The 70,528-nt window shown below is 48.4% G+C and overlaps 3 protein-coding genes across 10 annotated transcripts in view; 2 read left to right on the plus strand and 1 right to left on the minus strand.

The window, feature by feature from the left end:
• Positions 1-3,169: 3,169 nt before the first annotated feature.
• On the plus strand, positions 3,170-45,096 carry Flt4 (fms related tyrosine kinase 4). 2 transcript variants are annotated; one of them, XM_031354358.1, is made up of 30 exons: positions 3,170-3,306; positions 18,131-18,227; positions 18,716-18,960; positions 19,196-19,308; positions 19,399-19,564; positions 19,760-19,899; positions 20,166-20,334; positions 20,618-20,735; positions 23,616-23,770; positions 23,862-24,024; positions 25,165-25,291; positions 26,312-26,420; positions 27,167-27,529; positions 27,837-27,983; positions 28,078-28,209; positions 28,358-28,464; positions 28,776-28,911; positions 29,396-29,500; positions 29,805-29,918; positions 30,129-30,217; positions 30,341-30,491; positions 30,692-30,816; positions 31,199-31,321; positions 32,963-33,074; positions 34,751-34,850; positions 35,912-36,017; positions 36,773-36,921; positions 38,340-38,460; positions 40,372-40,457; positions 43,223-45,096. In XM_031354358.1, the coding sequence occupies exons 1-30, from the start codon at positions 3,249-3,251 to the stop codon at positions 43,419-43,421; spliced, it is 4,125 nt and encodes a 1,374-aa protein (XP_031210218.1). In that variant the 5' UTR covers positions 3,170-3,248; the 3' UTR covers positions 43,422-45,096. The 2 variants fall into 2 exon arrangements, with proteins under 2 accessions (XP_031210218.1, XP_031210220.1); XM_031354360.1 differs by having other exon boundaries at positions 30,722-30,816.
• Positions 45,097-56,252: 11,156 nt separating this feature from the next.
• Positions 56,253-57,736, plus strand: Scgb3a1 (secretoglobin family 3A member 1). 2 transcript variants are annotated; one of them, XM_031354368.1, is made up of 4 exons: positions 56,253-56,375; positions 56,672-56,789; positions 57,041-57,276; positions 57,602-57,736. In XM_031354368.1, the coding sequence occupies exons 2-4, from the start codon at positions 56,765-56,767 to the stop codon at positions 57,623-57,625; spliced, it is 285 nt and encodes a 94-aa protein (XP_031210228.1). In that variant the 5' UTR covers positions 56,253-56,375; positions 56,672-56,764; the 3' UTR covers positions 57,626-57,736. The 2 variants fall into 2 exon arrangements, with proteins under 2 accessions (XP_031210228.1, XP_031210227.1); XM_031354367.1 differs by lacking the exon at positions 56,672-56,789.
• Positions 57,737-67,184: 9,448 nt separating this feature from the next.
• The window catches only part of Cnot6 (CCR4-NOT transcription complex subunit 6), a 53,902-nt gene continuing 50,558 nt past the window's right edge, over positions 67,185-70,528 (minus strand). For all 6 annotated transcript variants that reach the window (XM_031354363.1, XM_031354364.1, XM_031354361.1 and 3 more), the window contains one exon: positions 67,185-70,528. This exon is cut by the window's right edge and continues 581 nt beyond it. The gene's annotated coding sequence lies outside the window, so the exon portion shown is untranslated.

The following is a 70,528-nucleotide window of genomic DNA, read 5'->3' on the forward strand; positions in this document are numbered from 1 at the left end:
GAAGCCATTGTATTAGATTGTCACAGGGGAAAGGTTCTGGGTGGGTGGACCAGCTAACAGCCTCAGCTGAACTCCCAAATGATCATCAGCGATCCCTGAGGCCTCCCCACCAATGGTACCTTCAGACTACTAGCAGCAACCCTGAAAAAGTCCAATCAAACGTGACCCAGAGATGCCTCTCGAAACCCCCTGACTTACCAAACAAGAATAAAGTAAGAGTTGCTGTTTCACAGCTAGGTGTTAGTATGTGCCTTTAATCCCAGCACTCAGGAGACAGAAGTAAGCAGGACCCTAATCTTGCGGCTAACGTGGTCTAAAAAGCTAGTTCCAGGACAACCAGAGCTACACAAAGACACCTGTGTAGCCAAGGAAAAAAAGAAGAGTCGTCACTTCATGCCTCAATTTTGGAGAAAATTATTACACAGCCACAGCAAACAGGGCTGGCCAAGGACCTACATACAGAATTTATTTTTAAAAAAAGAAAGGAAGAAAAGAAGGGAGGAAGGGAAGAAGGAAGGAAAGGAGGGAGGGAGGGAGCAAGGAAGAACCTCCTTGCAGATGGATAAAAACAAAAACAAGCACTAGAGCAAAAGACTTGAAATCCAAATGGCCAGTTATAAAAAATTGTGCTCAGTTCAGCTATCAGAAGAGCCAAGAGCAAAAATGCAAATGACAGCACATATTGGCAAGAATGTGGAGCAAAGGAACACTCCTCCACTGCTGGTGGAAGTGCAAACTTGTACAACCACTTTGGAAATCAATTTAGCAGTTTCTCAGAAAACTGGGAATAGTTCTACCTCAAGACACTCCTGGGCATATATCCAAAAGATGTCCTACTATACCCACAGGAATCCTTGCTCAACTATATCCATAGTAGCTTTATTCATAGTATCCAGAAACTGGAAACAACCTAGATCTACCTCAACTAAAGATAGATAAAATGTGGTACATCTACACAATGGAATACTATTCAGCTATTAAAATCAAGGACATTAATTTTGCAGCCAAATATATAGAACTAGAGAATATCATCCTGAGTGGAGTAACCCAGAGACAGAAAGACATGTATGGTATGTACGCACTTCTAAGTGGACATTAGCCACAAAGTGCATGACAACCATGCTACAATCCACAGACCCAAAGAAACTGGGTAATAAGGAGGACCCACAGGACGATGCATAAATCTCACCCAAAGGGGGAAACTAGTCATCAGAGGTGGATGGAGAGAGGGAACTGGGTAGGAGAGGAAGTAAGGAGGGGAATGGCAATGTTATTCGGGTGTAGGGAGAGGGGTGGTCTGAGAGGGCTGGGAGTGAGAATTGAAATGGGCAGAGGGAGGGACATCTCTGGAGACTAGCTGGAGGCCAGGGATGGGAGGGGATACGAAGAGTCTATGGAGGTGACTCTAGCTGAAATTCCTACCAGAGGGGGTGTATAGCGATTGAGGTGGCCACTTCCTGTAGCCAGGCAGGACTTCCAGAGGAGGGAAGGGGACATCGATTCACCCACAAAACCTTCAACCCCTAATTTATCTTGCCTACAAGATGTACAGAAATAAAAATGGACCAGAGACTGAGGGAACAGCCAATGACTACCCTAACTTGAGACCCATTCCATGTGAGAGAGCCAACCACTGACATAATAATGATGCTCTGCTATGCTTGCAGACAGGAACCCAGCATAACTGTCTCCTGAGAGGCTTTATCGACCATCGGATGGAAACAGATGCAGACGCCCACAGCCAAATATCAGGTGTAGCCCGGGGAGTCTTATAGACGTCTGGAGATAGAAATGAGCAAGTCAGAGGGGTCAAGAACACCACAAGAAGACCCATAGTCAAGGGACCATAGAAGCTCACAGAGCCTGGGCCACCAACCAGGGAACGTGCTAGAGCAAATGTGCAGCTTGGCCTAACAAGTAGAGCAGCGTCTGTCTCAGTCTCTGTTCCCTGCTGTTGGATCCCCTACACCCTACCTGGACTGCCTCCTTGGGCCTCAGTGGAAGTGAATGTGACTAGTCCTGCTGGAACTAGATGTCCCAGGGTGAGTGGTACCCAAGATGGGGGGTGGGGAATCCCCCTTCTCTGAGGAGAAGGGGAGAGGACAATGGGGGGAGAGATTTGGAAGATGGGACTGGGAAGAGGGGAAGGGAGGCTGTTATTGAGATGCAAAGTGAATTAAAATATAGATAAATATATAAATAAATATATAAATGCATAAATACATAAATAAAATATGTTTTGCCTCAGTGGCAGTTAGGGAAAAGCCAAGTAACACCATAATGTGATTTCAGTACAAGCTAAAATGGAAAACTGGTCAGCGCTGTCTACAGATGTTAAAGACACACACACACCTAGGAGTTTCAGTCCTGTTCTGTGGGAGAGAGTTGGCGACTTTTTAAAAAGTCATGATCAACAACAGTCTGGCCTTGACTTTTGGCAAGGATGAGCCTGGGCTGGTAGGTGGGGATCGTGGGAACAGTGTGAAGGGAGTACATAAAAGCAGAAAAGGTTGAAACCGTCATTGTCATTTGGGATATATTTTGAAATAGGAAAATTCTAGCAAAGGCACCACAAAGAGAAAGGAAGTCTGTGCGAGAGCGTTTGCCAAAACAGAAAGTGAAGTGTCACCTGATAAAAAAGACTTATGAATGAGCTCAGAGCAAAAGTATTTGGTGGGGAAGCTAAAGCGAAAAGCCTGTCTTTCACGGTCGGAGGATGGTGGCAGGCTGTTGTTGCCCGGGTGCCAGCTCCGTTCACACTATGGAGAGAGAGGCTTCTCGCTAAGATCTAACTTACAGATGTTTTAACCTTATATTCGTCGCCACTTTGCTTATTAATGGAAGGGAAATGCAGAAAACGCCACTACTCCGTTTTGTTCATTCCCCTGGCCCCACAACGCGCAGGGGGTACAGGGCAGTCACCTGCGCTCCTCGCCCACCCGCAGTGGCCCTGGAGTTTGTGCTTGGTGTCCGCTACTTTGGAACTGGGAGCCCTTGACATACGCCAAGTGGGCGCTCTCCCTAACCCAGGCTGGATTCTCCTGGGCAAGCTGGAAGGGGCAGAGAGGGGAGGCGAGGGGCGGGCTGAGGCTACGGTGACCCTCCTCCCCCGGAGCCCCGCCCCGTGCAGTCTCGGCTCCGCCCCGGGCCGCTGACCAGTCCGCGCTCCGCCAGCGCCTCGGCGCGCGCTCTCACTCCCAGCCCAGAGCTGCGGCCGCGCAGGTCCCACCCGCGCCCAGGGGCCGGAGATGCAGCCGGGCGCTGCGCTGAACCTGCGCCTGTGGCTCTGCCTCGGACTCCTCCAAGGTGAGCCCCCCGGCCACAGCCCAACCCCTGGTCCCCGCTTAACCACCCGGGGCCCGCTGCGCACCAGGGGCCAGTGGTGAGACCGCACCGACGGGGCGGGCGGAGGGACGGGGCAGTTTGGGAACCTGGGTAGGAGGATGCCCGCTGGAACCAGGGAAGTCGGGGGAACCGGGGGCACCGGGGGCTAGGGACCAGGACCGCGGGGAGCAGGAAAGAACGGGTAGGGACTACAGCCGGGTCACGAACAAGGTGGCGGGGCTACAACCAGGTCCCAGTCTTAAGTCTACGGTCCGGAGTAAAATGCATCCTTAGCCTGGATCCTTCAGGTCCTTATTCAGTCCCCAGGAAGTCCAGGGCTCGCCGCCTCTGGGTCCCGATCCTCCAGCGTGAATCATTTCCCCATTGATCCAAACCGGACCCCGCACTTGGGTGCGCACTTCCGACGCCTTGCGTCTGCACTGGTGATCCGTAACCCGAGGTCCCCCAGAGGGCGCTCCAGACGGGCGTCTACCTTCTCCTGGGCTAGGACTGAGGACTTGGGACAACCCACCCCTCACCCCACTGCAGGAACCCGACACTAAGTGATCCTAGATTAAAGTTGAAACCTAAGCCGAATCTTGAGTTCCTAGTTCCAGACTGATCCACGTAGACGTGAAGGGCCAAGGAGTCCTGGGATTTGAGGGGATCTCTGTATTAGAAAGGAGAGAAGTTTTGAATCACAAAGCAGAGGCTGCAAGGAGAGCCTTGGAAACAGGGAACGGCAGGTTCAAGTTTGTGTTGAGAGCTTGGCTCTGCGGTGCTGAAGAGTTCTGGAAGCCAAGGCACTGTGTGGAGAGGCCAGGAAGGAAGCACTGGGGATAAGGGAGGGATGAGACGGGCATCCGCTCAGGATCCGCTGTCCCTGGAAATCCAGGGTGACGGGGTCATCACAGAGTCCCTGATGCTTGACGGAGACGTGCTGAAAGACCTCAGAGAGAGAGAAACCTGCATGTTTGTATGCCGTAGAAATTGACTTTGCGTGTTTCATCTTTTATTCCCACAGAGTATGAAACCTTTTTTTATATAAGAGGGAACCGTGTAACCTCCCACGGTCCTCAGGAGCTGGCAGGAAGGGAGCTAATTAATGCAAGTTTTGGTATTGGAGCCTAGCTCTCAGCTCACACCCTGTACTCGTCAGACAGGGAAGCTGAGCGAGATGGGATTGAATCTTTGTGTAGACACGGGAGGATGACTGTTTCTTGCTCCACTGCCCCCAACCCTGGATGACACTTGCTTCTCGCAAGTGTTCGGGATGTTTGTTAAGCGACTGAATGTGTGGGAGAAGTAAACAGGGCTCTAGCTGGACAAGATGGATGAGGAATGAGACTTCCCTGGACCCAGGAGACCTCCCACATTCAGCCAAGAAAGGTATCTGAGGCTCCAGGAGGTTACTCCAGGAGGTTATGTTGGCTGGAATGTAAGCTGTGCAAATTCTTCCCCCTCCCCATGGCTAGAATCCTGGGGTAGGCGATCTGAAAAGAAGACAGGTGCGTTGCAGAGATGTGAGGAGCAGCAGAAGTCTGTAGAAAGGGAGGTGTTTCCTGAAGTAAGCACCCATGACCACATGGGCTGTGAAGGGAAAGAGGAGATAGTTTGATAGGGTGCCCTAGCGTGGGTGGGGATGTAGGGAGTGGTGGGGCTGCCAATGTAAATAGAGACCAAACCTCCCTGAGCCCTGTGCCTGGTCCCACTCACTCCTGGGTGAAAGATGATCCCGGAGCTCCCAGCCTGGTAGGGGATGCTACCACAGGAACATAGACCCCTAAGTCCAGAGGATGAGATGTATAGCTCCGCTGCAGGGTATAGAAAGAAAACCCCCTAAGAGCAGGCAACCAGGAATAGGAGACCTGTGTGAAGCCTGGGAACCCTAAAATGAAGCCCTCGAAGGCAACAGGCTCACACTATGGTCTTAGCTGTGCCCCGAAGTCCTTAAGGTATGTCCTGAGATCTCCTTTCCCCATTGAGCACTAGTGTTCCTGCATGTGTTCAGTGGGCAGGTGGGTAGGCACCGAGGGGCTTCTTGGACTTAGACTGGACTTCAGTGCTTGGTGTTCTGATCTAGTTCTATAATCTGACCCCAGCAGGGTCCCTGTAGAAAAGGGCAGATGACAGCTTCAAGAAACTCTGTCTCAGGACTTTAGTCTGGAGGGAAGCTAGCCCGTGACACAGAGGGAACTGCTGGCTTCACCTAAAGATGATGGCCTGCTTTGCCACAGTCTACATCAAATATGGCCACCTAGCTCTCTGATATTCCTGCTCTTAGGGATGATCCAGGTCCAGGACAATGGGATCTAGCGGTTTCTGTGGCTTTCTGGTTCTAGCTCAGAGCTCTGGGGACTCAAATGTAAGTGTCTCTCAGAAGCAGTATAGCAAAAGGGCCCCTGATCCCTCATCAAAGCCAGGCCTGGGACAGTGTGGTGAGCAGTCTGGCAAACTTCCCAGCGTGTCAGGGAAAGAGACTGTGGCTCTGTGCAGCTACAGCCGCACACACACATCACCTGCTCAGGATGGCAGGAAGGACAGGGGCATGACCCCATCCTGCAGGGGTTTTCCAAGTGCCAGACTGATGTGGCATTGGCTTTCTGTAGCATGGGGATGAATGTGCTCAGAGACACCCAGCTACTGCCTGTGGGCTGCACAGGAAGCCAGTTGTTACCTCCATCTAGGGCAGTGGTTCTCAACCTTCCTAACACTGCGACCCTGTACTGCAGTTTCTCATGTTGTGGTGACACGCACATACCCCCAACCATAAAATTATTTTAGTTACTATTTCATAAACTGTTACTTTTGTGAATTGTAATGTAAATATCTGATATGCAGATGGTCTTAGGCAACCCTTGTCAGTCGTTGGAGACCCCCCACCATCAAAGGGGTTACAGCCCACAGGTGGGGAACCACTGATCTAGTGGCTTCTAGAAGGAGTCTGCAGAATGTCAGTGAAGGTATTATGAGCAGAGTGAGGAGCTCCTCACGTGAGGCCCAGAGACAGGACTGCCCAGATGAAGACAAGTGAATGGTCAAATGAGATTAGTTAGATCTTGGGGGTGGTTGGCTAGGGAGTGACAGAAGAGCTGGCAGGAGTGACGTAGATGGCTATCCAGGTGAAGCAAGGACCTACAAGTAAATTGGACATTGGGAAGTAGGCAGAGGAAGCTTTGCTCCAGGATTCTGGCTTAAGCAAACAGGTGGATGATAAGGTCATCCACCTGGGGAGGACCCCAGGAAGAGGAACTAGTGTGGAGAAGCATGATCTCCAGATGTTACATATCAAGTGGACTCTCTTGAAGATCCCAGTTCATGCAACCAGGTCAGATAAGGACCAGATAAGGAAGTGGGGAAACCGGAGGGCGACCACAGAGGAGCGAAGGAAGAAAGTTCTCTGTGTCTAGTTTAAGGTTTGGTGTTTTCCTCTATCGCTCAGTTGTCTCTCCGCCAGGGCTTGGCTTTCACCCCACAGCTTTTGGGAAGCTCCTGGGAGTGAAGGGCGGTGGGGAGATGTACCCAAAGATCCTCTTGCACTCTGTCCGGACATCTCTGATAGAGAAGCAGCCAGCATGTCCCAGCCGGAGCCAGGGATTGCTGAGTTTCAGTCCTTTTCAGACACTGGCTTCCTCTGGGATCTCAGTTTTCCGGTCACACTGAGGGGACACGTCTGGGAGCAGGAAGGTGCAGGCATTCATTGCTGGAGGAGGCTTGGAGGCTCAGAGCTCATGCCCTGCCCCACTGGGCGGTGCCAATAGCAGTCACGCCTCCCCTGCCCTTGCTCCTCAGCCTGCAACCCTGTACCCTGGGCAGGCATGGGTCCTGGTGGCAAGTGGGGGAGCCCCCTGCCACGCGGACAGCAAGGTCAGCAGGGGTTCATGGGAAAGGACTTGTCGGCCACAAAAGAGGACATCCTGCCTGCATTTCCCTCTTCCTGAGGCAGGAGCTGGTGGCCCCGATTTAGCAGCGCTGGGGGGCCACCTCTGAGCCAGCTGGACTGTGTGATAAAGTGGCTTGTCCTGCCAGCCGATGAGCAGAGCCCTAGTCCCAGGGGTGTCCAGGGCAACTGGCTGGCACGGCTGGTGAAACCACAGCCATCCCAGTGCTGGGAACTCAGCACGTGCTATGGTCCCCTCCATCATCTCCAGCACTCCAACAAAGTATAGAGGCAGCCTGTACTCCCAACCTCATGCCTGACTCTTGATGTCCAGCACCTTCCAGATGTTTGCCATGGTGCTTCCTCAAAGAACCTCTCTGAAACACAGATCTGAATCTCCTAGAAACCCCAAAACATAAGCTATGGGAGCAGACCCTTCCTTCTGGAATCCAAGGGCATCCCAGCCTGCACCCACCGAGCCCCACAAGTCCCAGTTTGCATCCACTTAGTCTCACAGGCCCCCCTAACCCTGTAGTCTCCCAGCCTACACCTATTGTGTTCCTAACCCAGGACTGAGCCTTTCCTGCTTCAGATAGGCCCCTGGAGGATTAGAGAGTCCACCAGGGTGGGTGGTCTCATTCCCATCCACTGTGTGCCCAGGGGTATAGATTCCAGGCTTCCAGGAGGCCTTAGGAAGAGCCTGGAGTACCAAGTTCAAAGCTTTCCTACGTGAGGCTCATATATTTTAAGTTACATCCCCAAAAGCACACATAAGTGCACACATGCACACACTCACACACATATACACACACACACTTGGTGTGTCTAGGAGTGAGCTATACAAACTCAGTGTAAAATGATTCATCAAATTGCTTCACGTCAGAGCCCATGGAGAGCTTACTCTCGTGATGTAGGCATCATTGTGCCCATTTTGGAGATTTGGAAATTAAGGCTAAAAGAGCAAAGTGGCTCACTAGATGGTAGATGCCAGGGTGATTTGGCTATAATGAGAAAATAACAGGTGTCTGTTCCAAGATGACATGGAGACCAAAGAGATAAAGGGCAAGTGGGGCACTTAGGATAGCAGTGGGGAGGAGGGCAGGTGGACCCATTAGACATTGTCACCTTGATGTCCCCAGCATGACCCAAACAGTGGTGGGTATTATATTTCCCCCAGGTCTAGCTCTGACCTAAGGTGCACACCTCAGTGAACAGTATCTTCACTTTGCAAGGTGCCAATTCCTTTCCCTCTGCAGATGCTTACAAAATATGTATTGTTCCCCCAAAGCCAGCCAGGGGGAAATCATTTGAAAAAATCCAGTTTGTTTCACAGGAACACTCTGAGGCTTCCACAATGAAAAAAAAAAAAAATGGAAAGTTCCCAATCTTAAACTAAGGAATTTTAAGACTGAAAAACCACACTTTCCAAGAAGCTGCAAACAAATATGGGGGGACTTGGGGTCCTGTGAAGGAAGCCTCAGTGGGGATGAGACACTGGGCCAACACCTCAAAGTAGAGGAAGAGACTGTCACACAAAGATGACACAGGGAAAACACCATCTCCAGGGCTGGAGAGGGACAGTATGGGTGACCGGGAAGCCAAGAGCACCCATTTTGCACTCGAGCAGTAGTAAGGCACATGGTCATTTCATCCAGAGAGGGAGTTGTGTTCCAGCAAGATCCCCCTGGCTCCTGGGCAGATGGGAAGATGCTGGTCCAGAGCTGATACCCTGAGCTAGTCCAGACAACCTAGTGGACAGGAGGGAGAATAGAGAATAGAGAGAATATAATGTATCTGAACTCCGGGTACGAAATTCAGTGTCAACGTGACAAGGAGAGGAGGGACTGGACCTAGAGTTCCTGTCACTCTATCCTTTTTGCCGTCTTCCTGGGTGAGCAACTCAATCCACAAAGCCTATCTCAGCTCTGAGAATGGGTGTGATACAGAGACCTGTTAGCTGTGGGAGATGAGCATGGTTACCAACAACTGGTGGAACGAGTGCCTAAGCTGAGGGAGGATAAGCAGGAGAAAGCCGGCTTTGTTTCATAAACTGCAGCCATGCAAGCAATAATGACATCCATGAAGGTTGACATCACCTTGACCCCAAAGGCAATCTGTTACTAGCTATGAAATTTCAGGCAAGTTCCTCAGTTTCCCCTCTCCACAATGGTAATGACAGTACCTAACTGGCAGGGTGAGCATATAAATGGGAGTAGGGTGTGTGAGCAGCGTGGTGCCGCCTGGGTGCACAGAAAGTGCTAGATACGCATTTGCTTTTATTGTTGTAACAGGATGTATCGGCATAAGCAGAATTTGGGGGGTCAAAGTGTGTGAACATTTTTTATTATTGCTGCGTGAGCCGCTGCTTCTCCACATCCTTGCCAACCCGAGGAAGTGCGTGTTTTCAATTCTTGTTCATCAGATGAGTGGACGCTTGTGTATTCCCAGGCTCCTGTCTGTCCTTTTGATGTCAGACGTGGTCTGGGTCTGAGGTCTGAGGGTCCCACCAGGACAGAAATGCAGGAGAGCAGTTGAGGAAGATCAAGGAGCACAAAACAGGGGTGAAGCCCCCGAGATATGCTGCTGTTCAGAGGAGATGGGGCCTGGGCCTTTTTCTATGACTTCATCACCCACATCATTCTCTCTCTCTCTCTTTTCCATATACCTGATTTTCAAAGATACATGTGGGTCGATCATTTCCTAATAGGTCTACAAACCCCAGATCAGCTCACAAAAACATTCTCCCTAGTCCCCATAGAGCAAGGCTGTCCCTGACCCCCTCCCTGCATGCTCTGACTCACCACAGAATGACTGGCTGGCAAAGCAGCCACTGCCAAGTACTCAGCAGGACTATATAGTAGCCATGAGTCAGCCACTATGTATTCTAAACTTGTGGTGGTTCTGGGAATGCATTGAGGTATTTGTGGCCTGCCACTCATAGTTATCTTGGGAGGAATCTGCACCTCACAATGGGACAATATGGAGCTTAGAGGGGGGGAGAATGAAATCTGGTCCAGGCTGTTGTGGTGAAGAACCAGCCAGCTCCAAGCATCCCCCCCTCACCGGGGCAACATCATCTACCCCTGGCAGCTTCTGTCCTACAGGTGGGAAATGGGACCCTAATGGCAACTTGACCCTTGAGCTCAGAAGCACAGAATGTCCGCCAGCTCAGGACTCGAGGATAGAACACTCCCGCCATCTCCCTGCTAAGTGTCCTTGTCTCGTAGCAAGGGGTGCCCTCAGAGCAGTGCTCTAGAACCTGAGCTCAACCCAGCCAGCTTTGTCCCCTTACGTTCCACCACAGCTTGTCTGTAGTCTGTAGCCTGGCTATCTTTGTCCTCCTGTACACAGCTGCCTAGAGAGTTCATGTTGCTTTAACACAGGCAAGCTTGTTTTCCAAGTTAGCCCAGGGACAGAGCTCCTGACAGCATTCCATGTCAGTCATACTGGACCTGGGGACCTAGAGTTGAGCTACTAACACCGAAACTCTAGGCACTATCACATGACACAAGCCATCCTTAAGCAGCAGCAGGTCCTGGCTGGGCTGCAACTGTCACTTTAAGCCTCACTTTCAGAACAGCTACACCGGTCTTGGAGCAGCAGTAATTCTCCAGGTGTAGACGAGACAGACAAAGGACATTGCCTGAAGCCAGGCAAGGGATGGGCCAGCCTGATGTGCCCAGCCAGACTGTGGAGAAATGCAACCTTTCAGGAAACAGAGCCAGACTGAGGACTTCCACAGCTCCAGATGGCTTATGGGAGCCAAGGATGGGGCCCTGAAGCACCAGTGTCCCTCTGTGCTTAGAAGTGGGCTAAAGGCCATGGAGGCTGCTGGGCACTGAATAAGACAAGTGCTCAGAGTGACAGGAAAGAGTAGAGAGACATTAGGACGAGAGTGATGAAGAGCAGCAAAGGTGTGCCTGATGGTTGGGACCTTACTCCATTGTGCCTTGGCCCATCCCAGAACACCTCCAGCCTGACCTTCAAAGAAGACCAAGACTTTTAACCCTCTGGAGTTCTAGCATAGCTCCTGGATGCATTTATCAAGGAGATGACCATCCCCTCCCTTAGTCCCAGACTTCTCTGTCTTATATCTCTTCCTATAGACATCCTTCATATTTTTTTTTCCATTCTCTCTCTGGGCCCACCTAGGTAGGACTAAGGGATACACCCCACCCAGGAACATCCACAGCAGAGAAAGACCCCTCACTGTCTCTCAGATGCTCTTGTGTTAGGTTGAGTCTTCCCTGTTTCTCCGAGAAGATGCTTTTGAAAATGGCTTGGCTGGGTATGGTGGTACATGCCTGTGATCCCAGAACCTGGGAGGCTGAGGCAAGAGGATAAAGAATTTAAGGCTAGGCTTGGCTACACGAAACCCTGTCTGAAAAGGAAAGGAGGGGGAATGGTCATCCCTTTAAGGGCATTTGCTAGCTGTAAACTGGGCTGTCAAACTAAATGAATAGATGAACAGGAAGCAGAAGAGGAGTGAGGGAGGAAGCTTGCAGCTCAGGACCACATGGCTTCCTGCATAGGCTTTCCCATCTGAGGGGGTCCCTAATGCTTTAAATGAGAGATTCAGAGGAGGGACAGACACAGTTTCTGGCCTGAGCATCTTTGCCTACTGCCTCAGGCTCCAAAGCAGGGATGGGTCTAGGCTCAGATAGACTTGGGCTGCCCTAAAACTGCTACCTGCTGCCTCTGTTTCCTCATCACTGACTGAACTGAGGATCCTGCCCTCCCTCTGAGGCTCTTGTGATTTCTAAGTGAGATGCTGTTGACTTGGCCGGTGCTCAGCCCTTCATCTGCCAAAAGTCTTCCATATACCACCTGCTTGGTCCACAGCTAGATGCCAGCTTTGCCCTGGGAGTGGCTGCACTGCAGTCTCTTGAGCCTGACACCAGGGTCTCCATGACTCAAGGCTAGAAGGTGCCCCCAGGACTGCTGACAGCACAGAGAAGAGGAGGTGTGCGCTCTGGCCTTGCTGACCCCAGCCTGGCGCCTGCCTCTACTGCTCTGCCACAACCTTGGGGGCCAGGGCTCTGCTGGCCCCGGGGAGGAAGAAGTCAATTCCCGAGTCAGGAACAGGAAGGCAGGGGGAGCGCGGCAGAGGCCAGGATGACAGCGCTTCCTGCTTCGGGAAAGGAAGGACAGCAGAGACAGACAAGAGCCAGGCAGGAAGGATGCACCCTTTGCAGGGTTGCATGTGGGGGTTGGGCAGTCCCAGCAGACCTCTGAGCCTCTGAGCACAGCAGACTTCAGGCCCAAATGGGTCCAGATGCTGAGTAATCTCAAGTAATTCTCCTGATCCTTCAAACCGGGAAGCATCTTTTGCGATGGAGCAAGGTGTTACTTAGTTCCAGGCTAAATGAATACAATGTGATCTGTTTAGCCATCTTTCCATTCATCCATTCATCCTTCCAACTATGCCTTTCAATTCATCTGCCTATCCTTCCACTCACCAGTTTACCCACACATCTATTTCCACAACGAACTGTTTTTTATCTATATACCACCATCCAACCATCCATCTCTCCTCACCTCAGCCTATCTATTCATCCACTTGTCCTATTATTCATACATCCTTCCACCCACCCATCTATTCAGCATGTATCTATTATACCAGGTACTGAACTAGGCATCCAGGCATAGAAAAGAGAATTCACGTGGTCCTTACCCATTGAAACTTATGGCTAGTGGAGCAGGACAAAGGAAGACAGGGACAAGCAAACATTTACAATGCCCCACAGCAAACATGAGGCTGACATGGAGCCTGAAGAAGGAACTTGGGTTTTGTAAGAGTGAGGAGGTCACACCTAAGCTATGGCCTGGAGATACACAAAGCATGAAGAGAAAACTTGCATAGATGACAGATATGGCTGTAAAGTGGGAATGAATGTGGCACACTGCTAAGCAAGGCACTGGCTGGAGGATGTGGATGTGCGGTCGGAATGGACCATGAGTGTGTGCAAAGGTGAGCAGACACCAGGTCTCTGGCAGGAATTTTCCCAGAAAGTTAGTACAAAGTCACAGAAAAAGATTCAAGTACACATGTGATATGACGTAGTTGTGAGACGCACATGTATATATCATATATATATGATAGAAGTATATATTATAAAGCATATTTTATGTTATATCTATATATGTGATTTTTACATCTTTGGGTGCTTCGCCTGCATGAATCTGTGCACTACTTGCATGCTTGGTGCCCACAGAAGCTAAAACATATCAGATCTCCTAGAATTGGAGTTTCAGATGGTTGTGACCCACCGTGTGGATGCTAGGAATCAAACCAAGTCCTCTGGAAGAGTAGGCAGTGTTCTCTTAGTCACTGAGCATTTCTCTACCCTCTCACTCTCTATGTGTGTGTGTGTGTGTGTGTGTGTGTGTGTGTGTGTGTGTGTGTGTGTGTCTTTTAATAACAAATGCATGGAGGAAAACTTGAGGAAGAAAAAAGCATGCCCAGGATGCCATTTGCAGGGGGTGGAGAATAAGTGTAGCTAGTAGGACCTCAGAGGTGAGCACCAACCAAATATGGAATACATGGGACCTACCAGGCATTATGATATACAGCCTAGAGAGAAGAAGTGGCCATTCATGGTGCTCCCATTTGGAGACACTGTGACTCTAGAAGAAGCCTTTGGTGGGGATAAAGGAGTCTAGGTCTGGCTTTACATGAAGAACATGAAAGTTGGGGTGTTTGCAGAGCTAAATCCACTGTGCATCTGGACTCCTTTAGCTGAGTTGAGAGAAGTGGTCTGAGCTGAAGATACAGATTTTTTTTTTAAATTAGCTGTACCTTTAGAAGATAGAGCATAGGGAAAGGAAAGGAACAGGAACAGGCAGTAGTAGGCAGAGAAGAGTAAAGAAGACAAGGAAAGAGTGAGGTCACAGGAGCAGGCAAGCATGCTGGGTGCCAGTGTATCTGTGGTGGGCTGCACTCCAGAAGTACACAAGAGGCTCTGAGAGGGCCACTGGGGGAATATAAAAAGAAACAGGAGCCAGAAGCAAGTGGAGAATTGCTTTGCTGGATTTCTTGTATGAAGATGGGAGGATTTCCCATAAAGACTGGCCATCAGAAGAGAAATGAATTGTGTGAGATTTGGGTCTAGGGCATTAGAGTTTGGAGCACAGTGGTGAGCTTACTTTGAGAGCAGGTATGGAGAGGCTGGCATGGGCTTCAGATGAAGGACAGTAAAGCATCCCATCTCGTGTCTTACTTGTGAACGCTGAGAGCTGAGGAGGAAGAAAAGAACATTCTGAGCCATATTAACGAGGACCACTCAGTTTGCAAGAAGCAAAACCCACGGAACATGGCCAGTATGAAGGAAGGGCTTGGTGAAGCAAGGTTGAGCTTCTCCGGCAAGGACAATCCATGTGACAGGCTGTGGGTCTCCACTGCATCTGGACAAGGGCAGAGCCAGGAGAAGACACAGGGCGGTGGATATTTTTGATGAAGGTGACAAATTTATCAGTGGTGGATAAGGACACCTGAGTAAGAAAAAAAAAAGGAAGAAGGAAAAGGAAGGAAACAAAAAGTAACAGGCATCCAGGGATGGTACGATTTCGAGTGGTGATCACATCCAGGGTGTGCCCCTGGAAGCCAGTGGCTGGGGGGGAGAGGAGGAGAGGATTCAGAGTTGAGGGAGAGGGAGTCATCCTGTGGATGTTGAAGTCATGGAGAATGGCATGAATTGGGGTGGGGAGGAGGATGGTGAGCCAGGAGCTATAGTCAGCAGAGAATGAAAGGAAGTGAGCATGCGAGAAGCTGATGACAGCTTTAGTGGGGGGAGAACGTTGTGCCATCAAAAGCAAGAGCCTCCAGGGATTGCTATAGGGAGGGGAAGTGGCAGAAAGGCATTCTCCATCTGGGATATGGGGTGGGTTGGAGAACTCAGCAGAGGAAGACATGTCCTCAGTCAGGTTTCATATAAGCAAGAGAAAACAGGATGGATAGTCTTAATTAGGATGAATTCCTACTCTGTGGATACAGTGTGGATAGGAAAGAAGCTCTATGGGCTCATTTGCTTCCATCCATCTGTCTTCCCACCCTCTCCCCTTCACCCATCCATTCAACCACCCACATCATCATGGATGGACCTCATCTATTGATCAGCTCAATCTCCCATCCATCCCATTTATTCACCGGATGGTCCATCATCTGTCTCATCCTCTTTTCATCTGTTATCCACCAGCCACTCTGACATCCATCTTCTGGATCTTTGTTGTGCATCTCCTATTTGGAGTTTAGAAAAATGAAAGCCTCAATTAAAGCTAATTAGTGTTCTAACAGCAGGATCCCTGAGAAGGACAAGGCGGAAGCCTGTGTGATGGTGATTGCTCCCTAGGGAAGGGATATATTGAACTAGACTAAAGAGGGATATCCCCAGAAGGGAAGGAAATGGGAATGTCGCAGACTGCAGGACAGACTAGCTGTGATGCCCTGTGCCTCTTAGGAGCTAAAGCCAGAGAGACAAGGAGCAGCCAGCAGGTGGGCTGCCCCTCCACTGTATTGTAGAAGCAAAAGAGCCACCAAAGAAAACTGGGCTGCCAATTGCCACAGCTCTGCCATTGGCCGTTGCCAGGGTGCACACAGATGTACACTCCCAACATCACTGGGGGAATGCCCTCTCTCCTAGATAGGACCAAGGTAGATGGCCAATGGCCATTGTAGCTCTCTTCATATGCCACATGCCACACTCACCCTGACCTCACCTCCCAAAAGTCATGACCCACACCCATCACATCACCTCCTTCTGTAGCTTGGATTATAGAACACCGTCCACCCAATCACCTACATGTTTACCCAGCTGTCTACCTAGCTGCCTTATTCATTTCTTCAGTGTTTAGCAGGGTGTGGGGAGGGGAACCCTACTTTTACTTCAAGGTAGCTGCTTGGCAGTGATGGCACACCCTTTTAATCCCAGCAGTCAGGAATCAGAATCAGGCGGATCTCTGAGTTTGAGGCCAGCCTGGTCTACAGAGCGAGTTCCAGGATAGCCAGAGCTCTGCAGAGAAACTCTGCCTTAGGAAAAAAAAACAAAGCCTAGCTCCATAGAAGCCAGGACTCCTCTTGGGAGTCCTTCTTCCCTGATTTTCCTGGAGCCGAGCCTTCTGCAAGCTCCCTCTCCCAACAGTAGACATCTCCTCAGACATGCGCAGGAGGTCAGTTCCCACTCCTTTAGAAAGCAGTCTGCAGACACTTCTCACCTCAGAACCTCAGAAGGAGCTGTGTCCCATGGCCAGTGCTGCTGACCTGGGCACCAAGACCTAAGTATAAAAGGGAGACCGTGGCAGCAGTCAGAGCGGCTATCTAGGCAAGCAGCTACTTCCTAGGCCAGTACCTTGGTCCAGCTGAGGCCTCAGTTTCACTGACTGAACCATGGGACTACATACTTAATAAGGTCCCAGGCAAGTTTTTATGGGAGGTGATAGGGATGAAAGAGGGGAAATAGTTACAAATTGTAACCAGAAGGTAGAGACCGGTGGGTATTGACTGATGGCCATGTTGTCTGCATGACGCTAAAATGAGACTATGGTATGTGGAGTGTGTTTTCCTGGCACCATACCACTCAGTCAGGTGGCTTGTGATCAGGGTCCATAGAACCATGCATAGTGGGATACTCTAGGCTCTGCCCTTCTACCCCCCACTGGCCAGTGACCAAAGCAGTCTGAGTTATCCAAACCCCAAGGGCCTAAAAGACTGAACAAGGCTAGGGGCAGGAGAGTCGTCTGTGACCACCACCCCAGGAGGACAGAGACTGGTTGGGGGGGAGGGACAGGACACATCCCTGGGCCTCCAGCCACACAGTCCTCCCTTCCTGTTGTGTCAGGATGATCCTGGCAGGATGCATCTGCCGAAGTTCCAGGCCTCCCCCAGGCCATGCTCCCAGTTACCCCCATCAGGATTCCACCCTGTCAAGTGCACACATATGCAATTGAGAACGTGTCAGAGACGTGCCATCAGACACACTTGTACAACGCAGCTAAAGCAGTACACATGACTCAAAGCACACATGCATTACCTGCACACTGAGATACAAACAGATGTGTTTACACTTGTCCACACATGCAGACACACACATATGCACGTGTATGTACACACCCTCCTGGGAGATGGACGGTGGGTACAGAACTATGTGAGCCACAGAGCCCCGTAGGGCAGAAAGGGCTTACCTAGTCAGCCTTGTCAAGGGAGGCTAATGGTGAGTTCACCAGCTCAAGCAGGTTCATTTGTGCGCCTGGGGAGAAGCACCATGAGAAGGCCTTAAAGTATGGAAGAGACCTGGGCAGGCAGAACCCAAAGGGGGCTCAGGCAATCTGGGCAGAGAGAGGAGAAGCTTTCAGAGCCTAGAAACTATGAAGACAGGAACTGTCAGGGACCTAGGAGAAGGCAAGGTCGAGTACAGGTCTAGGATACATGAACCCATCATAAGCAGTAGGTATAAATGTGGGATTCAGGAGGGAGGGGATCTACGGACAGAGCTCTGAGCACTCCACACTCTAAATCTTTTCCCCAGTCCCCCACAACCCCCATTCCATATGAGTAAACCTGGAGGCTCCTCCTCTTCCTGCTTCCTGCCAGCGGCTCAGCTCACTTAGGGGTCAAAGTTCAGGGAAGCAGTCAAGGTTAGTTGGGACTGGGTTCAGTCTGTGGGCAGCGATAGGGTGGTGGTGGGGATGGGTGGCCTTGGCCAGAGCAAGAAACAGTGTGTGGTGGAGACTGGTAGCGGTCATGAGACCTTTGTATTGATGCTGTAGCCAAACTGCCCGTGGAGAGACAAGGCTATGCAGACTGAAAGCCACTAGGCTGGCCCTGGCTTGAGGCAGCATCCCAGAAGATCCATCTGTGCCTGGACAGTGCAGGAGCTGTCGCGTGACCCCATGACATAGATCTTTAGTAACCGTGTCCTTCATTCACCCCAGGTCTGGCAAATGGCTACTCCATGACCCCTCCAACCCTGAACATCACAGAGGATTCATATGTGATTGACACCGGGGACAGCCTATCCATATCCTGCAGGTACTAGCTCCTCCCTACCTGGCAGTTGGTGAAAGCTGCCCAAGACTAGGACAAGAGGTGTCTGGCTGAAGAAGCAGAAGGTCACTCCTCCCCAGGACAGAGAGTCCTAGAGGCTGAGAGGGAGTCCTGGGGTGTGGTCTTCCAGAAGAGGTGCAGATAGACACCCTGCACCTACCTAGCCTTCCCTCTTCTCTTCTAGTCACCCACATCCATTCCCAGCCACCTGTCACTAGCCCCAGACCTCCCCACAGTAGCAGCTATTAGCTGAGACCTATATTATCAGCCTGCCCATTCACAGCCCCAAGAACCAGGCAGAGAGTCAAGGGCTCATGAGGTGGATCTGGGGAGTGTACTCCAGTCCCGGGTTACTCTTCCTTGGAAAGATATAAGGATGGGTGAAGCTCTTTGCCCTTGAGGGAGGCTCCTTGGAGGCTGTGGCCTTAGGTAAAATCCGGGTAGGAGAGAGCCTGACTTCTATTCTCTGCTAGGGGGCAGCACCCCCTTGAGTGGACCTGGCCAGGGGCCCAGGAGGTACTGGCCACAGGCGGGAAGGACAGTGAAGACACACGGGTTGTGCAAGACTGTGAAGGCACAGAAGCTAGGCCCTACTGCAAGGTGCTGCTGCTGGCCCAGACTCACGCCAACAACACGGGCAGCTACCGCTGCTACTACAAGTACATCAAGGCCCGGATCGAGGGCACCACAGCTGCCAGTACCTATGTGTTCGTAAGAGGTGAGGCCTGTCTCGGGCAGAGTCCTGGAGAGAGTACCTGGGGCCTTCACGCCACTTCCACCCTGCTGACACCAGGCTAGCAGGAGTGGATACGGGACCTTACTCTGCTCCACACAGAAGCAGTAGAACTTCACCACCCTGGCCCACAGGACTCCCTTATACTCCCCCCACCCCCAACCCTAGCTGGAGACTCCCTGAGCTGTTTCCTTACCCAGCTCCTATTCCATCTCCTCAGACTTTAAACAGCCTTTCATCAACAAAGCTGAAACGCTCCTGGTTAACAGGAAGGACTCGATGTGGGTGCCCTGCTTGGTGTCCATTCCCGGCCTCAACGTCACACTGCGCTTGGTACTATTCCCTTCCCTAGCCTGACCCCAGAACCCCACCCTCCTGCACCATCCTTGGGAAAGGCAGCTGACTGTCACTCTGTCCCTCCAGCAAGGCTCAGCACTGCTGCGACCTGATGGGAAGAAGGTGTTGTGGGACGACCGCCGGGGCATGTGGGTGCCCACTGAACGGTTGCACAGTATCTTGTTTCTGCAGTGTGAGACCATCTGGGGTGACCAGAACTTCTTCTCCAGTCCTTTCTTCCCGCACAACACAGGTAGGGGGCACTAGTTCTATCTCACCTAGTCACCACCACTCTCTGTACCCCCGAGAGGAACAGGGTAGACATAACCCCTCAGTGTACTAGTTCCCTGTCACGGGGCTGTTGGTGTCACGGATGGTCTTATCACCCACTGCTCTGCATGTACTATCCTATGAGGAGTTTGGGAGGTGACACTTTGTGTGTCACCAGGCAATGAGCTCTATGACATCCAGCTGTACCCCAAGAAGTCACTGGAGCTGTTGGTTGGAGAGAAGCTGGTTTTGAACTGTACCGTATGGGCTGAGTTCAACTCGGGTGTCACCTTCGACTGGGATTATCCTGGAAAGCAGGTAAGGTTGGCAGCTCTGCCAGGTTCCTTATTCCCACAGCCCTATCCTCATTATCACCCCTAGGAGTCACCATGTCCCTGATGCTCTGTGTGGAGGGGATACAAACTCAGGAACCCAAGTGATTGATGGGGAAGTTTTCTATCCCAAAGCAAACTCGGAAGCTGGGCATCCAGAGCTCCTTGTATTTGGGCAGGGGTGTGTGCTTTTGCTGGGTTAGGTCTGTCCCTGCCTGCCTGCTGACCCTGGGCTTCCCCTGGGTGCGGCAGGCAGAGCGGGCTAAGTGGGTACCTGAGCGGCGTTCCCAGCAGACCCACACAGAACTCTCCAGCATCCTGACCATCCACAATGTCAGCCAGAACGACCTGGGCCCCTATGTGTGTGAGGCCAACAATGGGATTCAGCAGTTCCGAGAAAGCACAGAGGTCATTGTGCATGGTATGACCTGGGAGGCTGAGGTCATTGTGCCCGGCATGGGATGGGATGGGTCCAGTATCGTGGAACCTGGAGAACAAGGGTCTTTATGCAGTGTGGGTCAGAGGTCATGATGCACCTGAACAGCAGGGGCCAGCCAAAAGGAAGGAAGGGCTCTGAGGGGAAGCCCTGCCCACCTCCTACCAGCTGGACAACAAGGCAAGCTCCAGTCTGCAGTGGGGGAGAGGCTGGGAAGGCCTGGTGGATGGCCAGCCCCAAGTTTACACTCATGTCTCCTGTTTGGCAGAAAAGCCCTTCATCAGTGTTGAGTGGCTCAAAGGACCTGTCCTGGAGGCCACAGCCGGTGACGAGCTGGTGAAACTGCCTGTGAAGCTAGCAGCTTATCCCCCACCAGAGTTCCAATGGTAACAGCCTGGGCCCCCTCCTCTTGCTGCCCTGCCACGCTTATCACAAGGGCTGACCAAAGAATGAAAAGGACAATGTCCTTCCCCCATCAGATCAGTAGCCCTGAATCTCAAAAGAGGATTTATCCCTGCCCATCAGGGCCTACATACCCTGAAACTCTGCTGGGACCCTCACTAAATAGAGCCCCTAAAAGGGATGAATGAATAGACTCAGCTAGGAGAAGCTCAGCCCAGGAGCAGCTAAACTGCAAAATGTTTTAAACACCAGATCTGGTATGTGGGGTGTGCTTGGCAGTATGGGGTCTTATATACCTGCTCCTTACATCCCCCCCCCCCGGCCTCTGCAAGGCTCTGCTAGCTGGATCTCCACACAGGGGACAAACTCAGGGCCTGCTCTGCAGTGGCTAGTTCTCTGGGCTCCCTTCTTAGAAGAGTTCTTCTCTAAGGACCTTGTGACCCACACATCTGAGATATCATAAGACTGATAAATTGTTATGGAGCCTGGCTCTGAGCTATGTGGTAGAGAGAGGCCTGTAGGAGACCTGAGAGTGGGGCTTTCCCAACTACAGAGTATGTCCAGGGCACAGAGAGGACCCTCGGCGATATACCTTCTGTATTCTCCCAAGAAAGTACAAAGCCTCAATCCTCCCTTACACTCTGAGCCACCCACTTGACTCAATCCTACTGCAGCTTCCATCTACATTGTACAGATAAGGAAATGGGCCAGAAGAGGGACAAGCGTTCCCACCTGAGCCCCGGGTCTCTTGGTAGGAATTCCTGTTTTGTCTCTTCCTGTCAACCCAGAGTAGCCCTGCCCTTCCAAGCTTGAGGCACCTCACACCTGGTAAAAAAGGTTTAGGTGGCAGGACAAGCAGAGGTGCCAAAGGTCCTCAGCCAGAACCCACTGGCCATAGGCTGGAAGCTGGCTCCTGGGAAGGCTCAGTTATTAATTAGCCTGTGTCTCCCCAAATCCTCCATCTAAGGTCATAGCTTTGAGGCATATGGCACCACATGGCATAGAATCAGAGCTCTAGAGGGAAGATCCTAGAATCACTGATGAAGCTAGCATAAATACAACTCTTAGAGTCACAGAGACCTCTGAGGCCAGCAGGACTGCGTCTGCTCTTGGCACAGGAACATATCTACCTTCACTGGCTCTACATGCGCTCATCACAGTCTCACAGGTGACCACTATTTAGGTGGCACCATGTTGAGATTACTCAAAGTCAATGAGTGGATGGTCTAGTGGACGGACAGTCAGGCTTGGTCTTTAGCCCAGTGGGCCCAGCAAGGTGCTGGCACTATTTCAGTGAGCCTTTGCAATTCCTACAGTTGTCAAATAAAGACACTGAGGCTTGGGACAGTTTTTACCTAAGAGATGTCCCTTTACAGGAGTCATAGCTTAGCCTATCCAGAAGGAAGCCCAGGCCTCAGGCTGCAGAAACAGTCCAGAGTATGAAGCATTTGCTTACGCTTGCAGCAGAGACCTAGAGTGACCACACATGCCCAGTGGGGTATTGTGTAAACAGGATATGGCAGTGAGTTGTTCCTGTCCTCACTGAGGCTCACAGTTCAGTGAGAGGATAGTCAACCAACAGATACTTGTATAAAGCCCAGTGTGCCAGATAGGAGTGTAGGTCCTGGGTTTGATCTAAAGGAAGGAAGGAAGAGAGTGATGGAGGAAGAGAAAGAGGGAGGAAGGGAGTTGGGGAAACAGTGGAACATAGCAGACAGGGCCAGATGACAACCTTTGAAGAGCCAGTACTCCAGCCCAAGTGCAGGAAGGAGAGAGCCATGCAAATTGTCATGAGCATTCAAACTAGGGTAAGAGTAAGACAGAAGCCCTGTGAAGGGTTCAGGTCTGGGGAGAACTCACTGCAGCTTCCAGAGGCAGGGTCAGAGAAGCAGGCAATTAACACTCGATGCGCTCAGCTGTTGCTATTCCTTCCCTCATCGATATACACTGAGAAGGAAGACAGGGCCCACTAAGGGTGTTGAAGTCAGTCTCTGATGCTGACACTCACCCAGCAGGTATGGAAGAACTTCACAGGATGAACTAGGAAACTGCCTTCCTAGTTCCTAGGCCAAAATCACAGAAAAGAGTGCAGCTGCCCTATGCAGAGACTAGTGGGAATGGGTGAGGGGTGTCAAAGGATTTAGGGGTGAGTCCAGAAGTGCCACTGCAGATCTCATGATGGTCCTGAAGGTCAGTGACATCACTGAGCTGGCCACATAAGTCAACCCAGTACAGAGCTTTTGTCTGTCTTTCCTCAGACCAGGGACTCTGTCCATCCCATATTCCTGCTGCCCTTCTTGGTCTAGCACAGGAGAGACCTCTTGCTCTAGCCTGATCTATCAAGAGAGGCCACATGGCCTTCTCTTCCCACCTCCAGCAGTATGTGTGGCCCTTCATATTAGTGTATTCTGCAGCCACAGGGCCAATGAACCTTGGATGAAAACATATCCTCTAAAATGTATCTGGACCTTTTGCTTCTCATGATAGTCCCTGAGCATGTGAAGATCACAACCTTTTATAAAACATAATGTATGAGTATCATATGTCATCTCAAGATGATTTACAGTATATAGAGAGGTGTTATAGCTTATGTGAAAAGTCTATATTAGTTTGTAGGAGGGACTTGAGCATTGGGTATTTGGGATTCTATTTGTCTTGGTTTCTTTATTTTTAATTAGCATGCAGAGCATAGGATTTATTATGGCATCCTCAAACAAAATTTGTTCTTGCTGATGCCATCAGGTATTTTAAATTGATCATTAAAGATTCTCGAAACCGAAAACTACTCTTATTGGAGGGCCTACAAATGCAAGCTAGAGCTAGCATTTGGTCCCTGCAGCTTCTGAATTCCCTTCCTCTGCCAGGTACAAGGACAGAAAGGCAGTGACTGGGCGCCATAATCCACATGCTCTGGTGCTCAAAGAGGTAACCGAGGCCAGTGCAGGGGTCTACACTCTCGCCCTCTGGAACTCTGCAGCTGGTCTGAGGCAAAACATCAGTCTGGAGCTGGTGGTGAATGGTATAGCCCCGAAGGATGGGAGAAGGGATGAGTCCCGGGGTGGGAGTTAGTAATAGGAGCCAGCTGACTGGCTGTTTGCCTTATGCCACAGTGCCTCCTCACATCCATGAAAAGGAAGCCTCCTCACCTAGCATCTACTCCCGCCACAGCCGCCAGACCCTCACCTGCACTGCTTATGGGGTACCCCAACCCCTCAGTGTCCAGTGGCACTGGAGGCCCTGGACACCCTGCAAGACGTTTGCCCAGCGCAGCCTGTGAGTATGTTCCCACCACACCCCATTCTCCTCTACACACAAGATCTTAGCTCAATCATGGCATCCCTTTATAGGTGAGGAAACAGGACCAGAAAAGGGAGACAGATTTCACAAGCTCAAAGCTATAAGCAACAAAGCATGCCCAAATCAGACATGTCAAAAGGGCTAGTGGAGCTGGGTAGGTGTGGTGGCATGTGCCAACACTTGAGAGGTAGAGGCAAAGGTATCAGGAACTGAAGGTCATCCTTGGCCATCATAACAAAAAAGAGAGGAGGAGGAGGAGGAGGAGGCCAGGAGAACCTGGAAGGACATTCTAGATAGAGACAAATTGGACTCACAAGGGACAGGAGAGGAGGAGGGTGTCCCATGAGCAAGAACTCTGAAGGCATTACAGAATCCGTAAAGGGCATTCAGGCAGCAGAGTGACAGGCTTGCCTTTTAGTGAAAGATTATGTTGTCGCATGCTAGGGGATGAACAGAAGTCAAGAACGCAGGCAGGAAAGAAGTCTAGCACCACCTGCTGGCCTAAGAGCTATGGCTCCAGAGCAATCAGTGGGGAGGCTCAGGAGAAGCGACCTGTGAGCCTGAGACAGCCTGAAGCATTCAAGGCTCTTAAGGGACTCTCGTGAAACACATGGCCTGCAGCTTACACTAGCACTTCTAAGTTTGCCCCTACTAGTGGTCTACTATTATGCACTGGGCCAAATGACTGAGTCCTGGGATGTCCCCTCCCCACTCTTCAGATAGGGGCAGACAAGATCTTGTCTAGTCCCATGACAGCAGAAGACAGAAGCACTGAGCATGCCTAGGAGAAAAGAGAGGGAGAAGAAACTGGGGTGGGGTTCATGGGACAGAGTGGTGGGTGACGTATGATCCTCCTAGAAAGCGTGTGAGCACATCCAAGGTGGACTTTGCAGGAAGGACATGTGGCAGACATAGGACAGACCAGTGTCCATGTAAAGCTGCAACCATGTTCTAATCCCTCATTGTCCTTGATCCCAGGCATGAGGGGTGTCTCTTACCCACTGTGATGTGAGACAATGTCTAAGGATAACAAAGGTGTGACCCTTACTCCCAGCCCCGCTTAGGTCTTGCCTTAGTTATTCCTGACCTGCCCTTGTCCCTCCTCATCCCTGGCAGCCAGAGGCGGCAGCAGCGGGATGGCATGCCACAGTGCCGGGACTGGAAGGAGGTGACTACTCAGGACGCTGTGAACCCCATCGAGAGCCTGGATAGCTGGACGGAGTTTGTGGAGGGGAAGAATAAGGTACAGACCCAGGGTCCAGACAAGCAGTGGCAATCAGAGTAGAGAATGAGCTCCCCCTCTTGCTTGTGACGAGTTTGCACCTGGCCTGCAGAGCTCTGGGAACCACAGCTGACAGGCAGGCAGGTGATTTCCCTGCCATCTCTAGACCTCAGCTCCCATGCCTGCACATGAGCCAGGCCTTCCCAGACAAGGAATCTGAGATCCAGAAGAACCCAGCTGCCCACAAGTCCCAAGGCTGGGAGGGGTTGGGGCTGGGGGCTGACTAGGTCTCCACAGAAGGCTGGTGAGTTGCTGACCAGGAGGGGGAGGGGGAATGAACAAAGGCACCCACTTCCTACAGTCACTTCCTGTTTTCCTACACACCTCCAGAGCCTCTTCCTGTTCCAGGCCCCGCCAGGAAGTGCCCAGCTTGGGATGGGGGTGGGGGGTCTTTGGATGATAGGCAGGGCCTATGGACCTCTCTCCTCCCCTATTTTTCAAACTTCCTACTCCCTGAGAGCAGGATTTTTCTAGAATCTTGGGATACCTCCATACACATACATATACACACCTCCTCCACTACCCTGGACTTAAAGAAGTGTTATATGACTTCAGACTAATGTGGGCACATCACAAAGACCTTGAACAGTGACCAGCTACTGACCTTAAGCCACAATTCAGAAGTAGCTGGCCCTGATGTGACTCATTATAGTCTGGCTTTTAACCCTGGCTTAGACAGGCCCAGTTGCCAAACTGGCTTCTGACCCTTCAACATGGCTACGGTCTGAAATATGGCACAGAGAAGTCCCAGGTCTTGCCTATGGACACTTTCCAGCCAGCTGTCTACAATGTTTCTTGGCTTTTCTGGGGTGTTGCCTCTCTACTGCCAAAGACCTAGCCTCATTGTTCCAGACAGTCTCTAGACTTTGGTCAATCCCAGCACACACCTCAGTTTCCCCATTACTAGTGAGCACAGTAGCCTCTTTGAAGAGGAGGAGGGTCCTGGTGTACAATGGATCTTTATGCCTCTGTTCTGGGTAGACGGTGAGCAAGCTGGTGATCCAGGATGCCAATGTGTCAGCCATGTACAAGTGTGTGGTCTTCAACAAAGTGGGCCAGGATGAGCGGCTCATCTACTTCTATGTGACCAGTGAGTAACCAAACTGTCCCTGGGGGATACCACTTCACCTAGGCAGGCCTGGGTACCTGGAATAAGCTCACTGGATTTCTGGTGATCATGAGAGCACCCAGCTCCCATGGAACATCCACCACCATGCCATGTCAACATAGAATGGAAGAGATAAATTTAGGGATTCTCAGCCTACAGACTGGCACCCGTTCTCAATTTAGAGTCCCATGGTTCGTGTGTGCATGTTCCCATCATTTACTCAGATTTTCAAATGGGTTAGTGACTTCTAGAAAGTCGGGGGTCACAGGAGGAGACACTTACTGGGTTCAGGACCAGGAATGAAGTCACCTGAAAGGGCAGGGTGGAAATCGAGAGAATAGCGCTGGCAGAAGCTAATTAAATCATTCCAAGGAAAAATGAGGGTCAGAGTGTGGTCAGTAGCAAAAGAGAACGAGGATCCCCAACCTGGGTCTGGTGATAAGAGCTCCAGGATCTGGGTTGCAGGAAGCGTGTGGACAGCTCCCTGCTTGCAGCGTAGCTTGAAGTGTGGGAAAGCAATACAAGAAGAGCAGAAAGCCCAGGAATAAGACTAGCCCTAGGAATAAGTGAGAGGAAGAAACAGGAGAGGGGGTGGGTTATAGACAACGTGAAAACCTGGCAACACTCTATGTACACCCCTGGTTGAGAACTGAATGGTGAAGAGGGAGACCCACACTGCGGCAATAAACACGGAGACAGTGTCACTCGGGTTCCTCTCCCCTTCTCAGCCATCCCGGACGGCTTCAGTATCGAATCAGAGCCTTCTGAGGATCCCTTAGAAGGCCAGTCCGTGCGCCTCAGCTGCCGGGCGGACAACTACACGTATGAGCATCTGCGCTGGTACCGGCTCAACCTCTCCACACTGCACGATGCTCAAGGGAACCCCCTATTGCTGGACTGCAAGAACGTGCACCTGTTTGCCACGCCCCTAGAGGCCAACCTAGAGGAGGAAGAGCCCGGGGCCCGCCACGCCACCCTCAATTTGAACATCCCCCGAGTGGCGCCCGAGGACGAGGGTGACTACGTGTGTGAGGTGCAGGATAGGCGCAGCCAGGACAAGCACTGCCACAAGAAGTACCTGTCCGTGCAGGGTGAGGTGGGCGTGGCAAGCCGGAGAGGGCGGGGCCACGTTTCTCAGCCTTCGTAGCTTCTACCTTTGCACCCAGTCCAGCACAACCCTGGGTGGTCGAATCCTAAGCCTGGGTCTTCAGAAGCACTCCTGCGGCCTAGCCTAGCCGTTGAAGTCCTTCGCATGCTCAGTCCCTGGTCCTTCAGCGCCATGCCACTCGCTCACCCTTGCATCCGCCACTGCACCTACTTCAAGCCCTCACTGCCCATACCGAGGTACCCTCTTGGTTTCTGCGACTTCATGTAGTTCCTTCTCCACCCCTGCCCCAGCCCTGGAAGCTCCTCGGCTCACGCAGAACTTGACCGACCTCCTGGTGAACGTGAGTGACTCTCTGGAGATGCGATGCCCGGTGGCCGGAGCACATGTGCCCAGTATTGTATGGTACAAAGATGAAAGGCTCCTGGAGAAAGAGTCAGGTAGGGAGAGTTGCCTTAGGTGATAGACCGGAGGTCCGCAAGGCCAATTTCCCTATACTAACCTGTGCTGGAGCCTTCATCCTACCTTTTGCAGGAATCGACCTGGCAGACTCCAATCAGAGGCTGAGCATCCAGCGCGTGCGCGAGGAGGATGCGGGTCGTTATCTGTGCAGCGTGTGCAATGCCAAGGGCTGCGTAAACTCCTCTGCCAGCGTGGCTGTGGAAGGTGCGTCTCTGCCTGGCTCTGTTCAACCCACCTCACACACCCAATTGGTCCTTCCTGTGGCCATTTTGTAAAGTAGTTCCCGAGCACAAGGAGCACTTCCTGTTACATACATTTTTTCCTCTCCTGTACCCACTGTCTATCCGCCCAGGCTCTGAAGATAAAGGCAGCATGGAGATCGTGATACTCATTGGGACTGGCGTCATCGCAGTCTTCTTCTGGGTCCTCCTCCTGCTCATCTTCTGTAACATGAAAAGGGTGAGGGTCCTCCCCCCCCTCCCTCCCAGCGTTCTCTCCAGTGCCAAATCGGGCTTCCTGTGTCCCATTCCCTTCTCAACCCAGCAAACCCTTAAGATTCCCATCCTGGTTCACCTATCAACTTCCTGCCCTAGGAATCCTCTCCTGCTCTCCCATGTTTGGCTCCAAATGGAGCAGAAGTTGTCTGTTGGCCTGTCCCCCTCTTTGACTGAGAACCCAGACGCAAGGGCCATTTGTCCTAGGCAAAATATATATATCCAAGCCACAGTGATATGTCCAAATCAATGAGTTGTCTCCACCCCCACCCCCAGCCTGCCCATGCAGACATCAAGACGGGCTACCTGTCCATCATCATGGACCCCGGGGAGGTGCCTTTGGAGGAGCAGTGTGAATACCTGTCCTATGACGCCAGCCAGTGGGAGTTCCCCAGGGAAAGGTTGCACCTCGGTGAGGCCAGCACCCAGCCTGCCCCACCCAGCACTCACTACCTGGCAGAAACGGCTTCAGCTGCCACAGGGTCAGGCAGACTGAAGTCACGGAGGTCCTTCCATACTCAGAACTTGTGCCAGGATGGCTGAACTGGTCCCCACCTAGCCTGACCAGTTTCATCTGGGCCAGAATCCCCAGAACCACAGCCAGGACTCCCAGTTCCCAGGCCCCCGAGGTCATTTCCTGCTGCTCAGAGCAGGGTGGACCTGTCCCACCTGCCTGGAGAGGATGCTGGGCCTTCCTGTCTGCCTCTCCTCTCCGTTCTCCAGCTTTCCCTCTCTAAGACTCCACTCCCTAGTCCCTTCCTGTTTGGCAGAAAAGGCTTCCATTTTCCTCCTGCCCCAAGCTCTTGGGGCAGGTCACCCCTGCTGTCCACCCTTCTCCATCCTCACTCCCCAGCCCCCGGTACAGCTCACCTGGAACTGGCCCCCTGCTTCCACAGGGAGAGTCCTAGGCCACGGGGCTTTTGGGAAGGTGGTGGAAGCCTCGGCTTTTGGCATCCATAAAGGCAGCAGCTGTGACACCGTGGCCGTGAAGATGCTGAAAGGTATGGGGCTCACAGGTAAAAGGCGCTGTGCAGCCAGGAGAGGGTCATGAGCTCTGGGGGAGACTGACGCAAGAGCAAGAAGGCAAAGTCTCAGAGCTACAATCCCCGCCACGGAACTCTTACCCGAATCCTCTGCCTCTGTAGGGTTAGCAGCACGTGCTAGGGACGCAGTCCAGCCTGCATCCCCAGCACCAGAGCTGAGCATGCCTTTGCTAAGTCAGTGAGAGTCTCAGGAGGGTTGTGCAGATTGGGAAAAAGCCCAGGGCCGGTTTGGCATTGTGCTATGCCCCTGTGTCTCCTCCAGAGGGCGCTACTGCCAGTGAGCACCGTGCCCTGATGTCCGAGCTCAAGATCCTAATTCACATCGGTAACCACCTCAATGTGGTCAACCTCCTGGGGGCGTGCACCAAGCCCAACGGTATGGAAATGAGATGCCCTGGGAAAAAGACTGGGCAGTGGGCTTTGGCACTCTCACTACGGGTGGGAGGAGCCATGTGGATCTTGGGGTGTGTCTACATTGGAGCCTAGCGGAGAGTGGGAAGGATAGACCACAGAGGTAGAGGCGCCTTGTCTATGCTCAGCTGGCATCACCGAGTGAGGGCCTGACTTCTGCTCCGTGGTGCCCTAGGCCCTCTCATGGTGATCGTGGAGTTTTGCAAATACGGCAACCTCTCCAACTTCTTGCGCGTCAAGCGGGAGACCTTCAACCCCTATGCAGTAAGTGGGTACCCCAGCCTGTTGCAGGAACCCAGTTAGAGAATGGATGGACACCAGGTTGTCTGGGATGGAGATCCAAGGTGCCGCTAGGCCTTGGGCCAGCTCCTCACTTTGCTTTGACAGGAAAAGTCTCCCGAGCAACGCAGGCGCTTCCGCGCGATGGTTGAAGGCGCCAAGGCTGATAGGAGGAGACCTGGAAGCAGCGACAGGGCCCTGTTCACACGGTTCCTGATGGGCAAAGGAAGTGCACGGCGAGTCCCACTTGTCCAAGAAGGTAAGAGCAGATAGGGTCAGGGAGGGATACAGAGCCAGATAGCAGGTGCAAAAGTGAGTGCCCCGGAGACATTGAGGTAACAGGTAGACAGAGGGTGCATAGTATCTGGAGTTTCAGGGGCCTGGCCAGGAGAGCTATGGTCAGGGTTGGGCACACAAATGTTAAAATTTGGAGCTGAGATGGAAGATGAACTCTGACAGAGACTCCTGAGCTCCCCTCCTCCTGTGCAGCTGAGGACCTATGGTTGAGCCCGCTGACCATGGAAGACCTTGTCTGCTACAGCTTCCAGGTGGCCCGGGGAATGGAGTTCCTGGCTTCCCGAAAGGTAGATCCCTGACCCTATTAGGTCCTTTTCAGAGGAGAAAGATACACAGCCCTTGCCATAGATATGCCCAGTTGTAATTTTACTCCACAGTGACCTTAGTATCAATTCAAATCTGTCCCATTTTGGAGGAAACTCAGCCCAAAGTGAGGAATTCCCTGCCCCACATGTCCACACTAAGCAGTGGCAATCGAATCAGTCTGGCTGAGTCCCTAACTCACTGCACTGTCCTCAATTTCCTATGTCCTCCTCTGCTAGCCTCTCTCCAAATGAGCAAAATGCAGGCAGGGAAGGGTATACCTAGGGGACCTCAGAGCTCTAGGCTAAGATGTCACCCTGAGGGTTGAAGCTAAACTCATTGCCACCTCCCTCTCTCCACCCCTAGTGCATTCACAGAGATCTAGCTGCTCGGAACATCTTACTATCAGAAAGTGACATAGTGAAGATCTGCGACTTTGGTCTTGCTCGGGACATCTACAAAGACCCTGACTATGTCCGAAAGGGCAGTGTGAGTGCAGGTCATGGGAAGCAGGGGACTCGGGGTGGACAGGGAGAGTGAGACCACAGGCCAACTGTCCTCTGGGCAGCACTAGCTCAAGGTGACAGGAAACTTTGATCTGCCAGGATACATGCACAGCTGCCGAGGGACCCACTGTTCTTAGGAGCTCAGCAGTGTGGCTGCTTACATATCTTATAGCTGTGATGAAACACCTGACCGAATCAACATACAGTACACCATAGCATAGATGGCATAGTGTCCGGAACAGAGGGGTGCAGCTCATAGGATGTCTTAGTTAGGATTTTATTGCTGTGAGCAGACACCATGACCAGGGCAACTCTTATAAGAGCATTTAATTGGGGCTGGCTTATAGGTTCTGAGGTTCAGTCCATTATCATCAAGGCAGGAACATGGCAGCATCCAGCCAGTCGTGGTGCAGGAGGAGCTGAGGATTCTACATCTTCATTTAAAGGCTGCTAGCAGAATACTGACTTCCAGGCAGCTAGGACAGAATACTAAAGCCCACACCCACAGTGGCACACCTAACCCAACAAGGCTACACTTCACAATAGTGTCGCTCCCTGGGCCAAGCATATACAAACCATCACATAGAGTGTCAGTTAGGAAGGAGACAGTGATGAATACTCAGCTCAGTTTGGCTTCTATTTCTCAGTGTCTGCCTGGCTTCTCTCTCTTCTTTGTCTCCTTCTGCTCCACTTGGGATACCTGGAATAGGACAGCCTACATTTAGGCTGGGTCTTCCCATTTCAATTAGCCTATTCTAGATAATCCTCTACAAACAGGTCCACAGACAGTGTCAAGGATGTTGATAGGGCTCATAGAAGGGTGCTTGCATGATTGACCAAAGCTGAGTAAGGGCTTGTGCCAGGGAGAGGAATGCAGATGGCTGGAGACAGAAAATGATCAGAGTGAGTCCAGGGCGGGGTGATGACCACCTGGCCCAGAGTGACCACCCTATGGAAGGCTTTTGTCCTTCATGCTGCTGATAGGTGTGGGAGACAAATGCAGGTAGGGAACAGATGTGCATGCCCCCCCCATAAGACTTCAAGAAAGAGGACTGGGAACACTGGGTTGGATGCACCGGTCTAGAAGGGTTCTCAGATGAAGCCACAAGGTGGAGGGAGACTGATGGTGGAGAAGCATCATTAAGAGCTTCAGAGAGGAAGAAGAGAAGGGGAGAGGAGAGAGAGGGGAGAAGATAAAGGAGGAGGAAGAATGGGAAAGAGAGACAGAAAAGAGGGGAAAGAGAGAAAAAAGAAAAGGGGGTAGGGAGGAGGGAGAGGGGAGGAAATGAAGATAACGGGAACAAAAGATAGCTGTTGGAGAGAGAGGAAAAGATAAAAGTGGGAGGGAAAAGTAGAGGAGAGAAAGGAGGGAAGGGAAAGAAAAGGGAGAGGGAACAGGGGAGAGACAGAGAAAGAGAGAGAGAGAGAGAGAGAGAGAGAGAGAGAAACAGAGGCAGAGAGAGAGACAGAGAGAGACAGAGAGACAGAGAGAGAGAGAGAGGACAACTACAGGGAAGACACACACCTTCAATCTTCACAAAAGGAAACTAGGATTGTGGGTATCCTGGTATCTGATGTTAGCCCTCTCTCCTCCACCATGGGACATCCCTTTCTGCCCACCCAGGCCCGACTGCCTCTGAAGTGGATGGCCCCCGAGAGCATCTTTGATAAGGTGTACACCACGCAGAGTGACGTGTGGTCCTTTGGAGTGCTGCTGTGGGAGATTTTCTCGCTGGGTGAGTAAAGAGCAAGGTGCCCACCCAGGAGAGAAGAGGGTCACTTGTCTCCAGAGGCTGGTCACACAACTGCAGCTGTGCATGGATCTATTAGCTCAGGGCCTTCTGAGGCAACTGATGGGTCACAGAGAGCTCACCCACTCACCTGCTTCTGCCCAGCCTGGCCCAGCTATCCAGAGAAGCTTGTCTCCCAAAAGGGGCTCTCTTGGCAACACTTTGATGCTGAGCAGAGCAGCCTCTTCACTCACCATGGGTCCCAAAGAAAGTTCAGTACTCATTCAGTGTCTTAGTCACTGTTCTATTGCTGTGAAGAGACACCATGGCCAAGGCAAGTCTTATAAAGAAGAGCATTTAATTTGGGGCTCGCTTACAGTTTTAGATGGTTAGTCCATTGTTGTCATGGCATGGAACATAGCAAGGAGTACAAAGGTAGGCATGGCACTGAGAACTGCATCCTGATCGTTAGGTAGCAAACAGAAAAAGACTGGAACCTGGTGTGGGCTTTTGAAACCTCAAAGGCTACCCTCCAGCAAGGCCACACCTCTTAACCCTTTCAAATAAGTCCACTCCCGGTCACCAAGTATTCCAGTATATGAGCCTTTGGAGGAGAGGTATTCTCATTCAGTCACACCTGATTACGCAGACCCCCACATGGAAACTGACCCCATGAAGGCTAGAAGAAGACAATGAACAAAACATAAATGTCACCAAACAACAGCCATGATAAACAGTTACTAAAAACGGGACCAGAAAGATTCAAGATAGTACAGGGAACCCTGGTCTGCTGGGTGAGCCACAGGAACTGGAAAGGAGCTGGACCACGTGAAGAGGGGTTAGAGCAAAGCTCAGTGGGCTTAGCGTGCATTGGGGCATTCAATCTCGAGCAACACAATCCATAATAGTAAATAATAGAGAGGCAGGGTAGAGCAGGTGGCCCAGGAGGATCGAAGGGACACCAGGACAGTGGTCCTCATAGGTTGGAAGTGGACAACTGTGAGCAGGATGATCAGGAGATGCAGAAGGACTCTTTGTTGAACAGGTTCTGTGAGGCTGCACACCCATCCCAGCAACTGGCCTCACAAATGCACTCTGACTATGTGGATGTGTGTGGTGTCTTACCAGAATCTGGGGCTGGCATTTTCTTGGCTCTTCTAAGATTGCTTTATTTGTGTATTTTATGTGTATGGGTACTTTGCATGTACATCTGTGCACCAGAAGATGGCATCAGAGAGGTGTGAGCCGCCATGTAGGTGCTGAGAATTGAACTCAGGACCTTCAGAAGAGCAGTGAGGGCTCTTAACCACTGAGCCATCTCTTCCTCCCCTTGTTGGCTGTTCTAGAAGCCAACAATCCCCAGTGATTCTCCTATCTCTGCCCTACTTGAATCTGGGGTTACAGGCAAATGCCCAGCTTGTTACACAGGTGTTGGGATCAGAAATCAGGTCCTCGTGATTGTAAAGCAAGTGTTCTTAATTGCTGAGCTATCTCTCCAGCTCCATCCAGCCTTTTTTAATTAGATGAAGAATTAGAATTAGGGAAGGAGCTAGCCAAGTTCCTGGGTAGAGACATCATACTAACTCTGGTAGCAGTGTACAAGAGAGGTAGGGACAAGACAGGATAGGCTGAACAAAAGGGCAAACTGCTCCCAACCCACCCCACCACCTTTCTTCCATCAGGGGCCTCTCCGTACCCTGGGGTACAGATCAATGAGGAGTTCTGTCAGCGGCTGAAGGATGGTACAAGAATGAGGGCCCCGGAGCTGGCCACTCCTGCCATGTGAGTCTCCTGACTGGCTGCTTAGTTGTTGGGCACCAGGCACCAAGAGAGAACTGTGCAGTAACGGGTAAAAGAGAGGGTTGGTGCAGATCATGAGATGGAAGACAGAAAGAGAAGGTACACGGAGGAGGGCCTCAGAAGAGGGTCATGAAGTTGTGGGGCAGGAGATGGAATTCAAGCCCTGGAAAGAGAGCAAGCAGGCAGGAGATAGCACTTTGGTATAACATATGTAGTAGACACTGTCTCATTCTAACACTCATCCATCCATTCATCCACTAACATGCCCCCAATCCTGGATCTCACTGCTGTGCCATACCCTGGAAGTCCAGATCCCATAAAGTAGGCCAGGCCTCTGCCCTGGAGGAGACACACAGATGGTAGTCACATAAGGAGATGGGGCGCAGATACTCTGGGGCACCTGATAAGCACTACAAAGTCAGATGATCAGGGGAAGAGAGGACGTTGAGATGACACTCGAGGGACTAAAAAGAGCTAGAGGATGATGGGAGACAGGCAGGGGGACAGCCAGTGTTAAATCTGAAGTGGAGATGACAGAACAAATATGAGGGACAGAAGTCTGAGTCTGTTTTGCGTTCCTATAACATACTAGACATAGGACACTTAAAAGGAAAGGAATGTTTGTTGAGCCCAGTTCTGAGAGTTCCCGAGCAGACATCCCTCTCTGTCACTTAGTTCTGGTGAAGGTCTGCATTACCGTATAGCAGATGGCATCATGCTGGGAGCACATGAAAGGGACAGATCACATTGTAAACAGGAAGCAAAGGAATTATATACAACAGCCTGCTCTCTGGAGACCCTATCCCTAGAGGCCAGCATTAATCCATTCATAAGCCCTGCAGTGGGCACCATCTCTGAACATTCCATCACCTCAATAGTGGTCAACCACTCTGGGATCAAGCTCCCATCACTTGAGCCTTCGGGGGACACACTGACTATCCCAACTACCATAGTGACCCAGGGGATACAGGAGTGATGGGGTTGACTATGGAAGAGTCATGGTGCCCTCAGACCACAGGTCAACAGCCATCTGCATCCCACAGACGCCACATCATGCAGAGTTGCTGGTCTGGAGACCCTAAAGCAAGACCTGCTTTCTCTGACCTAGTGGAGATCCTGGGGGACCTGCTTCAGGGTGGAGGCTGGCAGGTGAGCCCCATCTTTGTCTTGTTCTGATACAACCTGTGGCCTTATTCTGGGTCCCCACCTTGTCTGTTTTTCAAAACTCCTCTAAGCCCTGGTCACCTGTCAGCTACTAAGGAAAGGTCACACATCTCTGGGCCCCAGGCCCATGAACCTATCCTCCCACTGCCCACAGCTCCGACTTAGTCAGCATGAAGCTGGGCAAACACCACCAGCATCTGCTCTGGCTGCCATACTGATAGTCAGAGGTCATCTTTGTCCACAAGGAGCCCTAGGCTGGTTCATACTGAGCCTGCAAGGCAACACTGTCCCAAACATAATGGTAGTACATCCTTTTACCTCCTAGCACCTGCTGAGCTCCAAAACACTGAACTTGTATATCCTCCGGGTCTCTCTTCTCAGAGGTACTTCCTAAGTGTAGCAGCTTGGGGCTGGTACCTCATGCTCTAGAACCTGAATTGAGGATGCCCAGCTGAGGCACATCCCGTCCCACTTTCCTGGATCTGGAAGGGCTATTGGGGGAACTGAACAAGGCCAGCCCAGCAGGCATTTAGCAAACTCCATGCTTGGCCCGCTATGAGCATTAAAGTGTGCTAGAGCCCAACATGGCCCCAGTTATTCCTCAGAGCACACAATCACACACAAACCCACCCTGACCTTACAGCAGAGGTCAGGACCACAGTAGTCTTGGGTGCAGCATTAAGACTCCTGATGGGCTTCCAGTAGCCTCTGACCCTGGAAACATCTCCCATTCCTACCAGGAGGAGGAGGTGGAATGCATGGCCCTGCACAGCTCTCAGAGCTCAGAGGAGGATGGCTTCATGCAGGCATCCACCACCGCTCTACATATCACCGAAGCTGACGCTGAGGGTAGTCCACCCAGCATCCATTGTCACAGCCTGGCAGCCAGGTCAGTCTCCCTCTCTCTGGGTCTGAGAATGAGTCCGATGGTGACAGCAGCTTGGACAGGGAATATTTTATGAGTCCTTAAGGAAAAGCAACGTACAGTGACTCAAGAGATCTCTTCCCAGGAGCATTTTAGTTCCATTGCTGTAACAGAAGACCTGGGGCTGAGTGCTTTATCAAGAAAAAGAGGTCCATTAAGTTCACATCAGTGCAGATTCAAAAACATGGTACTATCATCGCTTATCTCTGGGGAGAGTTTCCTGGCAGATGGCATCATGACAACAGAAGTACACGAAGAATAAAGGCTGGTTCACACTGAGCCTGCAAGGCAATGCTGTCCCACACATAATGTTAGTAGATCCCCTTTACCTCCTAGCACCCGCTGAACACCAAAACACTGGACTTGTTTATCCTCCATGTGCCTCCCTTCCCAGAATGGAAACCAGAGGAAGCCAGAGGCCCTTATCACTCTTCTTACATCTCAGGGTCCCAAGAGACCTTCATTAGTTCTTTCTGAGGTGATGTCCCCATGCACTAGGCCCCACCTCAGTGCTCCCACATGGGGGCGGGGGGTGAAGCTTCCAGCACATGAATCTTGGAGAGACACACTCTAGCCAAATTCAAACCACAACAGCCAGCCTGCTCCAGTTCTCTGTGCCTCCCACTTCCCGGAGAGCACCAGTAAAGTAGATTGTGTCAGGGCCAAGAATGCTCCTAGGGTGTGATGGCTGTGTCAACTCTACAGCACGTCCCCAGGACCATGGCAAGGCCCAAGAGCAGGGCAGACCACATACACATTTGCCATATTCCGGAGTGAAATGGCCTGTTTCTAGAACTTTGGACCCAAGCGCTCTTATCCTTGGTAGCTTACACTCCTCACATGTTACACTATCCATGTTCTTTCTCACAAGCATGGCAGAGAGTCTGGGGCTCCTGTCTTAAGTGCTCAGGGCAGAGACATGTCTGGGGACAGAACAGCAAGCTGGTTCTTAACCAGGCTGCTTCTACCATGCACCCAACAACCTGTGTACAAGTCATGCACACTGACACTTGGGCACACACATGTATATGTGGGTAGGCCAGTCAGTGGTTAATAGCAGGAAGATGGCCACCCTAAAGAGAAAGCCATACCTGCCTCAGCTCCATGCCACACCCAGCCTTGGGATCACTACTCCACTCTCCTTCCACCTCAGAGTTCTCTTGTACAGGGGAGACAGTGTAGCACAGGGAGAGGGCGTGCCAAGGTTGGCTGAGCTGTGTGATGAACACCGAGGTAGGATCTGAGGACCAGTCCAGACCTTGGACCTGAGTCCCACCCATACTCTGCCTCTCACCAGAAGGCCTTTCTCAGTGGGGAGAGAAAGAGTCCGGGAGGTAGGGGAGGTTCTGAATTCATCAGAACCTTCTGTGCCCTCCCCACAGATATTACAACTGTGTGTCCTTTCCTGGGCGCCTGACCAGAGGCACTAAGACTCCGGGTTCCTCCAGGATGAAGACGTTTGAAGAATTGCCCATGACCCCTACAACCTACAAAGCCTCTGTGGTAAGGGAAGGAGATGGGAGGAGGGATTGCAACTGAGATGGAGCCAAGGAAGGTTCAGAGGTCAGGGACAATATCGGGTATTCCCAACACAAATAACAGAGAAGCAAACAAGACTTTTAAAGCATTCTATTTAATTTTTATCACTGTGTAAATTGGACATATTAATGGATGCAATGATATTTCAAGACATTCATCTAGGATGCACTAACTAATCCAGCCTCCCTTTATCCACCTCCTCTCCCTCTTCCCAACCAAACTCTATTAATGGCTGTTCTACCTCCAAGTCAGCCATTGTTTTAGCTCCCTCACAAGAGAACACGCTGTACTCCTCTTCCTGCTCATTTTAATTAAAGTAGCAGTTCTCCAAATCCTTCCACCCCCTGCAAACAATGTTTTGTTCTTCTCTGTGGTTGAGTAAAACCCCATTGTGTACACGCACCACATTCTCCCATGCTGTCCTCTGTTCCTCTGTTGGTGGCACCTAGGCTGGTAGTCGATTGCCTATTGTGGGTCACACCACAATACATGGGCACAAAGGCATCTCCTGGAGGAAATCCTTGAAAATATTGAATCCAGGGAGCACCTCAAATACTTTTGCATCTTGGTGGTCACTCAAAGCTGTCCTCTCTCAGCTGCTGGTCTCCCTGACCATTTTATCCCAACTGTATAGAGACCATGGTTTTGGTGGTGGTGGTAGGGGAGGTAGAGTTTTTGTTGTTGTTGTTTGAGACAGGGTTTTTCTGTGTAGCCGTGGCTATTCTATAACTCACAGAAACCCACCTGTCTTCTGCCTCCCAAGTACTGGGATTAAAGGCATGAGCCACAGCCCCTACCACCTCCTGGCTGAAACCATGCTTTTTAAAGGGGGCACGGTACTCAGAGCCGGTGAGCCAACTCAGTAAATAAGTTCACAACTTTAGTCCATTCCTCAGAACCCACATGGTAAAAGGAGATAACTGACTCACTTAAGTTGTTCTCTGATCTCCAGACACACACACATACACTGTGACATGTGTATATACTCATATATATGAGTATATATAAATACTAAGGGGAGAGAGAGAGTCAGAGAGAGAGACACACACAGAGAGAGGGAGGGAAACAGAGAGATAGAGAGACACACAGAGAGGGAGGGAAACAGAGAGAGACAGACAGACAGACAGACAGCACTCACACTGCATCAGTCAGCCTGGGCCACAGATGCCCCTGGGGGAGGGGGGGTGGCACAACCAACCCAGAGCATACAAGTGTCACTGAAAGTGGTTGGAGTGTGGAGAACAGGAAGCTTGCAGGAATCCACTCAGCTGGGGGTACAGTGAAGCTCAGGGAGGCTCAGCAAGTGTGTCCATTTGTAAGTGAAGAGACTGCGCCCTTAGGCCTGAGCTTTGATGACCAATGGCTATAGCTTCAGACCTAAGTCCATCCAGAAGGGGCTATGGATCCTGGACCCAGTCAGTGAGCTGTAGTCCCAGGAGGATGACTGATGAAGTCGTCGGGGAAGAGCCTTGAGCAGACCACAAATAGGGAGGGAGCCTTAAGCAACCACAGATACCTAAGGCTATGTCTCCGGGACCCACTGAAGACTTCGGAACAGTGCTGAGGTTCCAGTTCTGCTTCCTAGGGGACTCAGAATGAGTCCATGCCCGATGTGCTCCTGTCATGGGCCAGACACAGCTCCTCCCCTCCATCCCCCACCACTCAGGCTATAGTTTTTCCTCTTCATGTCAGACATGTGGCCCTCTCTGCACATTCTGATGGACTAGAAACCACTCACCTAACGTGGTTCCCATGGGTACAGGTAGAAAGCCAGTAAGGCTCAGGTTCCTTGACACCTGACCAGGCTGGGACGCAGCTGCCCTGCAGGGTAGCCTCATATGTGGTCCACAGGCTTGGCTGGTTCTCTCCCCACAGGATAACCAGACAGACAGCGGGATGGTGCTGGCCTCAGAAGAGTTTGAGGAGATAGAAAGCAGGCATAGACAAGAAGGCAGCTTCAGGTAAGGGCCTCCAAGTGGGCATGCCATCTTAGGGAGGGTCCTGAGTAGAACCCACTGAAGCAGCTGAGGCCTGGTGGTGGGTGCTCTGTCACTCTTTACACAAAAGGTTTTGTACCTTTCTATATGCTTTGTGTAGTCAAAGTGAGTAGTGGTTCTGAGACTCAAATCACTGCTCCAGAGAATCTGATGCCCCTCTTCTGACCTCTATGGGACATTTCACAGACACAGAACATACACACATGCAAGCAAATAACTCATACGTATTAAATAAAAATAAATGCATCTTAAGATGTGACATTATGCCCAAGATACCAGTGAGAATAAAATATATAAGGAAACAAGCACTGCACCAAGAATCAGCAATCCAACAGCTCAGAATACAAGTGGGTAACGTGAAGGTAAAAAAGGATAACAACATGAGGGAACATGGAAGGTAAATCCTCTTGAAAATGAAGACCAGGGCACTCCAGGAACAGATGCATGGTCAGATAAATGGTCAGATGCATAACTAAAGAAATGAAGGGAACCAAGAAAATGAAATTGATTCCAATAAAGAGATAAAAGAGTCCGGGACAGGGGGCTAGGTGCAGAGGAGCTGCAGAAGGGTGGTGTGTGCAGAACTCTAAAGAAAATGTGGGCACTGTGAGTCAGGTCACATTTGAGTTAAACTTAGAAGCCAAAAACAAGCTTTCATTTTTTAAAATAAATAAAAGAAGACATGAATCTACATATCAGAAACATGTCTAGGGGCTAGACGGATGCCTCAGCTATTCAGATTGCTTCTCCAGAAGATCTGAGCTCTCTTCCCACATCTGGCAGCTCATAACTTCTGGTAACTCCAGCTCCAGGGGCTCTAATGCCCTCTTCTGACCTCTAAAAGCAGACACACACACACACACACACACACACACACACACACTAAACAAACAAACAAATATATAAATGTGAAAAAGAAAGACAAAGTTACTGCTGATGAAAAAAACAGTTATCAGGATTTTCTCTTTTTTTCTATGAAAAGCAATAAATCACCATTTTATAGAAACCTTAAAGAAAATAAGAGATAAGGATGGATGATCAGGAGCAGGCAAGGGCTGGAGCCTGCAAGCCCTTACAGGCTCTAGTTTAAGTTAGGGTTGGGTTTGTTTTTATGTATATGGTGTGCATGCCTATGTATCCTCTGTGTGTGTGTGTGTGTTTAGGTGCACACATATGTGCATGCGTATGTATCCTGTATGTGTGTGTTTAGGTGCACACGTGCATGCATGTATATGTATCCTGTGTGTGTATGTGTGTGTTTAAGTGCACACATATGTGCATGTATATGTATCCTGTGTGTATGTGTGTGTGTTTAGGTGCACACATGTGTGCATGCTTATGTATCCTGTGTGTATATGTGTTTAGGTACACATGTGTGTGCATGCATATACATATCCTCTGTGTGTGTATGTGTGTGTGTTTAGGTGTACACGTGTGTGCATGCTTATGTATCCTGTGTGTATGTGTGTATGTTTAGGTGCACACATGTGTGCATACATATCTATCCTGTGTGTGTGTATTTAGGTGCACACATGCATGCATGCATATGTATCCTGTGTGTGTCTGTGTTTAGGTGCATACATGTGTGCATGCATGTGTATCCTGTGTGTGTGTTTAGGTGCACATGTGTGTGCATGCATGTGAGAGCCAGAGTTGACACGAGGTGTCTTACTTGATCTCTCCACTTTATTTACTGAGGTGGTGTTTCTTGCTGGTTCCAATTCAGTCATTCCAGCTACCTAGCTGACTCCAGGCATCCCGTCTCTGACTTCATGAGCCTTGAAATTGCAAGCTGGCCACCACAGCTGCCTAGCTTTTGCTTTTACATGCATGCCGGGAATCAAACTCTGGTCCTCATCCTTGCATGGCAAGCATTTTATCTATAGATTTTCATCCCAAGAATGATGGAAGACGCTTGGAGAGAGTGAAAGGAGACCCTGATGTCAGATCTAACTAAAGGATCTCTCTGAACACCTTCCAGAGAGAAAGTGAGAGTGGATGTAGAGACATGCCAAGAAGGTTACCTATGAGTAGACAGTGAGCCTTTCCCTGGAGGAGGGGCCTGGGGGTAAACAGATGTCAGTGGGGACATTTTTTAGTTAAAATGGAGGGCCTCTGGGTGGGCGGGATATGAAGGCTGAGGACAATCAGGGACCACCCTCACATCCTTGACTTGAGCTACTGTAAACACATATGCCATTTGTTGAGATGGGCAAGGCAGGGGTAGCTGTCTCCGGAGTCAGCTGCTTGCCCATGGGCAGTGAGCAGAAAGGCTGTGCTACACTTTAGATGATTTGTGGTGAGGTGAGAAGAAAGTAGCGGGGAAAGTATCAAACTTTCCAAGACAAACACTAGTTTTCATTAAGGATCCTGCACCTCCAAGTAAGTGGCAGCAGAGGGCCCTATTTCCTGCACTGGTTTCCCTAAAACCCATCAGGAGACGGATCAAATTCACCTGCACCGGGGCAAGTAGGTTCACTGGGCCTAAAGAAGCAGAATTGAGGGGATGAAGTTGGCAGCGTTTCCACAGCCCTGGGTTCAGGCTTTGGACTGGAAAACTGCCCCTGTCACATCAGATCGGTCTGCTGTGCGCCTGATGTCAAATCAGTGTTTAGTCTCAAAGCCTCTGCATTTGTGCCATGGTCTGCTTGCGTCTGGTGATTCCAATCGGACCCTGACCAAGGGCCCTGTCACTTTCCTCATTAACACCATGCTCCCTGTCTTGGCAGCTGTAAAGGTCCTGGCCAGCACATGGATATTCCCAGAGGACACCATGACCCCCAGGGGAGGCGGCGACGGCCCACCCAAGGGGCACAAGGAGGCAAGGTGTTTTACAACAACGAATACGGGGAGGTCTCCCAGCCATGTACAGAAGGTGACTGCTGCCCGTCTGCTGTCTCCACCTTCTTCGCAGACAGCAGCTACTAAGAAACATGTGGCAAGGCCTCCTGCCCCTTGCTGCAACCCACCTCTGACAGCTGGGCTGGAGGGACATCCCTAGCCAGGCAAGGCTGGAGGCCCAGGCTGGGAATTCAACTTCTCTGGCTCCAGCCCTGGAGGTGTTTTGTGTCCTGCCCCATCTATATCCTCCTCATCCAGGAAGAGTCAAACTCAGACCCAAGGGCTCCCTTGAACTCTGTACCACTCCAGTGCTGTTCACTGGGCAGCCACCCTCACCCTCATATTCAACTGCCTTGTAGCTCAGCCTTCACAGACGCCGGCCCTGGAATAAGCACTCTGGCAGAGAATCCTTCTCCAGCACCTATTTTCACCTCCCTGGTGGGTGACAGGGTTCTTCTCATAAGGAATACATAGGTCTGAGAGTCACACAATGAATCAAGGAAGAGTTAGACCAGAGCCACAGCGTCCTGGCCCAACACGATCCCCTCCACACAGTCCCCCCAACTGTCTTCCTGCCTCCTCCTCTTGGCCCTGGAGGGCTGAAGAAAGATATTTCTCTCTCAGAGCCACAAAGGAGGAATGGAGGAGGAGGAGGCCTCTGAGCATCTATCTAGCTCGTGGTAGCTGTTTGTCCACGATGACTAATCACAAGGAGGCAACGCCTCTCTGCCCCTGAGTGTCGAGAAGAACCGTTTGTTTTATCAGAAAACCGGGCGCTGCTGTAAAGAATCTACTCATCAAAAAGTCATCTGGGAAAAAGAAAAAAGAAAAAAAGCCCAAAGAGAGCCCTTCTGAATCCTAGTCCCCAGTAACTGAAGGGCGGACATAGCATGCCAATCATCGCAGCTCTGGCCCCGCCCAGACACACACTCTTGAAGGCTCCCAGGCTCCGCCTCCCTGGCCTAGAACCTAAGAACCCAGCTGCTCTTCTGATCCTCCCTTGCTTGGGGGTCTTTCCTCTAAAGTCTGGATCTCATTATCTGTGGATTCTGTCAAGGAAAGCTTCAGGGGCTGGCACAGAGGACCACATGGCTGGGGGCCACTCAGCCATCACCCCATGTCCCCTGCCTTCAGCTTACCCTATACTTTTACCTGACATTGACACCTAAACAAATCAAACCTCTGTCCTTAGAGACCCCTCCATGGAAACTGGGGCCTCCCTGCCAAGAACCCCTCCAGCCCAGCTCCGGCTGCCCTCCCATCGCTACCAGAAGAAAGCTTCATGACCATGAGTCCTACCGATCCCTAGCCCCATCCCAACAAGAACGCTTGCAGGACAGGCGACCATACAGCAAGCAGGGGCTTGCTCAGCAGATCCTTCCCCCCACTAAGTGTATTGTTCTCCTATGATATGTTGAATGCATGCATGACTGTAGTCTCCTTTGTCCCTGTGGGGCCCCCACCCCTATTCCTCCACATCTAACCTGTCTGTGGGATCGAGTTGAAAGCTCACCTAGTGGAAGTAGAGAGACTGTTCTCTCAGAGGACCACAGGCTGCAAATGGGGCTGCAGAGCCCTTCTCAACCCTCCCTTACGTATCACCTGTCTGTGTCACCTCTCCTGACTTGTAACTACACACATACGAAATGTACTGGGGAAGAAAACGTGCTCTGCCCTTTTTGGGCAGTGTTCTCTGAAATGAGCTAAGATATTTAACGAAAGATAATAATAAATTTGATGCCAGTCTCTGAGTTATAATGAATGGGTTCTAAGTAAGCTGTCTGTCAAATTCTGACCTTAACCTTGCAGCTTGCAAAGGTCTCTAGGCTCAAAGGAAACATGGTGCGGTCCCTCTGACAGTGTGCTGCTGCAGAGCCCAGATCCCCGCCGTCCCTAACTCAGCTCACAATCTCCAAAACTGCCAGCAGAGGGCGTGGAAGAGACATCGGGATGCGGGTTACTACTCTTCCACCCAGTCTGTCTGCGCCAGCTCATTTCAAATGTGTTCTCCTAATACTTCCTTCACCTATAAAGTAAAGCGGTGCTTTCTTGTCGCCCACCAAAGCCACAGGTTGCCCCGGATCACCAGCGGTGGTAGACACGGGAGCTCAGCTCCAGGCAAGTCCTCTGTACCAGTTCTCTATGTCCTCTTCCAATAACATCGAGGAAGCAGGGCTAGTTACAGCCCTGAGGTTGTCTCCAGGTTAGACTGTCCCAGGGACCCAGGAGGGAAAGCCGCGATGGCCACTGGGAGGCAGCAGCCCTGTCAGCTGGACAGACTCGAGGTGGACCTAAGCACCCACGAACAGTCAGCCAGCATAGTCGATGGACCATTCGCCCCAAGAGAACAAAAAAGAGCCCAACAAAGGCCTGAGAGAAGGCCACCACCTGGTTAGGATGGCTGTGCATTTTAGGCCTGCCCCCTGATGCCTGTTGTCCCCTCATGTTTGACGTTCTGGTGGGAAGAGCCCTTCCCCACGGAGGCAGCTGCCAGTGGTTGAGGGCTTCATTTTGTCTCGGCTTCTATAATAAATCTAAATCTGTGTAGAAAAAAGTCACATGAAATACAAATATCTTGACACTTAATGCTGTGTTAGAATCAGTTACATTTGGCCACAGAATCAGTCCCAGGGCAGAAGCCTGTCCCCTGGCCCTGGATCTCCTCTCTCACTAACCAAAGAGCCTAGACCAGGTTGGACTGTGGGTTGTGCAAGGCACGTAGCAGAAGGCAAGTGGCCAGATGAGGCTCTCTGAAGCTGGGTGAGCCTGGATGGATCCATGACCATCAGACCCTCAGTGTCTCTCCGTGACTTGCTGCCTAGAGAGCATTGGAGAAAACCGTGGTGCTGGGAATAACCATATATCATGGAGAATGCTCCTGTCCCCATAAAATCGTGTCCATAGTGGCACTGGCAGGTCCTCCTCTCCAACTTTTCCCTTTTGTTATATCTTTTTTTTTTTTTTTTTAGATTTACTTATTATTCTATGTAAGTACACTGTAGCTGTCTTTAGATACACCAGAAGAGGGCATCTGATCTCATTACAGATGGTTGTGAGCCACCATGTGGTTGCTGGGATTTGAACTCAGGATCTCCAGAAGAGCAGACAGTGCTCTTAACCACTGAGCCATCTCACCTGCCCCCCTTTTGTTCTATCTTGACTCCAGCCTGCTGGAGGATGCCACTCACATTCAATATTAGATCCTTTGGGAAAAACCTTCGTAGAACCTACGGAGGTATGGCTTACTAATGTCATATTGTGGGCATTTTTCAGTCCAGTCAAGTTGATTAAATTATCCATCACATATGCATTCAACTCTTAGATACCTGCAATGGGCTGAACCATAGTGGCCCCTCAAGACCCTTATCACAAGGGGGATGGTATGAGGGCAGAGCCTTTGGGAAGGAATCAGGCCAAAAGGAGTGGTACCCTCAAGAATGGGGTTTTCCCCTTATTTGAAGAACCAAGTGTCTTAGTTCCTTGTTGCTGTGGGAAGACACAATGACTAAGGCCACTTATAAAAGAAGCACTGACTTTGCAGCTCACAGTTTTAGAGAGTTAGAGTCTGTGCCCATCACGGTGAAAAGGATGGCTGCAGGCAGGCATGGCCATGAAGCAGTAGCTTAGAGCTCACATCTGATCCACAAATATGAGACAGAGAGCCTAGGGCATGGGGAATGACCAAAAATTGTATGGGCCTTTGAAACCTCAAAGCCTGCCTCCAGTGACACACCTTCTCCAACAAAGCCACACCTCCTAGTCCTTCCCAAACAGTTCCACTGACTGGGGACCAAGCATCCAAATATAAGAACATAGCACACCAAGGGATAAAAAGTTAGGTTATGCACACCGAGAGGGAGTTCCTTCACCCTCTTCTCACCATATGAAAACACGTCCACAAATTGGATGGTGAGCCCTCATCAGACACAAAACCGTCCCTGCTTCTTGACCTTGGACTTTTCAGCCTGCAGAACTGCAAGTAGTAAGTGAGTGTAGCATTTAAGTCAAGCCCCTGGTCATTTGTTATAGAAAGCCCCACTGAGTCACCACCGTCCTATCCATCCATCTGCATCAGAGTATGTTGGGTTCTTGTCTCCCCATAACAACCCTTCAATCAATCACAGAGAGACCTCTGGGGGCTGCAGACACTGAGAGTAACAGAGGGCCTTGCAGAGAAACCTGACTTTGAAGCTTGGGGTTGAAGTGGACATCAGCAGGACATCCTGTTACACAAAGCCAGGAGGCTCCTGCAGCTAAGGGGGCTGTCAGTGTCTCTAACTGAGGGAAGTCTAGAGTTAAGTGATTGCTGCCACCAATGCAAGGGAGGTGACTTGCTTCCCTGTCCTGGATTGAATGATCTATACCACCTTGCCATCAGAGGCAAGGGTGCGGGGAGATGCAGGACCCTCTGCTTTTCAGTTAGAGCTGGACAAATTTGCCACAGGCAGACAGGAGTCAGGAGAATATAGGAATGGAGGGTTAAACTGGGCAGGGGAAAACTCGGAGAGACTGTAGAGGGAGAAAATTCAGATTTTAGAATGTGTCTGGGATAGAATCCTTGAAAACCTTGGCTAATTCTTTGCAAACAAGGGGTCAGGTGGCTAAGTACAAGTGGCTCTTGCTATCCTGTCTGGCCGCTGAGGCAGTGTTGGGAACCTTCTGAGACCCTCTGTGAGCAGTAGGACACCTGGGCACTTCCTGCCCCTAAAAAGATATAGCATCTTCCAGGGGGCTGGAACTCATTCATGCATTCCACTCCTCCTGTGTCCCATAAGAGGTGAGAGTAAGCAAAGGGCTGCTACTGAGCTATTACATTTTAAGCCATTGCATGGGTCTTACTTTGGAACAGCAATGACTCGATCTTTGATGTGACCAAGACCCTGGACTGGAGTTTGGGATGGGATCTCCCCAGTTATCTAACCCACCAGCTTACCTGACCCTGGGTCCTAGTGTGTGGAGGCAGCCGAGGGCACTGGTTGATGGGGGACTTTCCTGCCCTATGAGCGTACTGGGCATGAGACAAGGGACTAATATGAAAAACAGGACCAGAGAGATAGCTGAAAAAGGCCAAGTCCTGTTGACACCAACTGAGCTTGGATCGAGTTCTGACTGAAGGAGGAACCTTCCATGGACTTCAGTCATTGCTTACCACAGGGTCAGCATTCTGTCTCCTTCGGCAATGCCCTAAGCCCCCTTCCCCCCAGCAAGAATCATGCTGACTGTATTGTGCCACCTTCTGTGCTGTAGGGCCCCTTGTGTAGGAAGCCTTGGGAGAGAGCAAAAATGAAGTGCTTGAGAGAACCAGATCAATATTGACCAAAGTGAAGGCCTTCACACGAGTGCTAACAAGACACATTGGAGACTCTGCTGGGAACCCCAGGGCCCAGATGGCTGAGCTATGAGGAAGGAGGAAGGAGGCCACTGAGGAGGGCACAACGCATCTGTGTTCCTGGTGTGTGAGCCAGGGATTCCAGGAGAGCTCAGCAGCCCTCTCTGCTATGGCCCTGTTAGTGGCCCCAGACTTACAGAGAGATTCTGGCTTCTTCCCCAAGCCACTTACAGCTGGTGTTAAACAAAGTCCAGGGCCCTGCTGCCATGGCCTCATCTTAGCTGCCAGTAGAGCCTGGATGTGCCTACCTGACCTCGAGGTGACTATTTAAGCAAGGAAGAGATAGGAGGATACATCCCTTGGCCACGCAATTGTCATGGCACAGGATTATGACATCCCTAGGAAGGAAGCCATATTGATGGGAAGAAAGAGGATCTGCGATCAGAAGTTTCCAAGGAACTCTTAAGAAAGGTCCAGACAGCCGTCGAGCTGGTCCTGGTGGCATGGGTATAGGGGAGCTGACCCTGGTGAGGTGGGTGCTGGAGAGCTGGCCCCAGTTGCATGAGCACAGGGCAGTTGGCCCCACCCCTTGCCTGGGCAGCTCAATAGAGCTGGCTCTGGTGCATAGACCAAGCACAACAGGTGTGCTGACCAACTCAACTACCACCCAGGCTCAGATCCAGGGCTTTGAGTTGGCCCAGCTCAATGTCTACCCCACCCATAAACTGCTGGAGTGCATGAAGGGGCTGGTCCTGCAGAACTAAAACTTCAAGATCTCCATGACACAGGCAACAACAGGATATCCAAGAAGAGTCCTGGTGAGAATCCAGTATTCATAGTATAGCAAAAGCCAGAGGCCTCGAACCAGACTAAAGACTCATTGCAATGAGCATTTGCAAATAAAGATGTTTGGGGGAAAAGATAAAGTATGTGACACACCATGACACACTACCAACTCCCACAGAAAGATGGTTTTTTTTCTTATTTTTCTTATCTTTAATTTTTGTTTTCTTTTGTGGGGGGAGCTTGCAAGGTTGGAGAGCAGATATGGAAGAAGGGGGAGATGAGTGGGATTGCAGTGCATGATGTAAAATTCACACACACACACACAAAATGAACATAAAAAAAGTGTTTTTAAAGGAAGTACCAGGGACCAGGATCTTGGGAAGAAGCTGGGTAGTGACTTACCCCAGAAGTTGTCCATCCATCCCTACCTCCTGATGGGCAAAGAATGGAGAAGGAATGAAAAGAGACTCAACACAGGCCTTGTGTAAGCTTCAGCCTCCATGTGCTTTACACAGAGATGAGAGTCATGTACACAAGACCCATCCGACAGCACAAAATAAATCACAAAGCAGGGTCTAACCTAACTAGTCCTCAGCAAGGTGACATGGCAATGAGTCACGGTAAAACTGAGAAGGTCATCGTGGAAGTCTCACCTCCACCCCCACATGACTCCACAATGTATGGCAGTCAAGATGCCTGGTCTGAAGGGCAGAAAAGCTGCTCTACCTGCTCTGGCAGGGCAAGCATGCTCTCACTGAGAGATGGAACTGGGGGTCCCTAGTTTGATGAATAATGAACTAAGCCTAGATATCAAAGAGAGAGATCCAGCGTGGCAAGACTTCGTGATGGATGTGCTGACTGACAAATACGAAAGGAAAAAAAAAGAAGAAGAAGAAGAGAACTTCTGGGTCCCTCCCCCAACTCAGAGGCTCAGGGAAAGCCTGCTTTGCTGGCTGTCTAAGCCTACATGCCTAAGCTCCATCTCTACATGCTCATGACAGCCACACTTTAGGCCCAGGTATGTACACATGAAGGACACCAAGCATGGACCAAGGAGAGACTCTGGAGCCAAGCTGAGAGGTGAGCTGGGCCCTGAGACAGAAATCTCAGACAGAAATCTCAGAAATCTTTCTCATGGGGAAAGCACGGTAAGGCCTCCCGGTCTTTCAAACAGAGGGCCTGTTGACGGTATAGGCCTCTATTGTTGGCAACAGCCTGCTGTGGGACACAGCACTGAGCACCATGCCAGCATAACCTCCCCCTGGTGCTTCTTGAAGCCAGAAACCACGATGAAGACCCACGCAGTTCCCTTCGTGGCTCCATCTGCTGAAGGATCCCATTGGCCAAGCACCCGGCTTTGAGGTACTCGTGGGCCTTCCAAGGTTCCAAAGTTGATATCTGGCCCACGCTCAGAGCCTTCAAAGTCAGTGTTTACATCCAGCACTTCCTGCGTTCCCAGAGGATAGGCAAGGCGTGAATGTTTGTTTTGGCCCATAGGATGTCCTGCAAACATGTCCTGGGACAAGCTGACCCTCTTATCTGAAGAAGTGCCAAGCAGTTCCTCGGTATCCTAGCCAGTCCTGGGCCCCCAGGGAGCAGGCATTCAGGAACTGGGTGGGAAAACCCTGAGTAGATGATGATGATCATCTCTGCCCATCCCCCTCCCTCCCACATTCCAAGTAGGCTTTGACACCCGCTGGAGATGCACTGGCTGAGACAAAGCAAAACAGATATTGGAGGATAAGATACATGGTAAAACTAATTGCCAAGTCTTTTGAAAGTCACTTTCTATGGAAAGTTGACAATATAATTAAAGTTCATTATTTTGAGACAAGGTGATTCTCCTGGATTTCCTGGGTCAGTCCTATAATGCAATCACATATAGCCATATAATAGGCAAAGAGAATGTACACACACACAAACACACACTCATACATACACAAACACAATCTGACAGCAGAGACAGGCATAAGAAGGATGCATTCAGAGCCAAGGAGTGCCAAAAGCCAGAAGAAGCCAGGAATGCGCCACAGGCTCCTGAGGGAGTGCGTCAACACTTGGTTTTCAACCCAGTGATACTGGACTTCTGGGCTCCAGAAGAGAGAACAAGTAACTGTGTACTGTCTTCAGCCACCAGGGAGGTGTTGACAATAGCCTACAGAAGGCATCGTCTGGCCCCTCAATTGCAGGCAGATCCTAACTATCCCTGTTGACTGACACTGACAATGGCCACAAGAAGAGTTCTACTTGCCAGTGTGTGGTGAAGGATTGGGCCTGAAGGCCATAAGTCAACACTTGAGTGACCGTCACACAGCTGGACAAGTGTGGTGAGCTCTGATGACATATTGCTGTGAGGATGTATTTTGGCAATCGTGTGAAGGCCTGTGGTCACACCGCAGGCTCATGGGAAGCCAGGAAATGGTCGCTCAGAGTATTCAATCAGGAAGTGAAAGCGGGTAGAGGGGTGGTTGTTGCTGGGAAATTTTGTTTTGTTTTTGCCATTTTTCATCACTGGTGATCAAATCCAGGGCCTTCCTTTCTCGAGACAAGTACTCCCACTAGTGAGCTCTACCGTTTAGCCCAGGAGGGCTGGTTTTGTTTTTTCTTTGTTCTGTTGGTTTTTTTTAACACAGGGTACTGTAATGAAGCCCAGGCATGCAACACCACATCCTGCTGGAAGGGTGTTTTAAAGACAAAGAATCCCAGGAGGGTGTGCAAGGAGACCACTGGACAGACACCAGGAGAGTTCACAAGTCACTGGGACCCAGTGAATGGCAGGTCTCCACCTTTGTCATTCTCGATTTTGTCTGAACTTGGCTGTCTCTGGTTCTCAGCCAGTATGCTCACCGTGATCAGTTGGGTTTGCTGGACCTGCCGGAAGAGAATACGAAGTGCTGAGGAGGACACATGCGCAGTGTTTGTGGGAATGCAAATGGCACAGCGTTGTGAAAGAGAAGGGGGATTACTCAAAATGACAGATGGAATGTTCCAGCAACCCCACCTGGAGTTTCAGCAGCCAGTACTCACCTGAAGTCTTGATCCTTGAAATTATGGCAGACTCTAGAGTCATGTAAGAGGCACAGATAGGAAGAAAGGAAGAGGAGGTTGCGTTTAATGGGCACATGCTTTGTACGATGAAGAGTTCTAGAGACAAGGTGCGGGGCGATGTGGGCGCACACCTTCAAAAGACATGTAAGGGCATTCGTAGATAGCTGTGTAATACAGAATTTTAGAACTATGGTAGTTTTTGACGTTAGTTTTTAGATTAGCATCCACAGTAGTTATTTTCTTCATGGTATCTCTATACATATGTGTCATTAGACATTGCTCATCTCCCTCCTGTACTGGGCCCCCACTTTCTGCCCCTCCAGCTGTTTCCCTTTTGCTCAGTCATGCTCCCCTCTGCTTTACTTCCTGTGCTCTATCGCTCCATGCTCCACCTCTCTAAAGAGATCTCCCTCCCTGCCACGATTGCTTTTGTAGTTTTCTGAAACCTAACACATGCACACTCACACACACATACACACATACACACACACACACTCACACTCACACACTAGAACATAGTTCTACATCTAGGATCTGCATATGAGAGAAAGCAGGGCTATTTATCTATATGCTTATTTCCCTTAACACAGTGATTTCCAGCTGCATCCATTTCCTGAAAATGAGATTTCACCTCTCTATGGCTGCTTAAAATTAGGAAGGTTCTTTTACTTTTCTTTCTCTTTAACTCTTTTTTTTTTTCATTTTTCTTCCTATTTCACAATTTTACTTCTTCCATATTTTCTTTTCTCCACTAACATTTTCTTTATTAGTAACAGCTTTTCATTAACTTTAATTTTTCACTTATGTACATGTTGGTGCCTTTCCCTGACACTGCCAAATGGTAATGTTGTCTTTAATTTTGTGAAGTGTATTGCTGTGTCTGGTCTATGCTTACTGTGATGGCTGGGTCTGGTCTATGCTTACGGTGATGGCTGTGTCTGGTCTATGCTTACAGTGATGGCTGGGTCTGGTCTATGCTTACAGTGATGGCTGTTACCAGTGCCTCCTCCTTGGACAGTACTGGGAACGGAGTTCTCCAGAGAAGCTAGTCACTGAGACCCCCACAGAAACTGGGCATTATCCATGGAGACATATGTGCAAATCTCAACACAGAAACATAAGAAACATGGTGTGCACGCCGGGCAGTGGTGGCGCATGCCTTTAATCCCAGCACTTGGGAGACAGAGGCAGGCAGATTTCTGAGTTCAAGGCCAACCTGGTCTACAGAGTGAGTTCCAGAACAGCCAGGGCTACACAGAGAAATCCTATCTCGGAAAAAAAAAACAAAAAAAGAAAGAAAGGAAGGAAGGAAGGAAGGAAGGAAGGAAGGAAGAAAGAAAGAAAGAGAGGAAGAAAAAAGAGAGAAAGAAAGACGGTGTGTATGTTGGGGGGGCGGCGCATAACTTGACTCCTCCAAAAAGTAAAAGCTTTTCAGTAACTGATACCAAAATGGATGGAATGCTGGACAAAAAATGAATTCAGAATTTATTTACTTACTTATTTATTTACTTACTTGTTTATTGGTTGGTTGGTTGGTTTGGAGACAGAGTTTCACTGTGTAGCTTTGGCTGTCTTAGAACTCACTCTGTAGACTAGGCTAGTCTTGAACTCAGAGATCCACCTGCTCCCGAGTGCTAGGAAGAAAGATGTATACCCTTAAATACAGTTCCTCATGTTGTGGTGACCCCCCCAACCATAAAATTATTTTTGTTGCTACATCACAACTGTAATTTTGTTATTGTTATTAATCACAATGTAAATATCTGGTATGCAGGATATTTATATACAAGCTGTGTAAAAGGGTTGTTTGATTCTCAGCAGGGTTGTAATCTAAGACTCTGCATTAGATTAACTGGATTTAACAGACATTACAGAATAATTCCATCTAGTAAGAACATACACTTTGGTTTTTTTCAGCTCCTGAAACCTTTTCCAAAAATAGATCCTATTTTACAATCTAAAGCAAGTCTTAACTAATACACAATAACTTAATTATTCTCTTGCATCTGATAAGTCTTTAAAATAAAATCAGAAATCCACAGAGATATCATAAAATATACAAACACATATACTATATAATATGGTTTTTCATGAATATTGCCATGTTTTCTCTCAGACATGGAAACCAGAATTACAACTCACACACACAAATGCATGCACTCACACCCACACCCCCAGGAACACACGTACACACATCTTGAAAGCAGAAAAGAAAATAACAAGGAGGTGCAAGAGGACTATGTAGAGGAGGAAGACAGAGGGCAAGAAAGCACTGGAGGGGTGAGTTATGGTCAGTGTACATGCTGTATGGAAATGTCACAATAAAACTCACATACAACAATCTGTATTCATAATTATAAATTTAAAGACAAGAGGAGGAGGAGAAAAGAACAAGAGAGGAGGAGGAGGAAGAAGAGGAGAAGGAGGACGAGAAGAAGAGGAAAAGCAAGGTGAGTTACACCTGATAAAAATCCTGGAAAAGTTGAGAATTGTTAGTTGTGGGATTTTCTGTTTAATGTTCTTGGGCTACAGTTATCACAGAAAGTGAAACAAAGTGAGACACAGAAAGTAGGGGACACCACTGTCAGGCCAGTTGGGCTTGGCTTTTCAGGAAGGTGGATGGTCAGAGAGCGAAGTCCACTTCATAGATTGTGCCCTTCCGAGGAAGAGGCTCGGGGTATTCTGGGTGTGGCAGCAGTGCCCTCTACATCCACACAGATGGTCTAGACGCTGCCTTACAAGCTGCGTTCCTTCCAGAACCATTGAAAGGAAGTGCAACCTCACAAGCTGAAAACTCATTTCCCGCTGAAATTACTTCCATGGTGACTAAGGAACGGGCAGAGGCAACATCAGTATGGTTGCAAGCCACAGGCTGGAATCAGGTGGGATCTGCCTCGCTGTAAGCCTTCACAACCGCCCAGGGGCCACGGGAGACCCTTTCTTCCCAGCTACAAAAATCAAGGCACGCTCATCTGCTGTGAAAGAAGCATTCTAAAATGCTGGAAGTCAGATCTCCCCACTAATGGGCCTGACGGAAGGGTATCCATGCTTCATTCTCTGCTACATTTCTGCAGGTGGTAGACAAGAAAGGGCTTTTAGAGAAACTCTGAAATACACCAAGCTCATCTGCTGCCTTTGAGAGAAATTTCAAAGACAGAAAAATGTCCCAGGTCCCCCCCCTTTTTTTTTCATCAGCAGTCACCTGGGGCCCAAATAAAGGTGTAGTCAGGAGTAAGGCCCGGTTGCCCAGCCAGGCTATCAGGCATTTTCTGGCTCAACACATTGGTGCTCCCAGACCAGCAGGAGCTGGGAAGATGTTGTGGTGTGACATTTACATAGTCTGGGACCAGGAATCAATAGCTCATTGAGGGACTTGGGGTCCCTGGGACTTGCTGATTCACACTGTGCTCTTCAGGCTTCCAGCCCCAGAATGTGTATAACCCCCCTTGGGGAGCCTGGTTCTACTGAGCCATAGGCCCCTGGCCTGTACCGTGTTGATGTTGAAGTGGAGACAGACCACAGTATCAAGGTGGGCCCTATGAAGACAAAGGACATCCATGGTTCCTGGAAGAATGGCCTAGTACTTGAGTTCAGGAGACCCTGCCAAGAGGAAATCCCCAGGACTGAGGTGGAATGTGCAAGCCTCCCAGAGTCCGCTGACCAGAGGAGGAAGTTGGCTGCCTTTCTGCCTATTAGCTGAGCAAACAACACATTTCCCAGGAGGGTGAGGTTCCACTCCTGCATATATGAACCCATCCGGGCCAGGCTTCAGGAAGAGTGAGTGTCTTAGGTCCCAGGAGCATCTTCTGTGTCTCATTCCACCATGAAGCTTACCGCCACCTTTCTAGTATTCTGTGTGGCTCTGCTCAGTGACTCTGGTGAGTTCCCTTGGGGCTTAGCATCTCCTTTGGAGGATCTGCCATTGGTACCCATTCTTTCCTGGCCACTGCTCCAGCTGGCTTTTACCTTCTAGCCCTTACTCCTGTGCAGATGTTGATGGTAGCTCTTCTAGCAGAGTTGTCTACGGGGGAACCCAGGTGCTCCTCTGCTTATCCCTATTTCTCCATTTCTCTTTAGGCTTTCCTCTATTTCTCTCCGACAGTCCTTTAAAGCTTCCTGCTGTCAGCCCCACCTGAGCCTTCCAGCTGCCTCTCCTATACCTACCCACCTCCAGCTTCTTCTCTTTACCTACCAGTCTGATGGCTTATTCCATCAAGGGCCAGCCCTGGATTGACACCACCCATCCCATCTGTTCTCAAGCTGGTTAATGTCCCCTCAATCGGCAAGGCACAGTATGAATGTCCCCAACTCTAAAAAAATTTACCCATCTCCTATGGCTCTCTCTCTGTAGCCATCTCCTCCCTGAGCCCTCTATGTGGCCACTTTTCCTAACTTCTGTTGGCATCTCCCTTGACACAGGGCAGCCATCAATCAAGAAGTAGGTGGGTGGCTGTGGCATCTCCCTTGGGTGCCGCCCTCCCTGGAGGAGCTGGGTCTTCAGAATCCTAGAGAAGGCCCTAGGTTCTCTTGTTTTCATTGGCAGGTGTTGCTTTCTTCGTGGATTCACTGTCCAAATTTGCGGCAGAACCTGTGGCTGCCGTTCCTCCAGCTGCAGATGCTGTGGCAGGGGCTGTGCCTAGCCTACCATTAAGCCACTTGGCCATCCTGAGGATCATTCTGGCCAGCCTGGGCATCCCACTGGATCCTCTCATAGAGGGTTCCAGGAAGTGTGTCACCGAGCTGGGCCCTGAAGCTGTAGGAGCTGTGAAGTCACTGCTGGTAACATGGGCATCCTTGCATGGCTATTCCTGAGTGGGTACCCCCTCCCCAGAGAGCCCTTGCTTCCTGATCTGTTCCAGCAAGCCATATCCTAACTAAACTGGGAAGAGTCCAAGGAGTTCTTCAGGGTTTACCTTTTACACGTGGCTGCCAGCAGGCCATGACACTTGTCCTAGGGTCCCCTCCCCATAGGCTTTACAGGGACTCTCCTCAGAACCAGCTACTATGCCTTCCTGTCTTGAGTAGCCTACGGTGCCCAGGTCCTCTCCTCAGCAGCCCTTGGTAGCACTGAAGAGCGCTCTCAAGCTTGGCTTCTCTTTTCCAGGGGGCCCTGACAATGTTTGGCTGAGGTGAACCTGGAAATTTTCTGCCTGACAAGATGTTATTCTTCAACAGGAGCTGGAAACCCTGCTGCTCATGCCTTTCCTCTCTCTACCTTAATAAACACAGCTAGAACAGCTTTGCAGTTGGTGTCTTCTTGCCTCAAAGCCAATCCCTGTAGGAAGCCAAAAAGCATCATACCTGAGGGTGTGTCTGTTGGAGGGTTGGGGGGAGGGAGGGAGAGAGAGAGAGAATGAGAGAGAGGATGAGAGAGAGAAAGAATGAGAAAGAGAGGATGAAAAGAGAGGATGAAAGAGAATGAGAGAGAGAGAGAAGGAGGGAGGGAGAGAGAGGGGGGATAAAAAGAAGAGGGAGAAACTAGACCTACTTAGATCTTTTCCACTTAAACATAGGGCTGGGATTTGTTTTGTTTTGTTTTGTTTTTTGAGACAGGGTTTCTCTGTGTAGCCCTGGCTGTCCTGGAACTCACTCTGTAGACCAGGCTGGCCTCGAACTCAGAAATCCGCCTGCCTCTGCCTCCCAAGTGCTGGGATTAAAGGTGTGCGCCACCACTGCCCAGCAACAGGACTTTTCTATTCCTATTATAAAAATACTGGATTTGAACTTTCCAATTTTGGGAGGTGATGAGATCAAAACTAAAATAGAGGAAAAAGCCACCTGGATTGAAGTGAGATTTGAGGTTCATTTTCGGTCCATTGTCCTATGATCGCCGAGGGGTTTGGAACTTTGTGGAAGATGCTAGTCTGAATAGTCACACACATACATATAGGTGACTTGTTTTCCAACTCTGGTGAAGCAGGTGGGGACACCCTGACATGTCCTTGGATATCTTCTGGTTAACAATAACATGCCCAGACTCTGCAGATTGTATAACATGCCCTAGATTGCCACAGAAACACTGCACACTACAGACATTCACCAGACCTGGGAGTGGGCAGGCTTGTACAGAATAAAAGAGCCCGGTCTGAGCCAGCTCTGCTACCCTTCTTAAACTGGCGACTCTCCCCTAGGACAGTGAGAAAGAAATCCTAAGAGACCTTAGGATTCAGCTGACCTGGGGAAATTCAGCTCATACCTGGGGAAAAGAGACCAGCATAATCCTGGTCTGATTAGGAGACAGATCCCCAAATCTGTTATTTGAGAAGTCAGGAGAGTGCAAAAGGGTGGCTGTACTGGATGCTGCTGCATGTCACCCAGTTTTCCCTTCATGGGGTCCTTTCCATAGCTCTTGAGAGTTCTGGCAATTGACAGCACCTAGCTGAGCTGCCTTCTGGGAACCAGCCTCAAAGAACTACAAGGTCACATGACTCTGAGCCAGAGGAAGTCTGCATTCTGGTCGATGTGGGTTTGTTTCTATGTCACCAGCTCTCTGGGGCAGGTCGTAAAGACATGGACTCTTGGCTTCAAGAGGGAACAAATCTGAAGGGTCTTCACACCACCAAGGTCTCCATGGATCATCACTTAGTGATTCCATTCTCACTCAGCTTCCCCTCTGCCCAATACTAACCCCTTACTTTTTCCCACACTACCACCGAACTGTTAATTCCAGGGTGTGTGCAGAGTTCTAGAGGACGACTCCTAGTTCACACAGGTGTCATCTCCAATCTGGTACCTGAATTTCATCTTTCCCTTTTTCCTTAATTTTTTTTCTTTTGTTTGTTTATGTGTGTGTATGCATATGCACATGTGTGAGAGTGCCTAAGGAGGTGTCTGATCTCTTAGAGCTGGAGTTACTGTGATTGCAAGCTTCCTGACTTGATACTGAGAACTGAACTCAGGGCTTCTGTAAGAACAGCAAGTACTCTGAACCATCCATCTCTCCAGCTTCCAATTTTTATCTTTCAAAGGCCACACCATCATCTATCTTTTCCAACAGAATCCTTGCATATAAACCCATGTCTTATGAGACAGGTTCTATTTGTTAAGAAAGGTGTCTGTTTTTTTTTTTTTTTTAATCAATGGCAGAGAGAAAGAACTAAAAAGCTTTATTTCCTTAAATAAATCTTATTTTGTTAATTTGCCATTGTTACCATTGAGACTACTACCAATGCCAAATAAATGTTTAGAAAGATAATCCTCTGAAACTTGATAGGAAGAAGTAAATCTGAGGATAGCCACAACAAAAGCAATCCATATTACAGAAAAAAAATGCCAGTGGAAGAGGGTGTACCCTAAGGACAAGAACTACCTAAATAACAATACATTTTTCTTAGCAATAGCATTGCTATCCTGAGGCTGTCCATGGTACATTCCAAGTTAGATGAGTAACTATGAGCTCAGCGGTAGAAGACTGACCCAGCACACACAAAGTCTTGTGATTTTGGATCCCAGTTCCAGTACTGGGGACGAAGGGATCTTTATTTTTTAAAAAAGTCAGTTTCGTGTCATTAAAACTGAAGTTGTTCTGGCCAAGTTAAAGGGAGGTACTGACTTAGGACCACTAATTTTAAGTACAAACCTTATGATTCAAACGAAAACAGAAGTAGAACTATCAACACTTAACATATTAGTTAACATCTACATCTTTTTCTGTTGCTGTGTCAAAACGCCATGACCAAGACAATCTAGAAAAAGGTTATTTATTTATTTATTTATTTTATTTACAGTTCTGGGGACTTAAGTGTTGGAGCTGTGGGGTAGCAAGCAGCCAACATGACAGCTGGAGAAGAAGCTGTGAGCTCACATCTTAAAGGGCAGCACAAGCAGAGAGACTGAAGTGGGAATAGAATGGGTCTTTGAAACATCAAAGCTGGTTCCCACTGACACACCTCCTCCAACAAGGCCACTCCTTCTAAGCCTTCCCAAACAGCTCCACAAACTGGGAGCTCCTCAAATGTCCAAGACTACAGGGAACATTTTCCTTACAAAACACCACGGACATATTTTATCTTTGGGGGAAATTCTCACTTCTGTCCTCTGAAATGACCCAGAACTCAGAAATGACAGTGGCTGAAAGCATTCCTTCCTGCATTATACAGTTTTGGTCTCCATATGCAACTTCTTACTTTAAGAAGCAGAAATCTTTGAATGAATGGTTAAGTACAGCCCTCATGTAGGAAATATAAAAGGTAACAATTTTTCATACCAGATAGAAAATTAACAAAGACTATCAGGACCACCTCAAAGATACACAGGCCATAGATCAGGTTATTTTTGAATGTTAATCATCATAGCTTAAACAAACCTTATCCAGTGTGTATATAAATCCATGTTCTTGATCTTGAGCAATAAATGGCTTATTAGATAACCTTTCATCAAAGAACGCAGGGAAACCAACTTACTATTCTTAAAATGGATGAAAGAAATAATCAAGAATGTACCTTGGCTTTCTGATCCAACACAGGGCAACTGTTTGATGAGGGACATGTTTTCACAAAACATCAAGCAAAGGAAAACTACAGGTTAGGGGTTTTGTTTGTTTGTTTTAAACAAAAGCTAGATGAAGGATTTGAGACAGGACCTCACTATGTAGCCTTGGCTGTCCTGGAACTCATTATTTAAACCATGCTGGCTTTGAACTCAGACCTATCTGCCTTGCTTCCCAAATGCTGGGATTAAAAGCTGTTCTACCATGCCTAGCTAGCTGTAGGATTGTTACCAGTGGCTATTAATATAACAAAAAGGCAATACATTTAGCAGAAGTTGAAACCCAGGAATTTTTGTCTTTGAAGTATATCAGTATGTTTTTCTTTTGATTTACATTTTATGTGTACAAGTGTTGACTGAACCACACATGCGGTGCCTGGTACCTCGAAGGGACAAGTGTTGGATCTCCTGCTAGAACTGGAGTTACAGCCAACTGTGAGCTACCAAGTTGGTGTTGGGAACAGAATCCAGGTCTACAATAGTTCTTAACCATTGAGCTGTCTGTATTTTAAACTGTACTGTTGGTGTATACACCCAGATGAGTGCAGGTGTTCTCCAATGCCAGAAGTGTTGGATGCCCCTAGAGTTACAGGTGGCTTACTTGACATTAGTGCTGGGAACTGAGTGTGGGTCCTGTGCAAAAGCAGCACGTTCTTATATTTATTGAGTCTCCTCTCAACCAGCTTCATCTACTGTTATTAGGACGATAACACTGAATCTGTGAGTGAAGCAAGTTTTCACACACACACACACACCCTTTTTTTAAAAAAATAACTTGAAGTGAAATTTTCAAACTACAAGAATTAAAGAATGAAAATTGATACTTAAAAGTCTGTTGGAATTTACCATGACACCATCCAGGCCTGGGCTCTTTCCAGAGTTGTTTTTCTTTGCATCTCCCACTACTAACTTGGAGTGGAGTCATTGCTTGTTACATATCTACTCAGATTTTAAGTTTCTCTGTCCCTTTTTTGAGTTGGTATGCAACATTCATCAATATTCCTGTTTTTCTGAGGCTGGTAGTAATGTTCTTTTAGTATCTAAATTTAATAACTTGACTTTTTTCTCTCCTGCTGATCTGTATACTCATGAATTTTGCTCATCTTTCTAAAGACCCAGCACAGGTAATTTTTAATTTTCAGATTTTTCATTCCACACTTCTGTTCATTTCTTCCTACTTCCTGCTTTGGCTTGCCCTGGTATTAGGTCATTTTCCTTTTTAACATCTGTGCATTGTAACTTCTGTCTATGGCTTGTTCTGTGTTCTCTGCTTTGATGTTTTTTTTTTTTTCCCATTCATTTCAGAGGATTTTTGTTTTGCCTTTCCTTTGATCCACTAGCTTTTCTGGTGTTAACTTCCACTTATTCTTGAATTCTCCAACTTCATGCCACTAACCAGATTCGATTGTGTATGAATTCAAACTATTCCGTGTGGTTGAGAAGACAAGCAGTCTGCTACTGTCTCATTCATTAGCTGAGTTACAGCAGTTTGATTTTTTTCTTTCTTTTTTTCCCGGTTTTTTTTTTTTTTTTTTTTTTTTTTTTTTTTTTTTGGAGACAGGGTTTCTCTGTATAGCCCTGGCTGTCCTGGAACTCACTCTGTAGACCAGGCTGGCCTCGAACTCAGAAATCTGCCTGCCTCTGCCTTCCAAGTGCTGGGATTAAAGGCATGCACCACCAGCGCAGTTTGATTTTCTACTTCCTTATATCGTGTTTAGTTTGGGTTTTGACATAGCTTCCCTATGCTGTATAATAACTAGTGGTGCTGGCCAGTGGCAGCCCAGCACTTGAGTGTTCCCACTAGGATTGCTCCATTAGTCCACTAGTTTGGAGCTCTGTGGTCTGATGTGATTGATCATCATCACAAGCAACCCCTTCATTTCTAGTAAGGATTTAAGCCTGTGTTGTCTGATTGGCATAACCACTTACAACTAGTTGTGTTTATGTGACTTTTCATGTGCTTATTGTCAACCTACCGTATCTTTATTCCTAAAACAGGTCCTGTAGATGGCATATATTTATGTGGGTGCTGTGGATGTCTGTAAGGATTCAGGTCCTCGAGCTTTTGCAGCAAGTGCGGAGCTATTGCCCCAGCCAAATTAAAAAAAAAAAAAAAAAAAAATTAAACCCAGAAGTTATTCTAAAAACAAACCAGTGTAAATTAGGCAATATGTGCACCATGGCCATGAATGTTTTCTCCTTGGAGAGTTTTGGTCTCCCTGGAACTGGAATCACAGACAGTTAAAAACTGACATGCAGATGCCGGGAATTAAACCCAGGTCCACTGCAAGGGTCCTTAACTGCTGAGCCATCTCTCCAGCCCTTCGATCAACTGACCTTTTTTAACACTGAATCTGTGACTACCAGGACCACCATTCTGCAGCACCAGGTAAGTCTTGTGCTCTGGGCTAACTGCAAAGCTCGCACTTTCGTAAGACATTCAGTCTTTTCATAACTTTGCCACTAAAATTTCCCTATCAAATCACTTTCCACCCAACACACCATTCTCCCCTAGTGCAATATGAGCCCTTTTATAAAAGCTGGGTGGCCCAGAAGCCCAAATCTGTTTTTTGTTTGGTTGGTTTTTTAGCTTTTTGTTCAACATCTTGACCTCATATAATAGTCTTCTACTTTTGTTTTTCCCAAGACGGGTTGTCTGTGTAGCCCTGACTGTCCCAGAATTCACTTTGTAGGCCAGTCTGGCCTTGAACTCAGAGATCCACCTGTCTCCAAGGAAGCGCTGGGATTAAAGGCATGTGCCACCACTGACTGGCACCATCTATTTCTTGACCACTGAAATATTATTTGGGGGTAATATTGATACTGTTCATGTTACTGCCTTTAATTCTACCCTTTTATACAATCAAGTATTTTCCCCCTCTGCTATAGCAAACTGTCATTCATGTAGAGTTTTTGTGACATACCCAGCTTTCGCTATTCTTGATGTGGTAATAGCTCTGCACATCTAAGTTCCTGTATTAGAACAGATTCTAATTTTCCCATACTTTTAAACTTTTAAAGGGGATAATACAAACGTAGATAAAAACTACTGTACTGGGCTGGAAAGATGGCTCAGCGGTTAAGAGTACCGACTGCTCTTCTGAAGGTCCTGAGTTCAAATCCCAGCAACCACATGGTGGCTCACGACCATCGGTAATGAGATCTGACGCCCTCTTCTGGAGTGTCTTTGGACAGCTACAGTGTACTTACATATAATAATTTTAAAAATCTAAAAAGAAAAAAAACTACTGTACTATATACTCCCTTTGTACTAAACAGTTCCCTTGCCATCCGCACAAAATACTCAAATCAACTTTATAATGCTTTGGTTAGTAGCAATATATGACTAGACTCCCAATCTTTGACTTTCCTGAGATGTTTGCATATAATACAGATACACAATGCAGAGTCCTGTAAAGATGAGCCCTGGGGGCCAGAGAGACAAATGGCTCAGCAGTTCAGACCTTGTACAATGCAGAGTCCCGTAAAGATGAGCCCAAGGGGCCAGAGAGACGAATGGCTCAGCAGTTCAGTGCTCGCTCCTCCTTCAGACGGGAGTTTATTAGAATCTCAGCATCCGTGTCAGGAAACTCACGTAAACATCCACAACTTTCTAAATCAAAACATCTTCTTTAGGCTAGAGAGATGGCTCAGCAGTTAAGAGCACTGACTGCTTTTCCAGAGTTCCTGAGTTCAATTCCCAGCAACCACATGGTGGCTCACAGACATCTATAATGTGATCTGAGTCCCTTTTCTACTGTGTCTGAAGAGAGCGACGGTGTACTCGCCTATATTAAATAAATCTTTTTTTAGGGACTGGACAGATGACTCAGTGGTTTAGAGCAATGACTGCTCTTCCAGAGGTCCCGAGTTCAATTCCCAACGACATAATAAATAAAATCTTTTAAAAAAAAAATGAAATTTTTTTTAAAAGTCAAGCTTCATAAATAACAAAAGCCATTTCATGGTGCTCTGCTGCAGAGCCGGGCTTCAAGTCATTAAAAGCTGTGGGTGACTGAGGCAGAGGGCTAATTCCTCACAGAAGAAACTCCATTTAAAATTCTTGGATTGCTTTGATCGTCAAAGGATTACTCTGTATGTTTTCTTTAAAGGTTTCTCTTTCCACCCCCCTTTCTCTGTGTACGCATGCTCCATGGGCATTTATTGCTCATCATCTTTCAAGTGAACCATACTGGTCACAGATTAGTCTCATTATTTTCATCTCTCCTCCATAGTGGCTTTTTTAAGTATGGTTCAAGGATTAAAGGGGCACCAGGAAGTGGAATCCAGCTAAATCCTGTGTTCAAGGAGATAACCAGATTAAGGATGTTAAATGGAATTAAGGGACTGGTGACCCAACTAAGCTTCCATCTTGTGAAAGGGAACGAGAGAAAAGCTTAATAATAATAATAAGTCCACGCAGGTATGGTGGGCCACTGCTTCCCACCCAAACCCTCACGTGGCTCTTTACACCACTCTAAAACAAAGCTCAAACTTCCCATGTCGTCTAAGTGCACTCTATGAGCTTGGACTATCACATGCCAAATTCACCCAAAGTCATAGACAGTCCATAAAGGCTTTTAATACAAATTATTTTAAAATATAGCCACAAGGTCACCTATCAACCCACACAAGCAGTTGCTCGTTGGCATTTACTACACTAGGTTATGACAGCAAACAAGTTAGAGAATATTCCTGTAAATCTCTCCCAACTAAGTATAATACTACAATTCAAAATGACTGTTCAACGCAAAAAAAAAAAAAAGGCCTAACCCCCATTCATCAAGATGTGTTAACACCCCAAGAGTCCTCTGAGCTCAAAGGCCTGGACTCACTTTGCCAGCAGGCTGAAGAGTGACAATAGTTACTGAAGTCTGCCTTGGGTCCTGACAGGGCCAACGTAAATGTAGTAACTATGGGGTAGATTAGCTGGTTTAAACAGTGACAGCTCCTTGTTCACGTAATGAGTCTGGAGAAAGGGCTCGGACCACACCTTTACCCAGAGGTCTCCCCACTTCCCAGGGATAGACAGACTTCCAGGTTACACTCATTCCAAGAACTTGGAACCTGATTGGGGACTAATGAACTTACAAACAGGCCCCCAAATCTGCCAAAAATTCTAGTAAGAGCTGTCTTCTACAACATGTTTTCTTCTAATATATGTTTTATAAATAGGTTAGAATGGTCTCTGAAAAGCCAGGGATGGCAGAGAACACCCTTAACCCCAGCACTTGGGAAAGGAGAGGCAGATCACAGGATCTCTTAAATCTCAGTACTATCTCTAACAATTTATCAAAATCAATTTAAATTCAAAATGGGGATTTTTGATATATATTAGCACTGCTACTAAAAGCTGAAAATGTTATACTAAATACAATTTTAGCTCAAATTTTAGATAACTATTTCCTCAAAAAAAAAAAAAAAGTTAGAATTTACAAACTATACTTAGCTTTTATACTTAACTTGCTTTTAGCAAATAATAGACTTGGGTTTATATGATACGTATTTACTCTAAGAACATAACATCATTCTTTCTAGTCTTCTGATTTTAAATATTTTTTTTTCAGCATGTATACAAAGCCCATGAAAGTAATTATTCCTCCCTCTCCTTTTTAAGAGGGATGACTAGAAACCACAATCCTTCTGTCTCAGCCTCCAAAATAGAATGGTGTATTTTCAGAAAAGGAAATCAATGTTTTGTTTTTAAACTATACACCCACACATGAAAACCTGGTAAATTAAAACCTTTTTAAAGGTTATACATACAATAAAATTTAGACATTAACAATAATACCTTTAAATAATTATCATAACCTCAACACAATGCTTGCCACTATATTTAAAATCATTTATTTAAAATATTATGTCAATATCCTTCCATAACATGAGCTCATTTTTATACCATGAGGTATATGGTAACAACAAAAACCCTAAAACCCTAAAACGTAAAAGGACCACCCACAACCTAAATATAAAATTGAACTTTGGCAAAAAATGAGTGTTACAGAATAACACAGCCCATGAGGAAAAGTGTTTACACCATTTCACTGTACCGTGCCTGTCCGCACTCACTCCCCCCAACCCTGTAAGGGTGAACTGTAGCTGTCCCAGGGGACTCTGAACTGTGAATTACGGGCTTCTGATTAACACCTGTTTGGAAGCCTCAGTGCTAGAGCTGTACAAACTACACTTTTAAAATATTTGAAACAGATATTGAATTTATTGGTTGGCTATGAGTAGGAAAATACATTGGTAAGGAAAAGAGACCCTGTATATAAATATAATACTAGCTAGTTACAATTTGACCAAGAAGATTCCACTGAAAAGAACAGTAAAAGCCCTTGTTACCACCAGTCCATATGGTGTAAATTCAGTTTCTCATCACCCTTATCAAAGAGCTGCCTAGGCAGATGTGACATTCTTGAGCTTAGTGCAGAAAGTGTGCTGGGTTCTGTTACATGAATGGTAAACAAGAGTTAGTCCAGTGCATTATACAATATAATGTACTGTGAATAAAGACTACTCTATTTTAGACACTACATCAAATACCAGTTTTTAAAATTTATGTAACCAAAAGGAACAAAGCGAACATCTTAAAATACTGCTTGTGGTGGAGGACACCTGCTTGTGTTCTCAAAATTATCTGCAACACCTGTCCTGGATGTCATGGTTGGCTCACCGGAAGATTGAACTGTCTTGCCTGGGTTGGCTTTGTCCTATGACACGACCACCAAACTTCAGAGCCATGATGGGAACGAGTTCTTTAGTTTAAATAGTGAAAAAGTGGAACTCTAAACCATAAATGTTATTACTGGAAAATGGAATCTTAAGGGGTTTCAATTATAATTGAAAGATTTAGAAGTACATTCTACCCAATTTAATTATGTCTTTAGGTTTCAAAGTGCTAATATGAAATAAATTTTCCTGGTTGACACCAAATCAAATAAAAGTACAAACAAGAACAATTTTTGGAGATGCCTGTGTTCTGGGATTATTAAAGCTGCAATCAACAATTTACTTCTAGAACTTCAGTTTATACTATGCCATAAATTAATTTCAATGAACATTATTTAAATTCTCAAAGCATAAATAATCACCACCAATACTGTAAACTGTACTTTATAGGATTTACAAAGATTTGACTGCCTCCAATCTGCTCATCTTTAGAAAGGGAAACATATTCCAAACATTCTGTGAAACACTCCTAAGATGGACTTATCAGCAAGAACACTGAAATTACATTATAGCAAAACATTACATATATTTATTACAGAATTTTTCAAAAATAATCTACATTATGAAAACAGACTAGTTTTATGCATTTTAAGAAGTATAGTTTCTTGGAAATTATTTTGGACACAAAGCATTTAAAACATAAAACCTTGCTTAACAAAGTATCAGTCTATTTTGGTGTGAACATTTATTCTCAACAGATTCAAAATATTTTTCTTTTGAAGATTATACTTGTAAATCTACACTCTCCGTTCAACTTATCACTATCTAAACAAGGTGGAGATGTTCAAACTGACCCACAGAATGCAGTATGCCTAAAAGAGGCAAAACAAGTACTTTCAAGACATAACAGGCAATTACATCTTACTATGCTGCCCCCAAATTCAAATATATTGTAGACAATAACAAATACAGATGAAATGTTTTGTGTAAAGCTCAAACCTTTAGCATCTAACAAGTGCACTCTAGTTCCAGCATCCATGAAAGGAATACATCATCCACTAACAAATGCAAAACTGAGTAAGTGCTCCCCCCACTCCTCACAGCACACTCTGGACCTGTGCTTCTCTTAGCAGGTCACAAGAAGGAGAGTGGGCCCCTCAGTCCCATCAGTCCGACCAGCTCCAGTTCACCTTCACTGGAAATTGTCATGATGCACACTACCAACACAGTGTTTGAGAAAATCGAGTCAACACATCTTATATTCACACTTTACAAGAAAGAGACAGAGACAGGGGCAGGGCGGGGGAAGAGGGGAAGACAGGACAAAAAGCCATTAGAAGTTATGTACTGGTTCTACGCCAACCTGCTGATTACAAACTGGATGTGTTTGATGCCAGCACAACTTAAAGTAAAAATCCACAACAAACCCAACATTACAATTAAGATTAAACAAACAAAACCTTAAAGGAAAAACAAGGTCCAAGATAGATTCAAGATCAAGACCTTTAGAGAATTTCTTAAAAAGAAAAAATTCATTTATTTAAACAGTATGTAATTTTATTTCCTCTTAAAAACAGCATAAGCAATTAAATGTCTTCTCATAAAATTTTGAGTCATCCAAAATGGCTCAGTCTCTGTATAAAACTGTTAACACTCAACAGTTCGCTTTAGTGCCACACGGCGTCCTTCTGCTCCACTGCCTGCAGTTGAAACAAAAGCAGCCAGACAAGTTCCCTCTGAATTCATTTGATTTTGAGAGAACTAACGACTGAGAACAGAACATATACAAGTTAACTTTGTAAAGTTAAAGGTGACTTTAATCTCTAATCTACTAATGGCACTATGGGCAAAATATAGGGTACAGTATAACTTTTATCTTGGTTGACATACTAAAATTCCTTAGTCACTTTAAAAATGATCCAAACAATTGTCTTAGGGAAACTGTTTTGAAAATGCATCTAATTTATACTGCTTCATAAACAGAAAATTACTCTTCTTAAAAAAAAAAAAAAAAAAAAGAATGATTTTTTTTTTAAACATTAAGAGAATAAGAACTACACATGATAGTGGCACTCTGGGTGCAAGGACAGCAAGAAGCAGTGCTTGGGTCTGGTGAGCAGAGACCCAGGACCCATGAACATGTTCCAGAATGTGCTATCCAACGCTTCACAACGAGGAAAAGCCACAGCTCATACAAAAGCATTTCCATAAAATTCTCACAAATGTTAGTTTTTTAAAAATATAAAAGATGCACAGATTTTCTCTGCATGCACAGGCAGTGCTCGGTGAGAACAAATTTAGGCAGGCACAGTGGAGACAGAACAGAAAATGTCTCAGAAAGGACTTAGAAGCTGTACCTAAGCAGCTGTAATTTTTTAACATAAAAAGTAAAAGACTTAAAAATACCAGAATGTACATATATCAACTATCATATTCAGTCCATTAAATGCCTATAGATCAGCTTATCTGTCCTGGTAGAAAGTTTCCATAGAAATTCAGGAATTCATACTTAAGTTGCCTCTGGTCCAAGAAAATATCCCAAGGTCTAAGCAAACTTACATTTAAAGAGTAATGTTCTCAATTTAAAAATAAAGTAGTACAAAAGGGCTAACAAAACCCCAACAGTGCAAATCACTGCAGAGAAAGTCTGATGCAACTTTGTTACCAGCTGGCCTTCAGAACATAGGACACAGGTTAAAAAAAATTAGCCTTAGTTTACAATACAATTGTTTTCAATTTTGCTTTTTCTTTTTAGTACAAAACTTCATAAATCAGGTCTTCTGTGGATCATATACAATCATAAAGGCTAAATTCAAATTCTACATTTTACAAACAAGTCTGAAAAAAGAGGGAGTAAAGTCTGGAAGAA

Source organism: Mastomys coucha, unplaced genomic scaffold (genome assembly GCF_008632895.1).
Source record: "Mastomys coucha isolate ucsf_1 unplaced genomic scaffold, UCSF_Mcou_1 pScaffold5, whole genome shotgun sequence".
Lineage (NCBI taxonomy): Eukaryota > Metazoa > Chordata > Mammalia > Rodentia > Muridae > Mastomys > Mastomys coucha.

Coding starts and splice junctions, on each gene's coding strand:
- Flt4 (XM_031354358.1), top strand. CDS start 3,249: ATGCAGCCGGGCGCTGCGCTGAACCTGCGCCTGTGGCTCTGCCTCGGA. Junction 33,075..34,750: donor GTGGGAGATTTTCTCGCTGG/GTGAGTAAAGAG, acceptor TTCTTCCATCAG/GGGCCTCTCCGTACCCTGGG. Junction 36,922..38,339: donor TGTCACAGCCTGGCAGCCAG/GTCAGTCTCCCT, acceptor CCCTCCCCACAG/ATATTACAACTGTGTGTCCT.
- Scgb3a1 (XM_031354367.1), top strand. CDS start 56,321: ATGAAGCTTACCGCCACCTTTCTAGTATTCTGTGTGGCTCTGCTCAGT. Junction 56,376..57,040: donor GGCTCTGCTCAGTGACTCTG/GTGAGTTCCCTT, acceptor TTTCATTGGCAG/GTGTTGCTTTCTTCGTGGAT. Junction 57,277..57,601: donor GAGCTGTGAAGTCACTGCTG/GTAACATGGGCA, acceptor TCTCTTTTCCAG/GGGGCCCTGACAATGTTTGG.